Raw genomic sequence first — 60,948 nt, forward strand, 5'->3', positions numbered from 1 at the left:
TTACAAAGCACCTTTTTTAATATACATAAAAATCAATATAGAGGATTGCCTGAGGGTCTGGAACCAGTAGACGTGTGCCTGGTGACTAGGTGTCACTTCTCCTTGTTGTGCTTTGACAAACTGGATGCCCCTCAGATGCTAATCAAAATTGAACGACTAGCAGGCAGGTCAGCAAAAAAACAAGCTGCCAATTGTAGCTTGCTTTTTGTATTCTTCCATCATGAAAAAGGCAACAATCAATACTTGATGAACAAGAGGTCATTCCCACACATTCTTATTCAAACATTAGTGAGAGTCATTATCTCTCATGTCAAGTTACAGGACCTATTCATGGCAGGAAGGAATGCAGTTTCTCTCCGTCATTAAAATAAATGGGGACCGATTTAATCTGAGTTTTAATGGGGATCATGGTGGCAGGTACTACAGGTAGTTCACAAAACTGAAAGAAAAAGTAATTCCTTATTGGCGGGGACACACACACACACACACACACACACACACACACTCTTTCCCTGCACCAAAAATAACCCTTCTGTACCTTTTTTACTTGAGTAATTACATTCAAACTAGTAATTCTTAAAGACCTTGAAAAATGCCACGAACGCACATAATATCCATAATGCATCTTGGAAAAGTGTATTTGACAACTCTCATCAGTACCCACATGAGAGACTCACTACCAACCTGTTCATTATCCACGTTTAGCAATTAATCACTTAATTGCACACAAATATTTTTTCTCTAATAACTTATCTGCTGGGCCTGTGAAACTATGGTAGTGACATTTAAATCCCTGACCTATGGTGCTGACTAAGCCAGTGAAAAACAAACTTTAACATCAGATTGTGTTGATTAAGCACTTTTATCTTTTCTCAGCTATTATCTCACTCCTCTGTTTTACATCACAATGTGTCCCAGGAGAAACGTGGTGTGATGAATACTGCAGGTCACCAGCTCCTGCTGACCTGCTTGGAAACCCTGCAGAGAGCGCTGAAAGGTGAGGCTGTCAACTCAAAGGACAGAAACACAAGGGAGAGCAGGGCAAAATTTTCTATTAGAATGTGTTATTTTCCATCATTAGACAGGGAAACACAACTGTACATAGACGGAAATTAACTGTTGAACATTCTAGTCAATTTTAAAGAAAAGTACCAGTGGTACTGACAAGCTGTTTTAGGACAAACTAATAATGTAAAAGTATTTTTTTTTTTTATAACCAACTGCCATTACTTAAATGCAGCCTACTTTACTTGACTTTTGCTTTGAATGTCTTGCATAGATTGCAAAGATCAACAATTTCATGAAATAGCCTTTATATGATTTTTAAAAAATCCCCGTTCTTCTCTGCCTTCTTTTTCAGTTTCATCTCTGCCCTCTATGACAGATCGTCTAGAATCCATCGCTCGGCAAAACATGTGAGTTCTTTCCCTTTTGTCAAGTAAAGGACACATGGAGGCTGATTGCAGATTGTTGTTGTTGTATGTACTGTAGCCCTTGTGATACTCAGTCAGCTTGGGTACTCACTAAAAACATTTTTAAATTGACTAAAGTGAAACAAGTCTCTTTGTCATTTTCTTTTTTTTTTTTTTTTTTTTTTTTTTTTTTTTCTTCTCTGAAACAGGCTTGGCTCTCACCTCAGCCCATCAGGGACAGAGTGTTACATCACATCAGACATGTTTTATGTAGAGGTGCAGCTGGACACCAGTGGCCAGCTAGTCGACGTCAAGGTGGCTCATCAGGGAGAAAACCCAACGGTCAGTTTGATGTAACTTCCATATGGCTGTGTCAGATAAGAGTCAAGTTGGTCGTTGTTTATCATAAATTCTACACTTGCGTATTACAATTTAGTTCCTTTATTGCTTTATTTAATTTGTTCTTGGTAAAGACGTTGTCCTCAAAAGCGTATTTGATTTGTATTTGTTGGTCACAGAGTTGTCCTGAGCTGATTCAGCATCTACGGTAAGTAGAAACCACATTTCTTATTTCTGTTTTGTGGAGTGATGCAGGCCTCTGTGAGAAATACTTTCATTTGTCTGAAAGCTGTCTAAACCACATCCTCTCCTGCTTCTCATCAGGGAAAAGAACTTTGAAGAGTTTTCCAAACATCTGAAGGGACTGGTCGAACTATACAAGCTCCCTGGGGACAAGTAAGTAGACTTGTAGGCTATAAGGATGTCTGCTTAAAGCCAACCTAAACCCTGAGTAAAGTCTGTTGTTTTACAAGAGACAAATACCACATCTTTATGATTATTATTGTTTGTGTGTCAGTTATATCTAATTATCTTACCTCATCTTTGTGTTTTAGTAAGCTGAAAACCAAGATGTATATAGCACTACAGTCTTTGGAGCTTGATCTCACCAAAATGATGCACATGTTTAGGTAAGTTCACAAAATCACTTTGTGTTGCCTTGTACAGCATCCTTAGTATCTTTTGGCTACTAGCATACTGTATATAATATACATTTTAGTATTTAAGCTGCGATCACTCAAGAGTCTTGCAGGGGAGACCATTCAGAATGTTAAAGGGCACAATTGCTGATTTTGGAGTGTGTAATATTATCAGAATATAACCTGGTCAATTATACAATTAACAGGTAGTATAAATTAGTAATTTGGAGTAAAAGCCCTAATTTTAGCATCTTTTGTAAAGCACTAACTTTTGATTGATGTGTGTTTTCTAGGTTAGCAACCAATGCTAATGCAGTGGAGACTATTCTTCATGGCAGTGTGGGCTTGCTGACAGCCAGGAGTGGTGGCCATCTTGTTTCTCTTCAGTGTTACGTGTCCCCTTATGACATATTTGAGGAGGGACCGGGCACACAGCTCAATTTACCAGACGGCAATGGTAAGTCCATAGAGGAACTGGATGAATTCATAAATTTACTTCAGACACAAGCCACTGGCCATATTTGATTTGTTAAGGATTGTAACTATCCTTGTGTGCACACTGGATAATCTTTGCAGTTCCACGCTCTCTGGGTGTCAGTGTTTCTGTGACAATCGAGGGAACCTCTCCCGTCTACAAGCTCCCAATCGCCCCACTCATCACTGGATCCCACCCAGTGGATAACAAGGGGTAAGAAAGTGTATCTCCCTTATTATATTTAGTGACCTTTTAAATCCTGCAATAAGCAACCCCTAAATCTGTGTAAGAAGTATTGGCATGCAAAATAAATGCATTAAATGTGCATAAATGCAGCACTCTTTGACACAATGAGGCAATCATCTGAGGGATAATTTAGAGTGGTGTGCAGAACTAGTAGAGAACAGAGAGACAGCTGATTAATGTATTTTTGGTTTATTTCAGGACACCTTCCTTTTCCACTGTAACCAACTCCAACTGTGTGGACCTGCCAGCTTGTTTTTTCCTCAAGATGAACCGCCCAATGCCTTTCTCACTGTCATTTATTCAGAGGCTGGGAAATGCTAGTTGTGCGTATCAATCACAAGTCATAAATATGCACTTAAAGCACAATGCTCATTTTGTTTGATAATTTGGACTTCAATCTCTTTCCATTTTTTCACAGCGATCCCAGTGTTTGAGAGCTCCCCCAGCCTCTCACCTCTCTGCCGGTTAATTGTCCAGAGCCAACGTCGGCTCCTGGAGGAGGGCAGCTCCACGCCGCCGCCGTCTCACAACATGCACTTCTATTCTGTGAGCAGACACAATCAATACTCATCATTAATATGATGTCTTCTTACCTTTTTATTCATACTACATCCTGTGCTTCATGGTTTCATGATTGTTCTGTTGTTACAGAAATATTATAACACCCCTCTGCTAGTTTTTCTCGGTCAGTTATTGGAATTTAAGCCTGCTCTATTTTTGGGCTTTTTGTGGGTCAATGTTAAACCATCAACATTATGACATTATTACAGAGCTATTCTTACAATTATTATGTCAATTTCTCTCTGTAAGGATTACTATCGCAGCAAGTCTCTGTATACTGCCCTTCGTTCTGCCTTTTTGTTTGACATGTTGTGATCTACAACATCTGTACTATCCTCTGCCAACTTGTCTTTATACATATTTGGAAAACAGAAGTTTAGTGAAATGTATCTTTTTGTTATTCTGCAAATAAATGAATGGTTTTAGATGGCTCTTCGCTGCTCATGAACGACAGCTACATTCATGGTCTGTAGTTTGTAAAGGAAAACATTGATTAAGTAAGAATAAAGATACATAGCCAATACAGAGATTGTAGAATGTTAATCTACAGAAATCTGTTTTGTGTAATAAAAGTGCTGTATTTATGCTTTCACAGGTGTTGCCAGATCAGCAACACTGTTACTTCCTGAACGGTGATGCCCCAGTACAAGACGGTCATTCTCTTCAAGGAGCACTGGTGTCCAAGATCCCCTTCCGCCACCCAGCACAAGTGCCACTCTTGTTGGATATCATCCGGCACCAGGCAGCCTATAACACCTTGATTGGCAGTTGTGTGAAACAAACTTCCATCAAAGAAGGTAAGTAGCTGGCCCCTAATTTACTGTGTTTGATCAATCAACAACATGTACTCTCTTTTTTTTTTTTTTTTTTTTTTTTTTATGTGTGCATCTGATGTAATAAATTTGACAAGTGTAGCATTTTTGCTGTTGTTCCCTCAGACAGTGCAGGTCTGCTGCAGTTTGAAGTATGTCCTCTTACCGACTCGAGTTTCAGCGTCTCTTTTCAGCATCCGGTCAATGAGTCATTAGTCTGTGGTGAGCATCACTTTTACAAAATCTCAGTAATCCAGCATGTTATTATTACTTACACTATCCTTGGATGATAGTGACGCCGGAATGTATGACTGTTGCAAAGTCAGTCTTTAGCTTTCTGAGTCCTCTGTTCTATCTCACCTCCTTCCTCTAGTGGTAATGGAGGTGATTGACTCCAGACAGGTATCCTGCAAGCTGTATAAAGGACTGTCAGATGCTCTGATCTGCACTGATGAATTCATCACCAAAGTGGTCCAGAGGTGAGTTTCTTAATTCCTCCTGAATGCATAAATGTGGGTAGTATGTTTTTTATGGTAATTATTTCCCTCCCCCCCGTAGATGCATGTCCATACCTGTAACCATGCGGGCCATTCGGAGGAAAGCTGAGACCATCCAGGCAGACACTCCAGCCCTCTCACTAATTGCACAGACAGTGGAGATCATGGTGAAGAATAACCTGCCACCCTCTGGTAGTCCCACCTACAACATGGCAGCAGGCGATGTAACTAACCCTATGGGACTGCCTGGGCTCACAGGGGGCAACACACCTACTGGAGGAGGACCCTCTGGGGGACCTAATTTTGGAGGTGCAATTACTTCTCTGTTTGGGGTTTCCAGAACAGAGAGGCAAGCCCAAGGAGGAGAATGCCTAACCCAAGGAGGAGTGGCTGGCCAACAACAGTTGCAGCAACAACAACAGCCTGGTCAAGGCCATTCAGATGACTACAACAAAGTCACTCAGAATCCCATACTGACAAGTCTATTACAGATAACTGGAAGTGTGGGCTCTAGTCCCAGCTCCCAGAATGCACCACCACCCCACCAAACTCCACCCCCAACATCCTCCCCTGCCAGCAACACCAAGAGTCATCCTATGTTGATGAACTTGTTGAAAGACAACCCCACACAAGATTTTGCCACTCTGTATGGTTCTAGTCCATTAGAGAGGCAGAATTCTTCATCTGGCTCCCCACGGACCGAGAGCATGGGTGGAACATGCCCTGGGAGTAGCACAAAAGGGAAGAAGAAGCGCCCACGGGGGACCGAAAAGGGTGGCATGATGCCTGGAACTGCTGCAGGTGGTGGAGGTGGCGGTTTAGGCATGAAATCGCAACAGGGATCTTCAGTGCCGCAGCACCACCATCAAGTCTCTCATGAGGATGACTTCCACCGTGAGCTCCTTTCTATGGATGTGGACGCATCTCAAAATTCTATCTTTGATGTTAACCTGACTGGTGATGGCCTAGACACGCCCCATAGCATCACTCCGGCACCTAGCCAATGTGGAACACCGCCCTCTGGCCCCAACATGCCTTATTCACAGGCTCATGTCCAGTCTCAGCAACAGCAACCACCAGGTGCTGTACCACCTCGTATGGTCCGCCTCTCTAGCTCTGATAGCATCGGACCTGATATCACAGAAATCTTGTCAGATTTGCCCGAGCAGACAGGCAAAGGCAGTGGTGGGAGCCATGGGCAGCATCCTATGGGCAGCGGTGGGGAGGATGGAGGCCCCCTAGGTACCCCCATCCGTGACTCCTCCAGCTCTGGGCAGGGCAGCGCAGTGTTTGACTCAGCTGACATTTTTAACACCAACAGCAATGAGAATCCTTTTACTGATGCTGCTGACCTGATTGCTGAGGCAGCTGCAACTGCCGCCACGCCCACCAGCGATTCTTCTTCCACCAACTTCTTTCCTGATGCTGCTGACTTCAACCCTGACCTCCTTACCTCAGGCCATGGCTTCTCCCAGAACTACTTTGATGACAGCTCTCCAAGTGCAGATGGAGACATGGACCTGGTCAAGGGTTTTGGGGGAAGTAGCCAGCAGAATACCCCATCAGGAACACCACAGAATCCCACACCACATGGGCAGAGTACCCCAGAGCCTTCACTGAAGGACCCTTTTGATATGGGGATAGTTTTTGGAGGTGGTGGTGGTAAACCACTTCTGGGGCAAGCTCCTGATTTGGGAGACACACATGGTGGTGGGTCACAAAGCCCCCTGATAATGGGCCTCGCAGCGGCATGTGCTGATTTTAAAAGTTCAGAACCCAAAGTTAAACCACAACAGGGACTCATGCGAACAAAGGATGAAAATGGGGGTAGCGGAGGGAGCAGTTCTGGGATGGGGAGCAGTTCAACAGAGAGCAAACCGGTCAAACGCAGCAGGACACCGTCCAGTGAGGGAAAGTCTAAAGAGAAGCCTCCCAAACGCAAAAAGCTTGACCCTGATGGAAAGTCTCCCTCTCACAGCTCAGTGGGACGTCCATACACACCTCCTAGTGGTGGCTCAGGCTCTGGGGGAAGCATAAGTGGAGGAGGCTCCAAGTCTCCCGGTAGCTCAGGACGCTCACAAACGCCTCCCGGTGGTGCCACACCTCCAATTCCCAAAATCACTATTCAGATTCCAAAAGGGACCATAACTGGGGGGAAAACTTCATCCCATAGTGGATACACCTCTAGCAGCTCAGCCACAAGCAGCACAGGTGGAGCAGGGGGAACGAGCAGCAGCAAAAGCCATCATTCTCACTCATCATCTTCTGGGAAGATCAAGTCCAAAGAAGGCTCCACAACACAAGGCAACAGCTCCAAGCCAGGTAATGCAGGAATAGGGAGTGGAGGTGGGGCATCCCAGTCGAAATGCTCCTCCCAAGGAATGGGTGTTGGCAAACCAGGATCGTCCCCAATCACCAAACATGGGCTGTCTGGTCCTGGAGGTAGTGGTAGTGGAATTGGAAGTGGTAGTAAGATGAAGCCTCAGGGGGGCAAGCCTCCTGGGTCTCTTATGAATCCCAACATAAAGCCCAACATCTCCCCATCTCACTCCCGCTCCAGTAACTCTGGTGACAAATTGTCTTCCCCTATGAAAATGCAGCAGTCCCAGGTTCCAGGAACACCTCCTTCATCCAAGGCTAAATCGCCAATGGGCTCCGGAGGTGGCAGCTCTGGAGGGTCCAAGTCTTCTTCTGGTGGAGGCATGAGTTCCCAGAAGCCAATGGGTGGGAGCTCCTCCGGTTCCACTTCTTCCAGCTCCTCCTCATCCTCTGGTTCCATGACCTTCTCAGGAGGTTCCCAGTCTCAGTACGGGGGTGGTGGAGGTGGAAGTGGAGGAGGAGGAGGGGCAGGAGGAGGTAGTGGAAGTGGAGGTGGTGGTGGAGGTGGAGGAAGCGGGGGTGGAGGTGGAAGTGGTGGAGGGGCTGGGCAGAACAATGCAAACAACCCCAATGCCAAAGGGAAGTCCCCCAGTCGAAACAAGAAACCCTCTCTTACGGCAGTCATAGACAAACTGAAGAGTGTAGGTGGAGGAGGAGTGGGGGAGGATGGTTGTGAGGTAGGGCCACCAGTAGGGGGAACAGGTTCAGGATCTGCTCCCGGTGGTGGTGGTACTGGAAATGTTCCCGGCAGTGGACCTTCAAACATGGGACCTTCCAAGCATGCCTCATCCTCCCAGAGTGGCGAGTATAAGCGGGAAAAGTCTGATAAAGAGGCAAAGGCAAAAGTGTCTGTTTCTGGTGGGAACAGTGGGGATAAAAAGCTGATGGACCCAAAACCAGGAGGGGGGAGTGCGACCGGTCTGGCCAAAATTATCATTAGCAAACCTGATGGTGGCTCACCAAGCATCAAGGCCAAAGTGACCCTCCAGAAAGCAGGGGATGGATCTGGTGACTCTATGCGTCCCCAAATTTCTAGCCTCAAAGCTTCCCCCCTCTTCAGTGGCTCCACTCCCAAGCATGACCGCTCCTCCCCGAGCCACAGCCGCTCGCCAGGATACACCCCACTCAACCACGACAGCGAGAGCGAGTCGGGCAGTAGCTCAGTGGCCGAAAAGTCCCACCAGAACAGCCCCAGCTCGGATGACGACCAGACCATCCGCCCGCTTCCCCCTCAGGACTACATGAGTTCCATCCCTCTCAGCTCAGGGGAGAAGCACAAGAAGCACAAGAAGGAGAAGAAAAAGCAGAAAGAGAGGGAACGAGAGAGGGACAGAGACCGAGAACGGGATAGGGACAAAGAGAAAAAGAAGTCTTCTATGTCCATGGGGCCATCCTCGCATCCAATAAAAGCAGACAGTTGGTCCCGATCACCCATCTTAGCTTCAGATTCATCTTTGTCCATGCTGGGTTCAGAGCGTCCATCGCGGCCCAGTCCAATGTATATGAGGAACGAAGATGACGACCTCATGGACTCAGCCCTCACGGGCAACCTTTGATTTTTAACTTCTATTTATTTAACTCAAGCCACAAAATGGAGGTGGATACACACAATATTGTGGCCCTCTGAGTGATCATTGTCCTGTTTAAGCTGTATTTTAATGTCACATTTTACTGTTCCAGTATCAGTGTATAATATCCGTTCGTTGGGATGCCTGTTGTATATGAAAGTGGTTATCCAAATACCAACAAATTTAAACAGTATATTTTTGGAGATATGGACATTATTTTTGTCTTTCCTGTGATGTCAGGTCTTTTCTTTTCACATTTAATAGATTTGCTGTTCATGTCATTTTTGTTACATACAAACATATATCCTGATTGCCACTAAATAACTATGACGTCTTTTAAAAAAAAGAAAGTATTGTAAAGCAAGAAGGGTACAGTATTCAGTTGCCTTGTTTTTCAGATACAACTAGGAATTTTTAGATTTTGATACTGATTTTAAACTGTTGATGTGTAAGTTAGTCTAGGTAAAGAAGGCTGCAACTGATGATGATGATGATGATGATGATGATGATTGAGAAAAAGAGACATGCTGGTAATTTTTCAACTGTAGAAGTTTTGGAAGCTTGAAATAAACATTTCACTTCTGGAAAAAGTCATGTTTCTGTATTTTAACTTTGTCTCCTGCAGTGCGTCTCTCATAGTAACACATCTATTTGTCCATATTACTTTCAATTTACAGTAATAATCTGTAAATATTACATTTATCAATTTAAAAATTATTGTTAAATGAATAGTTAGAGATAGATCAAGGATTTTTTCTCCTTGTGTAAGAGTCAACAGCTCAACTACAAAGCTACACTAGAGGGCAGCAGTGTATCAGGCTGCTTAATCAGTGTTCGCAAAATCACGTGGTACTTGCTAATGACTTACACGTTCCCAGAGGTGATGTGTAGAGGTTAAATGAAATGTCACGCTTTTATTCACAGTTTTAGAGAAGATTTGTGAAATCACAATGAAAGTACAGGGACAAAACAAAAGGAATGAAAATGCCAAAGATGCACAAAACAAATCACTAAAATAAAAGATGAATTATTAAACGATCTCAGTGCATCATCCAGAGGACTTCTCTGTTACAGATACAAGGTAAACAAGATATCTCAATGAAAAATACTTAAACTTTAAAGAACAGGTACAAATACTGCTACAAATATGGTTCAGCTGCAAGCCTGCAGTGTTTTTAAGTGTGAGTTTTAAAGTAACATGACAACTAACAGACCTCAGAGGCTAAAATAAATGTACTGTGCTTTGATTTGAAAAGCATTAGAATGATTGTCAGTCTAGAAAGTTTGTCGAGAACTAATGAGGGTATGGTGGTTGTATTATAAGCAGCATGCAAGTCACACAGCTTTACAGTACAGTTTCAATGGTGATTTGAGTATGTGAAAGTCAAAGTGATGTCTGCTTGTAACCCTTCCTCACCGGTCGCATATGTCTACCGGTTGTGACCAGTTTAAGAGTTTTTCCTTGCATAATATGGATCATTTTCAGCGGTAAACATAATATACAGTAATTCACACGAAAATAAGCAAATATTAGTGGAAAGTCTGACAAACACAATTTGATGTAGCACAGGTGTATTTTCTGCTTTCTTTCACTATTAACCCTCATGGGACCCTTCAGATGTCTTAACCCCCAGGTTTGGAGTGTAATGACAGTTTCTTTTCAATGCATAGAAGCTTAAAGGTGTAGATAGAATGCCCTTACGCAGCATAGTACAAAATCAATAGAATACATTGCTTCATAGGCAAAATAAAAAATAAATACATTCTAGCCTTTGTCCCCCTTCATGTCCCAAGTGACACCATACGAAACTAAACAAGACCCCAGTGAGCTGATCTTCTGACCCATTGCCTCGTTTTTCTCCAGCTCTGCTCACTGGGCTGTTTTTTTCCAGAAATGACACAAATGAATGGAGTCTCTTCATATTAAAAAAATATTATTATGGAGTCTTCGAAGAAACGTGACATTCAGCTCAAAGTGCATCATGAACCATTTGCACTTTAACAGGCAGCAGCTTGCTTCGGGCGACTGCTTAGTAGTTGGTTGGCTTCCCATTCCTGTCAGAGTCCCAAAGTGCCCAGCTGTAGGGCCCCTAAGGGAGGTCCTTTAACCCTTTGTACTTTTTATGCACTAACTCGCCCCAAGGATGAATGCTGAAAAGTGTCAGATTCAGCTAAATACTACACAACATCATTGCAGGAGGTTGCTTGAATGTCGTCACTGCCATTGTGGTTTAATCTGTCCTTGGAAAGAATACATCACATTTCTTCCTGCTATTGAGCTGCAGCACAGTCTGCTCCTCGACTGTCTCAGCTTTTTTTTACGTATTTGCTTTTTACTTATATATTTGTCTTTGTGATTAGTTTGCATTTAACTCTTGTGTTTTCTTGACATTGGCTTTACTCCCTCAATGTTGGTGGATCTGTGGGAAATAATGATAGTAATTACATCTACCAAATGTATTCCCTTGAAATATTCTTGTTCGTTTTCTTTTCTTATTTAAACCCAAATGTAGAGTATTTAAGTGGCAAAATATGTATTTAAAATACATATGACCTCAAAGCTTTCTTATTACACCAAATATGGAAAAAGTGTGTGTTCTATATACAGTATGTTATACGGGCTATGGCTGATGGCATTGCCATTTACTGACTTAATCCTACAAAGTGTGTTTGGGGTCAATAAGACCACAGAGGTCTAACTCCCTTCTAAACCTCTTTTGAAAAAGTCCTGTCAACACAAATTACAGATATAGAACATTTTACAGCTGGGGTCTCTGTAACCCCAAAAGAGAGCATGTGTCCTTTTATTTATGAGAATTTTTTCACAATGTAAAGTATGTTTTTGTACAGTGAGTCTATGTGTTGCACTCCTAAAATTCCCCTTGGGATGAATAAAGTATCTATCTATCTATCTACTACCACATCCTCAGTTTCTCCAGACTTCAAACATCAGAGGTTGCAATAAACAGCAAACTTTCTACAGTTTTCCTGCCAGTGGACAACCTGATTCTAAAATGCAGCAACTCACAGTAAGACCTAAATTCCAAACTGAATCAATAATTCACATAAGGGATTGAATTTGTCAGCTTCATTCAGTCACATTAGTAGAATGATGTTAAAAAGCCGTAGGGGGGAAAAAGTATGCAAGATGAATATAGTTGCTCCACATAGAAGTGTGATCTCAATCCAGTTACTGCAAACAACACTGGAAAGACACGGTTCAACTATAGGCATGGCATTTCGGTCAGCGTAACGCTTATCAGTTCAATTTTCTAAGCACAAACAGACATTTGGAAGAACAGAAAAATGGGTTCAAATCTCCAATTTTTCATTTTTTTCCACCTTGACAAATTAAAAAAATTGATCTTTAACCTGTTTTCCAATTTTCTGTTTTTTAGGATCAGAAATTGAGAAAATTACAAAATTGCGTCTGAGCTCCAATTATTCAATACTGCAATGGTATTCTCTTCCTCTACTTTGTGGAATATGCAGGTCATTAACTGCATATGGACCAACAAAAAAAACTAACTTTGGGGTCAGAGGTGCTTGCAACTGATGGTTTCGAGTGGGGGGCGGGGCGTAGCTAGGCGGAACGAGGGAGAGAATACCATTGCAGTATTGAATAATTGGAGCCCATACGCAATTTTGTAATTTTCTAAATTTCTGATCCTAATAAAAACAGAAAATTGGAAAAACAGTTTAAAGATCCAATTTTTTAATTGTCAAGGCGGAAAAAAATTTCAAATTGGATATTGGAACCCATTTTTCTGTTTTACCCTAATGTCCATTTGTGCTTAGAAAATGTAACTGATAAGCGTTACACTGACCCATTTTCTTTCGTTTTTTAAATGTTTTGATTTTTAAGGTAAGAGGACTTTCTCACAGAAGACATGTCACCATAGGAAAAATACAGGTGTAAATAATAAATAAGTAGGGGCTGAATTCCATTTAACTTCTTAGGGTCCTACTGTTGTGCATGCTGCCTCATTGTCACACTGTCCTGGTTTACTGGGACACTTGAATAGAACAGAATTGTTAATGTTATTTGCAACACCTGTGCTATTTCTGCTATGACAAGTCAAAATGTCTGCTATGAAAAAGGCCTATTGAGTACAAATATTCTTCTATGGTGCTTTTTTACTGCCACACTCAGATACAACCAAGCACTTGATTACAATCAATGTACTCAATCCTGTCTTGCCTTTCCAGCCAACCAATTTGTGAAATGCCAAGGAAATAAAAGAAAACCTGAGACTGCAAGCTCCTCTCCTCACGTCTCCATCCTGTAGCTCCTTGACTCTCTATTCCCTGTCAACCTTTTCAAACTGCTGAGCCGCGTTTTTCCACAGCCTAGCTAATTCCTCTTTTGCCGACCCTGCCACTCAAACTTCCTGTCTGGCTTTACGCTCAATCTTACTGCTTGAAATATATTCACATCATGCCGACTGCAGGTCTCTGCGATGTTACTGAGCAGTTTCAGATTTGCTTGGCTGACATATAAGCTATAATTTTTAATTATTCACTCTATTTTAAGTCCTTATATTTTCATGGATAGTCACTTTCTCATATGTGCTTATTTAAAGTCCTGAAAGTCAATATTTATTGTGCTGTTTAATTCTGCTTTAACATATTTTAGCCATGCTAGCAGCGTGGCTCTATGGATGGCTATGTCGGTCTGTCCACCACTTTAGTCTTTAGATTGAAATATCTCAACAACTATTTAATGGATTGCCATGGAAACTTGTACAGACATTCATGGTCCTTAAATTAAAATCCTAAAGAATTTAGCGATGGTTGACATTTTTGCTATTGGACAGATTGCCATGAACTTTGCTAAAGATATTTAATGCCCCGAGAGGATAAATATAAATGACTTTCGTGGTTTGTCAATTTGTCCAATACTTACCCATCAGCCTCAGCTGCAGTTTGTGTTGCGTGCTAATTTGTAAATGTTAGCAAGCTAACAGGCAAGACTAAATTAGTAAACATGGCAAACATTATACCTGTTGAACATCAGCATTTTAGCATTGTCACTGTGAGCATGTAAGCATGCTGATGTTAGCATTTAGCTCAATCACCATTGTGCCTAAGTGCATGTTCACAGGGCTGCTAGCATGGCTGTAGTCTTGTTCCTCTGTGTTTTTAAACTCACTGGTTGAGATTAAAACTAGCCACAATCTGCCAAAGGTTATCATTTCAATAGCTACTCTATTCATTTGTATTTGTCTAGTTACTCCTCTCTCTTGTACAATCTTCTCTGGCAGCAGAAACAATATGCTGGACAAATTCCATGTGCAGCTGATCCTCTTAAGTCCCATCTTGTACTCAAAGGTCCAATATTCTCATCCCATCAGTAACGTAAATCATCAATTCCTTGTCATCAGATCATTCCTCTCTGCTAGTGTGCTCCACTTTATTTAAAAATTCCTCTTTTTCTTTTCTCATGTCTCTTCTTTTTTCTTCTTCTTCTTATACTATTTCATCTATATCCCTGACTGCCTCTCTCTCCATTGGCAGCTCCAGTTTTGCCCCATAGGTTATTTTTAAACTCATGGGTTGAAGAGGTAAAAGTACACCTTGGAAATAATAAGATGCAGCCACACTCATATGTTTCTCTAGATAGTGTGTGTTACCATTTCATCACTTTTCCACTCACTGTGGTGTACAGATTTATTACATTTTCAGGCATGCAAGACACAAAAGATGCAGACAGTGAGTTGAGTTCAGTAAATTGCCATCTCCCCTTCGCACAGAAGGAAGGGCTGCAGTTTGTGACTGTTGATGAGCCGTATAGCATGAAAATAACCTCCCAGCTTATCCTGTAGATAAGCAAGCAATATGAGGCAGTCATTTGCCAGTTAGTTAAGCTTTATAGCTGCACACACTGAGCAGTGGGAGGCAAAGGAGGGAGAGGGGGTAAAGAAGGGGGTGAAAATAGGAGGAAGTAAGAATAAAGGCAAAGGAAGGAGGAAGGAGAAGAGATTGTAGATGTATTTTCGGCCTGAGAGTGCTACATCCTTAACTAAGTATAGTTTTATAGCATGAAACTCCAGCTACGCTCTCTGGAGTAAGGCAGCAGCTTACAGGACAAAGGCAGTGCAACATTTTATCTTTGCTGTCTGAACACATTGAGACTTCAGTTTAATAACATTTTTCTGGTTTTACTCAACAATGATAGAAAAACAATGTTGTCACTGTGTCAGTAGTTTGTATTTTTGTCTGCTTGTTCATGTGGATCAGCATCAAGCACTGAATAAGAATTGTTCAGATGAGAAATAGCAACCACAGTTGAATGAACTGAGACTGAAATTTAATTCAACACACCTTTTTATTTAGTTCCTGCAACTGAACCATGAAAAGTGTGGATTAATTTGAGGAAAATAATTGCTTTTGTAAGTTCATTGGCAGTTTGCATTTTCAATCGTATTCTGATATTAGAGTATTACAATCATTGTTGTTTAAACTGAAGAAAAAAAAACAAGAAGCAAAATCAAATTATTCCTTCACATGCTTTATGGGAACAGTTTACGGTTTTGTGGCTTTGCAGATCTTTTTAAAATGCTGTGCTGATGCAAGTTTCAATAACTATATCAATCATTAGAGTTATGCCGAGGCAAACTGAGGTAAGTGGTTGTAAAACTGTATTGCTTGTGAAGGTACACAACACACACAAGTTCATGGCTGTGGTGTGTCAACACAAAGCATTTCATTGTGGTTTCCCTTGAACAATTTGGAATTTAAACCACTGCAAGAGTAATTTAAAATGTAAAATGAAGCCCAAACATGTGATATGAATGGACCCTCAGATGCATGGCTGGTAATCCTATGGTATTGCTAATGTAAAAGTTTGTAAATGTTATTTGTTTTCTACTTTGTAGGACCATGGCAAGGTTTCAGCACCACGGAGAGTTCCACACCATTCACTAACTGTAGCTGCTTTGACAAACAACTGCTTGTGCATTGTAAGATTGTCGCTCACAATACATAAAAAAATTATCATTGTTATTATAATTTTTAGTCCTGTCAGTGGATTATATTCACAACTTGTCATTTCCACCCAAATTTAAGAATTGACATAAATAGCACAAGGCCATGGACATTCCATTATTCTTCACCCATTTCTAAGCAAGAAATTCTTTTTTCAGAGAAAATCAGAGAGCAGAACCTAATTTACAATTAATTTTAACATGTCAAATCACAAGATATTCCATCTGTTGTAGTAGAAATAGGATGTTTTCCTCCCCTACGTGCACCATCGGAACCAAAAGTAATTGTGGGCATTAGTTTAAACTAAACTGCCTATATCTTTCCTAGAGTGGGTCATTTGGCTGGTGTCCTCCACTTGTTGTCAGTAGCTGTTTTTATGCACGGTGATATGTCTGTAAGGCTATATGTAGCACTCATTAAAAAGAAATGGAAGTCTATTGTCCCTGTGGGGCTGGGGCGTGAGTCAGCAAATGACAGTGCCAACCCCTTTTGGCATTTCCAACACAAACCCCAATGTCAGTCTGGCTACCTGCCCATTCTCACTGCCTACCCCTCTCTCTTTTCATCCCTCCATCTCTCTCTCACAGAATAACTGCTGATGATAATCTATCTTCTTCCGATGTCTCTCTCTGGAAAGCTATCACTGTATTACTCCTGTAGACACTTACAGGGATGTAGCTACTGTGAGTGTGCTGCTCCATCATGAGTTTATAGAGACTTTATTAGGGCCCGAGTGCCGACGAACAGGGGCCGGCTAAGGCCCTCTTGAAACTGAAGGAATTATTATTAATAGTTTTTGTCGCAGGGCCTGGCTGCGGCGTGGTGGCCATTTTGTGTGTTTTGCCATTGAAACAGCAGTCTCAAGTCTCAAGTGTACATTTTCCAATCTGCGCAAAATTTCTCATGATTCATGAGAGTCCAAGCTTGAGGACATCTACATGCCAATATTGACTTATAGTCAAGTAGAATTGATTTCAAAATACTTTTGCTAAAAAAACTAAACGCTTTAGGGCCAAAATACATTTCTGATCTGCTAGTAAACTTTGAACCACCCAGACCTCTCAGATCGTCTGGTACAGGGCTGCTAACTGTCCCCAGAGTCAGAACTAAACAGGGGGGAGCAGCATTTAGTTTTTATGCTCCACATATCTGGAACAAACTTCCAGATAACTGCAGGTCCACTGCAACTCTCAGTTCTTTTAAATCAAGGCTGAAGACCTTTTTTCTTTTTGTTGTTCTTTAAATAATTGTTAATTTCTATTAATAATATGCAGGAAGAGGAATTTCCCAACCAAAATTCAAAAGTCATCGAAATTGTTGTACAGACGTAGACAACATGAACAAAGTGTTTTTGTTCATGTAGGGTTTTGTAATGATATTGTGTATTATTTTACTTTTATGGTTACTGTCCAACAACATTTTTTGTCATCATTATAGTATCATGCAGTATATTGAGCCTCCCCCTATTCTCTGACCACGCCCCCTTTTATAACTCATGAACCATTTGACGTAGACACTTGTGTGAGGTATCATTTAACTCAGCAAGGAGTTCCTTTTTCATTGGTTACGGTTTGCCCCCTCCCCTATACTTGGTACAACATTTGCAACACATCATTTCCAACGCTGCACGCTCCAAATGAAATTAGATATTAATAACCCCCAATCTTCCCTGCACTAGAATCATTGAGAGAGAGAGTGGTTGTTATTGTGAATGCAGTTAATGTTCACTATTAGTATGGCCTTGTTCAGTATGAGTAGATGCCATTTTGCTATTATGGCACTGGGCACACACACACACTTCTTAATTTTGCTCAATGCATTTACCAAAACTATGACAAGCTGCCAAACGCATCATCAGACACTGACAGTCTGTGAACAGACGCCACTTGGCACAGCAGATCTGCCTCTGGAGCTAAATATAGCTGTCACATTTGCTGAGCAAATATTTTGACTTTTGCTCTACAAGTGAATATGGCTTTCTGTCATGATGAATTGCAATAACTTTGATCTCCTGACTTTTCCTTGTCAGCACCACCATTGGGTCAACTTTCTTGACCAAATACTTGCTAAGCAAATGTCAGTTAGCTAACACGCTAACAACATTAAACCTGCCAAACATCAGCATGTTAGCTTTGTTATTGTGAGCATGTTGGCAGCATTACTTGCATTGCTAAACTGACATAAAGCAGCAATAAAAAGCCTCTCCAGATAGAAACAGTCTCTCGACTAATTTGTCCCATATATATTTTATGTAGGCCTCCATTATTAATACTTCACCACATAATAGATCTTGTATGCAGAGACCAAATTTGTTCTCTTTGTTAAGCACATTATATTCATCTTTGACTGCTCAATGAGCATTTAATAAACCATGTTATGTAGTGTGTGAGGCAATATATAATATGTTTTCTTACTAAAATAAGGTCAGAATCATTTTGATATATTCAGGTTAAGGTCAGACAATTTCATTTGTTGTTTTTATTAAGTTATAATCATTTTAATTTCTTGTAATGAGGTTAGAGTCTGGGTTGTTATTGATTCACCTGCGTTTCACTGTTTGCTTCTGCCTCATGACATAAACACACAAGACTAAATCTTTTGATTTATCTCACAGTCAGATAACAGCATCCGCTGTTCAAATGTAACACTCAATCCTTGTCTTCCATTCCTGTGTATTCACAGCATTTTGTGCAGTTCCTTGTGGTCTTAGGATGCCTATTGTGGTTCATACATTTTACATAACATACTGTTTGTAGTAATATCTGATGTTGATTTCTACTGTATATACGGCTGTTTAGCAAAACCAAAGAGATACATTTTAATGAAATTATTCCTCCTCCTTTCATGTTTGGTATATCCTTCTCTTTCTTCACTCTTGTTTCTCTTGAAAACTCTCTCACATCTTTTTTCCAGACAACCTTAAAGCCTTGCTCGCGCAGTTCTTTTGTGATAGCTCACACCTTTATATATTTCATAATTCACAGCTAACCTTGTGGAAAGGGTCTAACATCAGCTGTACAACTGGGACTCAGTTTTCACATTGTCTTCAGATTGTGACAAAGTGGAAAATGTCTGTCTTGCCATGAAAATAGAGAAACACACAGATATCTAAATAAAAAATAAAAAACACAGATCACAGACCACACACATACAAATCATCTACACAGAAAAAAAGTGGGCCATGTATTCCACAAGGAGCGGGCTCACCGTAAAAAACTCTTCAAAGTGATAAATAAAGAACCAAGGCAGCTTCACACATGAGCAAACGTTTGCTTGTTACATCATGAAAGAGATTTGTCTCTATCAGGAATTAGTAGGTTAACGTTTGACCCAGATACAGCTAGTATCTGTGCATTTTCATTACATCAAAGAGTTTAAATTAAGCTTTCTCATTTAAATAGAAAAGGATCTTTAAAATAACACACTTTTTTAACGCAGGGGGGCTTACAGCTTCAAACAAGGATGAGGGACTTCGTCATCCTGAGACAACAAGGAAAAGGACATTGTTTTTCCACCTTTTTCCCCAGCATATTCAGACTCTCACTAATCTTTAAATTCATGTTGCCCTTGAAACCTACTGAGCCACAATGTCCAACATTGGTATTTACATCTGTTACGTTGTGCAAAGGCGGAGGACGAAAGCACCCCAAGTACATTATGGAGTACATGGCACGACACATTTAATGACTGGCTTTGTTTTTTTCAATCATTAACCAGCTACAACTACAGGATAACATACAAGTTCAAATAGAGTTCAAATCATGAGGGCTCTGACACCTTTGTGGCTCAGTCGGGAGGCAAGAGATTTGCATGCTAAACCTGCTGCACACTACAAGATATCATGTGGCGACTGTTCGCAGTGGCATGCACAATTTTGCACGGACCAAAGCTCACACGCTCCAAGATCTTGAAAATCAGTGGTTATGGCCAACTCAGGATTATAATCAGAATCTGAACCATGCAGTGTGTTTCAGGGTTTTAGTGACATAAGGGAAATGTGGGTGCTAAGAGCGCCTGGCACACATGGCCAAGAGTGAAAGGAATCTATTGGAATGTAGTTGCTAAATCACATGATTGAGTCTAAAAGAGCTCTTCGTTGATCTAGCATTGCACTTCTACAACATTGTCAGACTCACAATAGTTTTAAAAATTAAAATGCAAACGCATTGCCAGACCTTTCTCCACAGCGTTGTGGAGGAGGGTCTGGCTAGTTCACACAGCATTCGGGGATGGGAGAAAAACTGCTGGTGCTCTGGTTTATTGGTATTTCTTTAAACCAATCACAATCGCCTTGGGCGGCGCTAAGTGCCAGACAGAGCAACGGCGCCTCTGCAAAATAGCCTCGGGAAGGAACTTGTGGATGGTGCAATGGAAAACTCGGACAGATAGTCCAGCTAGATGTCTGGATTTACCCTGCAGAGATCTGAAGAGCAGTTAACCATAGTCCTCATAAATCGACCGGAGTTTAAAATTGCAATGCAGCAGATCCAGAGATATTGTCTTTTATATTCCATGCATTCTTCTTCCTTGTCCAAACCTGCCATCTACATTACCCACAATGCAACTCATCAGCCAACAGTTTGGTCAGAGATGTGTTATGCTAATAGTGGCTAATTTAGCCTTGAGTAGCTAGCCTCACACAGATATGAGAAGTGGGCTATAGAGGTCTAGTAAACTCCACACTCTTATTTTCAGACTTGTAGTCTAGACCTATAAACAGACTTTGATGGGTTAAATCAGTGGATTTCCCCTTTAACCACCACACATAACTCCCTGCAAAAACTGCAACTATTGTATGACCTAAAGTTACAAAAACTTTATACTCCCTTATAATCATATTATATTTGGTTAATAATAATACATGGATTTGTTTTTAATTTTTACTGATTTGTTTTGTATCACATTTATATTAGATTATTCTGTTTAGTAAGGCCTGGCGACGTACCTAAAAGCATTGTGGGTGCATTAAGTGATGTGAGGATCATGATGATGACCTTAATTTATTTCATTTATTGAATCCTTTCTTTTCTGCCATTATACTGATTTGAAATGTTTTCATGTATAAAACAGGCAAAGCTACCACCATTACTGTAGTTTTATTTGAATGTCAATATATGGAAATAAGCACATTAAGAATGACCATCACTTTTTCACTATTATAACCTTTATTCCCACCTTTATTACTTTTACATTTACCACTAAATTGCATTTTGTTAACTTAATAAATTCGGTAATTCTGTTTAATAAAATCAGTTGGAACCATGCAGGGAAGCTCCATGAGCCCTGGATGTGCACACTTCATTTACTTTCCTGCACTTCCTTTTGAAGTTGGGGATAAGATGATAGAGAGATAACATGTGCATTAGCAAGGTCATTTCCCAGTATAATGTTCTAATTATGGGCAAGATCTCCTTTCAGTGGAGTGCCTTTGCATATAATGAAGAAGAATAAAGCTTTTGGATAGTGCTGCAGCATTAGAACAACCCACCTAAGTTACTCAAGAGATGTTACGGTTTGTTTTTTTCTACTAGTTTAATAATTATCGTAATGGTGCAATATACAGTATCCTTACACACATCATCAATTTATATGCATTTACAGTACAGATTTCACAAAACAGTACCTTCTGTATTATTACTGTGGGGAAGAATCTGGAATGAATTGTGGCCGAGTAACACCACCTGTCAGTCTCCAGATAAACCACAAACCAAGCAGAGCTGCACCAAAGCCTCCTCCCAAAGCGAAAACTAAAATCTCTGGCCACCCTGCGCTGAGAAACAGCTGACGTCAGCTTTCTTACCAGACTGCCTGCTGCGATATGGCTCCTTTTCCACTTGAAATGGACACAAAGTTGGCATAGATGGCGAGTGATCACGAGCAAACAAGAGAGAGAGTGTAAAGTGACGGATTTAAAAAAAAAAATAATAATATGGGGAGGCATAGAAAAGGGTTATGTTAATTTGAGTGGATGGGGAGATGAAATAGAGTCATATTATTGTAGAAAATATGCAGAGACGGGACTCTTATTCCCCTCGCTGGCTCCTTACAGCTCAACTTTACACACACACACATACAGTATAAACACACGCACTCTCACACAGATGCGTGTTCCTGTACTGTAGATGGTGTGCAGTGAATTGCAGTGCAGTGAATCATGTAACATACTATATATTTTAAGTGACAAATGCAGTACAACACCTGGACACCTGAGATATGTTGGGAAATGTTTTCAAAACAAAACATTTTTTGAGTACTGCCCTTCAAACAGAGTTACATGTGGTGTGTGTGTGTGTGTGCGTGTGCGTGTGCGTGTGCGTGTGCGTGTGTGTGTGTGTGTGTGTGTGTGTAAAAGAGACAGAGAGAGTAAGTATGGAGGGCAAAACTAGACTCGTAACTAAAGTGAAGAAAGTTCCCCGGAGCAGTTAATAAAAAATGATGCTGCAAAATGGATACCAGCTAGAGCTCCTGCATGACATAACAGAAAAGGATATGAGAGTTTTCTTCTTTTGTCTGTCTTCCATTTGTTTGTTGTGAAATATTGATGCTATGTTTTTTAGTGGCCAACAGTTATGAAACTTGCATTTACAATACACAAATGATTAGATCTAATAAAAAACACAGATAATCACTAGAAAAGTGTACGGTATCTGTCTGACTGATGGGATTTGCATTAGAGAAATGCAAGATGAACACAAATCAGATCTATTTTTTTTTATTATTTAACCTTTATTTATCCAGGTAAGTTGATTGAGAATAAGTTCTCATTTGCAACAACAACCTGTAGTCCTAGTATGCATGTCTTTATGGTGGGAAGAAACCAGAGCACCTGGAGGAAACCCACGCAAACACGGGGAGAACATACAAACTCCACACAGAAAGGCCCGGAACGACCCGGCCTCGAACACAGAACCTTCTTGCTGTGAGGCAGAAGTGCTAACCACTGAGCCACTGTGCTGCCCGATCTGTCATGCAAACCATTTTATATATATATAAACTTTAAAGTGCCATAAATATATATGGCATATATATATATATATATATATATATATATATATATATATATATATATATTGTATATATATATATATATATCTACACATATATAGAAGGTCTCACCCTTATCAGTTCAGTTTCACAGTAGAGTTTTAAAGCTGATTATTTCACCCACTTACACTGAGAAGCCCTTGAAAAGTCCTTATCAGGTTTTTCATGCATTTATGATAAAATAATATGGTCATTCATTTGCATAATTACCTGCTGCACCATAACACAATATTGTTTCAATGATGGAGAATGGCAGGGGCTTGTCAACCTGCTCAAGGCCAGCCATGATTGTTTCAGACAAAACTGGGACATGGTGTACAGACTTACTCTGCTTCTGAAAGGATAGCTCGCTCAACAGATAAAAGAAAGATCTTCTCACATTGTAGATAGATAGATAGATAGATAGATAGATAGATAGATAGATAGATAGATAGATAGATAGATATAAATAGATGGATCAGAAGCAAAATGGTAGTCAGTGCCATTTCTTTGTTCTAAGTTGTTTCTATATTTAGCTCAGAGTGGTGATGTACACTACGTACTGTACACAGGCTGTCAATGCAACAAATAAAACTGAGCTTGTTTGATATGAGACATTCTCAGTATCTAGATACTTTTAGTATGTTTAAAAATAAACATACTTTGGTGAGTATGAAACCACACAGTTTTACATGCAGAGAAGGCTGATAAATATAGGCATGTACACAGAGGGAGACAGGCAGAGAGGAGCTGTCTTTGGTGCTGAATCAGCCACCCGTGCTTGGCTACTGGTGCTCTCTGTAGACTGTTGTGTCTGCCTGGTCGCCTGGTCGCCTGTAAAACATTACAAGCCAACAATGTTGGCTTGTAATGTTTTACAGTGTGCTTTTATCTACTTTTAAATTAATTTCAGCACCAGCATGGGAGCTAAAAGGAGCAGTAGGAGCTACTTCCTATTTCTTTTGAGTATTTTTTTATAATTTACTGCTCTATTCATAGGCTAATAGATTTTAGTATTTTCGTTCTCTAGTTGTTAGAATTAAGCAGAACTGCTACCTCGGGTTTATGTAAGCAGGTACAGGACAGCATGCACCTGTGAGGGTTCATGTTTTTTTCATTAGAGCAAGAGAGGCATGAGGTGCCATGAGTTCTTTGCTCTATTGTTTGCGTGTTTGCCAATGCCAAGGATGAATACATCAAAAGAAAACAAAAAGGTTTATATGCATTATATTATATGCATTTGCCTGCCTATAAATTATCATGTGCATCAGTGGCCTTTTGATTTCAAGGTGCTTTAGTTTTGATTATGGACAGTGTGAATGTGAATCCAAATATTTTATACTGGAAAATAAAGATGTTAACAACGGCGTTTACAAAGCTGTATCACAAAAGAAATAATTAAATCTTCGATTTTGTACCACCCACTTCGTCGAGCGTCATCATCTCTGAGCCAATCAGGACACACTCCATCGGTCCTGGCGTATTTCGAGACGTCTGGACCAATCAGAACGAGCCGAGCACGTTGTCACGGCGAAATCAAAGTTGTTGTAAGAGCGCGTGTGTGTGTGCGCGAGGGGAGAAAAACTGGCCGGTGGAGGAGAAAGGCTCGAGACAGGGACAACGTACACTGGATATTTTCATTCACAGTATAAATCATTATCGGTCTTTTCTGCATCAGTTAGAGTCTTAAAACAAGAAATAAGAAGGATCCTTTCGACTGAATACCGTATTATACCGATGAAAGATGACTTGACAGTTAAAAACTAGCTCTACCTCTTCGGACTGTAGCGATGTTTAAACCTCTGTGTGCATAGTTTCACACCATTCCTCTGTCGCCGTGGACTTATCAATTTGTTTCGGTGTTGCTGCTGAAGGAACATTTTCTGATCCGAGATGACGGAAATCAGCGAAAAGGAGAATGAACCACAAAACCGGGACCTCCGCCGACCACAGGCCACCATGCCCAGCCAACATGAATCAAAGGTAACAACACACCTGTGTCTAAGGATATCTAATTATCAGCAAATATGGCGGTTTTCCTTTGAAAACAACAAAACATAAAATTGGTTATTGATTGATTATTGGTCTTAGAAGTTGTCGAGGTGCTCTGTTTAAAGAAGGATTTAAATCAAATGTAATTTGAATTTATAATTTGGACTTGTTTAACCCTCTGCTCTGTCTTTAAGTTCAAATTGTATTTATGGAAATTTCGACCAAGTTGTATTCTGACTTACGAGGCTAATTCTGTAGCCTAGTGGTTGCATATGCAGCGTCTTGCATAACAACTCTAAGCCGCTTTAATAGCCGCTTTAATTCTTGTAACTACTACCCTGACTTCAAAGTTAGCAGTGGGCAGAGATTACATGAAGGTGTGTGTGCTATCCGTGCCATGTGTAGTGAATACACAAACATATTAGTGACACCAGTTCATGAAAAGACAATGATGTAATTAAAAACCGGTTGTAACTATTATTCACTCAATCAGTCAATCAATCAATCAATCAATTCAGTTAAAGAGAATGAGCTGCAGGTAGAGGCAAGTTAAGAAACCTGCTTTGAGAGTGTGTTGTTGGGCTTCAGTTTATCTAAAGGAAGGCATCCATAATATTGTGTACCTGCAGTAAATGTTGGAGGTACAGTGTCCAAGCAGAGGAGTTATGACCCTGTACCTTTTGGGGGACTTGCATCCTTTCTCTTGGGAAACCTATGAGACCATCACAACACAGGATGGCAAACATGGTTGAGGCATGGACAGATTAACCTGCTTTGGGGCTTGTGGTCCCCTATTAACTTCACATGTCTCTACTTCTCTGCGATATACCATTGCTTCCTATGCTTTTTCTGCTAGAATTATTACCTTCTCCAAGATGTTCTGCAGGGGTAATTTGAGTAAAGTCATTACTTTAGGAGTATGCAACATATACCCACCTTGAGTTCAATCATTATCTCAGATCGCAAGACGTATATCTGCTGTCTCTTATGTATGGTCAGAGATGGGAAAGAAAGCCTTCATGTTTTCTGCCCCAGCCACTTGGAATTCAAATGGATGAATCTGAAATTGCTGTTTTTATTGTTCCTTTTGTTTTGTTTTTTTGCTACTTTTTATGCTGCTGTCTTAGCCAGTCGCCCGTTGCAAAAGCGGTTTCCAACACCAATGGAACTAAAAATATAGGTTAATATGTTAAATAAAATCATCAAAATAAACTCATCAAAAACTAAAGTATTGCGTATCAACAGCAAGAACAATACACCCATAACCATGGATCAAAATGAACTAGAGGATGTTAACAGCTTCACATACCTTGGTAGCATCATTTCAAGGGAAGGTGGCACGGAAGACGATGTCCAAGCCAGGATCGGAAAAGCAAGGACAACATTCAACATGCTAAACAATATCTGGAAGGCAAAAAACTTGTCACTCAAGACCAAACTGCAAATCTTCAACTCAAACGTAAAGACCACTCTATGGCTCAGAAACCTGGAGAATTACCACCACCATACTCAATAAGCTGCAGACCTTCACCAACCGTTGCCTCAGACGCCTCCTAGGAATATACTGGCCTAACACCATCTCTAACGCCAATCTGTGGGAACTCACCAAACAAGACCCAATAGAAATGCAAAACCGGAGGAGGAAATGGAAGTGGATAGGGCACACACTCAGGAGAAAGAAAGAAATCACTAAACAGGCGCTGACGTGGAACCCACAGGGCAGGAGGAAGAGAGGCAGACCGAGAACCACCTGGAGAAGAACCACAGAACAGGAGATGAAGAAAGAAGGGCTGACGTGGCGACATCTGGAGCGGAGGGCCCAAGACTGGAGAGGATGGAAGAGCTTCGTCGATGGCCTATGTTCCTATGGGAATCTAAAGGCCTAAAGTAAAGTAAAGTTAAATAAAATGTAATAAGCAGAAGGTTTAAAACTAGATTTTGACCTTCTTCAAGAAGGTGCTTCAAGATTACCCACCTTAAGGCATTCATCATGTCATCAGTGGTGCATAATCCCAAACACATTTTCAATAAAATTAGCACAAACCAGTAACATAGTTTTCCTGAAGCTCTCGGGTGAAGAATCTCTTGAAAAAGATGGAATGGTTATTGCTGATCGATCTTTCTTGACAAAAAGTGGAGCTGAACTTCAAACTGAGACAGTAAATTCTCACTTACTGCAGGATGGGCCTCTGGTTTCTATTTGACTACAGACAAATACAATGGATGGTGGGCATTGAGGTGCTGCATGAATTTACGAGCCAATCAGCTAGCAAATGTTTGCCGTGTCTTGCTGGGGGCTTGGTCATAATTCACACAAATGGTCATCCAGACAAAACAAAACTGGGAGGAAGCAATCCTCTGAGCTGCGTCAGCCATGCAGCTCTGTGTTTGCCAAGCCCCTGCTGGCAGCCGCGACCGCTCCACATCCCACAGAAGAAGAATGTAGAGGAAAGAAAGAAAGTGTTTGTTACAACTGTGGGGTCTCTTTTTAGAAGAGTCTGCTCAAGGGTATTAGAGCTTCACTTGTTTTTCCCTCTTCTGCTTCCATGTCTCTCTTTCTTAGTGCCTCTTACCGCCTCTCTCTGCAGTCTTTATCATCTCTTCATCAGCTCTCTCTCTCTCTCTCTCTCTCTCTCTCTCTCTCTCTCTCTCTCTCTCTCTCTCTCTCTCTCTCTCTCTCTCTCTCTCTCTTATCTCTCATTTCTCATTCCCTCTCTGTCTCTCCACTGTCCCTCGGCTCTCAGAGTATTTATTACAGTGATAAGTGGGCCTACCAGCTTTCTAGAATGCTTCTAATAGATGATGTGACAGATAATGAATAGTTATTCCACCTCCTACACCTACGGGCAAGGTGACCGTTTCAAAACTATTTTTCCTCTATAATCACTTGGAGCGCATGCCATTCAAGTGTCTTGCATATAGTGGTACGGTAAAGTAGATGACGAGTTTGTAAAGATAAAGCAATGGTTGAAGGAATAGTTATACATTTTGGGAAACACGCCTATGTGCTTTCTTGCCGAGAGTTAGATGAGAAGATCGATACCGCTCTCTCTCTCTCTCTCTGTTATCTGAATAGGAAGTTGCAGCCGGTTAGCTTAGTTTAGCGTAAAGACTGGAAACAAGGGGAAACGGCTAGCCTGGCTCTCTATCTAAATGTAGCAAAATCTGCCTACTGTTACCTCTGAAGCACAGTATCTAATTTGTTTAACTCGAGAAAATTTGGAGCCGTTAGCCAAACGACCGGGCCAATCAGCGTTGGTTTTGAGGTGGGTTAGGTGGTGATAGACAGATGGTTTATCCAATCAGCTAACCAGTATTATCAGACAGCGGTAGCCCTAATTCTGTTAGCCGCTTGCTAATGCTTTTTTTCTCTTGGATCCTTCTTTTGGAATATGGTCCGGGAACCTGCAATGGTGTCTTTTATTCCTAAATTCTCGTTACACAAACGGCAAATCTCCTTTACCGACATGTTGCTTGCATGCAGAGCTAACGAGCTATGCTTTGCATGCAGCAGCAGGGGCGGGCTTGTGGTTGTATTTTCATACGCTTCGTGGATCTGATTGGTTGATTTGGCCCGTCTATCACCAACATAGGTGATAAACAGATGGTTCATCCAATCAGCTAACCAGTATTCCCAAAAGTTCTCAAACGGAAAATTCCCAGATGGATATGCCGAGCAAATGCGAAGCAATCCATCTGGCGGAGTCAGGTTAGGGGTTATACGCAAGCCCCCAGGAACAGCGGCGTGTCTCAAAGCAACATGGGCTTAACAGCCAACAGTGGAACTGCACCCCTCTGGCCCAGAAAGACTTTTCCCATAGACTTGGCATGGTCGAAAGAAACTTCTATATTTCATCAACTTACCAGCCTGAACACGTAAAGGGGTCCTTGTTTAAAACGTCATGTTTTAAACATTTTTAACATTTACTAGTAGCCAAATCAAAAGTTATTAAACTAAGCATGATGAATGCGCATAGTGAACACGGACAGACCCGTGGGACTGCGCCTGCACACGTCGCCCTGAACTGCGGAGGCTCATATGACGGTTCTCCCAATGTCCTGTAGCTGTAATAATGGATAGAGCTAATCGCTGTAATTCACTAGGTGTGCTATTAATACATCCATGGTATTATCTTATGATACATCCGAGGGATGTATGGATGTATGTATGCTGTTAAGCCTGTAACATGGATGTAACGTCATTAGCGTTTCCCAAACTGCTGGGGCTATCGGCTAGTAGCTAACGTCAGCGGTAGCTAGCATGGTTGTATTAAGAGAACGGTAACACATATATGCTTACATAACGTTACTACAGACATAGCTAGATACTAGCTTGCGCTAGCTACTAAGGTTAGCTAGCTAGTATCTAGCTAGCAGCACGACATAATGATTACATCTCCTTGGTTCTTTAAATACATCCACAGTTTATTTAGATAAGCATGTAAACGATTAGGAACAACGTAAACATAATGTTTAACGTTTAGTCAATATTTAAGACAATGAAACAGCGAGTTCATGAGTTTGCCATGTCGCTATATTTAATGGATGTATTAAGAGAACGAAGAAGCTATATACTTGTAAGAGACACGAGAGAGAAGCTCAAGAACGCACAGTGTTGTTACGACAACACAAACTGTTGCTAGTGTGCATGTCCATCGTGACGTTATGGGTCAGTCAATGCGGAAGATCGATCTCCGTGACTGCGGAAGATCCGGGTATTTTTGAGCTCCATTACTGCTTTATGCGCTTTTGAGCAACTCTCATTGGAATGAACGGGGCTTCGTGCCGAACGCTGTATCCAGTTCTCTTAATACATCCATGTTTATATGCCAGACTATTTCTGGACTGGGAGTAGTTGCCAGGTAACCAGCTGAGCTAAGAGACTCCAGAAAAGTTACTGTACTCTTGGCCAAGAAATAGTCCGACTGACAACTTAATCCCCATTTAATGGAAAATTTTCATATTTACACTTGTGTTTGTAATGACATATAATGTGTTAATTATTGAGCTTTCTTATTTTGTTGGATTTGGTCTGAGCCAGGCTAGCTGTTTCCAGTCTTTATGCTAAAGTAAGCTAACTGGCTGCTGGCTGTAGCTTCATATTTACCATACTAACATAATAGTGGAATCGGTCTTCTCGTTATCCTTTTGCATGAAAGTGAATATTTTTGAACTATTCCTTTAAACTCTATGTTGTTTAATAGTGGAGGAAATGAGAGCTGTGCTCAGAATCAGCCGCTACATAAAGTTTGATATTCACAGACAGTGGGTGTAAATGCTGATAATGCAAGGTGGTGCTGTTCCTCGGTCCACAGAGCCTTCACACAGCCCATCGCGTTCTCAGCCAACACAAAGACGTTTTTATGAGGTAAAATAATGGCAACGGTTTCACTCGGACTTTGCCCTTCACACTCACTTTCTCAGAGCCCTGCTCTTTTTGCTGCTAACTTCCTTATCAGCCCCTTTTTCTCCTCTCTTCATTTAATTTTTCTCTCCATTTAGAGTATGCATTTCCCTTCTTTGTTCTATTATTGACTGTAGCCCATTTAAATGAAAACCAACACCTTGTCTATTTCTACTTGCACTTGGCCTCTCATCTTTCTCTATTTATGTCTCTCATTCCTTCTTTTCCTGTTTTCTTTTCCATATCTCTGAGTATCTGGCTGGTGATGGTTGCTTGAGTGCTTGAGAGCATAAAGGCCCTGACACACCAAGCTGACGGCCAAGAACTAATGGCGACGATCACTGCAACACACCGCACAGACTACAGCCAACGGCCAAGTACCACATACGTTCTGCGCCTGCGTGAGAGGAAATAACTGTCCATACCAGCAGGCGGTGGTAATATGATCGTCATTCAAAAAGGGAAACCGGATAAAAACGTTGCTATGATACCCACAACAAACAGTGTTTGCTTGAATCGGCAGTGGTAGAACAGAACAGAGCCTCTGCTTCACTACCCAAAGGATGACAGCAGACACCGGGAGATGGCTAACCAGACTGTCCATCTCCCGGGCTGTCATCTGTTCTCTCAAAGAAGTCTCCCTACAGTGGGAGAGGAGGGACCCAACGGCCCGCTGCTAGCTAATGTTAGCTTGCTAATTCCACACACCCAACATACCTTCGTCACATGGGCGGCGTCAGCTGATTTTGCCGGGGCTACAGCCCTGAATGTTTTACGAATAGCCCCGGATCTCTCTCTCTCTCTCTCTCTCTCTCTCTCTCTCTCTCTCTCTCTCTCTCTCTCTCTTTATTTAATTTTTTTTTTACAAAAATAAGTAGCCTATAATAGAATTGGGGGAAGCCCCAGAATGGCACATGCAAATTAACGGTGCTCTAAGTGATGTGACGCGTTTTTTAGGCTACAACATTTTTCGTCACATATAGCAAACCTTTCCTCACTATCCGCTAGCTGCCTGTCCCCTGTTCCCCCTTTCTGCAGGTTGGCGCAGTTTGTCTTTGTTACCGTTTGTAGAGCCTGGGCTATCTACAGACCGTGTTTTTTTTACAGTGTGTTCAGGGGACAGGCAGCTAGCGGATAATGAGGAGGTGTTTGCTGTATGTGACAAAAAATGTTGTAGCCTAAAAAACACGTCACATCCCTTAGAGCACCTTTTTAAGCAGAAAAGTATTTTCCAAAGCACTCGCAGTTCTTTTTTTTTTTTTTTTTTTTTTGTAGAACTCATGGTAGAATTGTAATTTTGTCCAGTTTATTTTTCTGAGGCAAATAGAACGGGCAGCTACATGCGGGTTCCGACCATGCTGTATTTTTTGCTATACTCTAGCAACTGTCGCTACGTGAGGAAAGATCTGTGAAAGGTTTCATTTTCGGAGGAATCTTAGCCAAATCAGTCTAATACATTGATGCCATTAACACAAAGTTTAGGAGCTCAATGATAATGATTTAGTTTGAAGTTCCTGTGACGTAATGTTTCCAGTCTACGGTTCAGACTCAAACACACGGAGCTGAAGCAGACCTGTGTGTCGCTTAGTGTCCACTCTCACTGTAAAAAGCTGCACAGCTTCAGGTTTATGGATGCGCTCTGCCGTCGACATTCTACGGCAGATGTGACGCGTTTGTGCTCCATGTATTTCTGCAGTAGTTTCGGTTTTCCACCTTCGATGTAGAGCACTTCCATAAACTTTGTCTCATTCAGAGACCAGAGACCCAAATGGGGCTCTGTGCCTGTCAGCCGGTCTGAGATCTACCTCATCAGCAGAGCAATCATGTAATGCACAGCAGGCTATGGTGCAGGTAGGTTATTTTTTGAAATAAAGTGACTTTATTCTTGTAATAGCCTATTATTATAACTTTATTTTCCTCAAAATATCACGACTCCTCCAAATCTCAGAGAACACAGATGGGGTGAGTTATATTTTGAATGCACAATGTGAGCAGACGTGCAGAAATCTTGCTCAAACATCTGAAATATTACAGTCCAGGGGTTTATAAATAAAATAAATAATGTATCATTAAGGTGAATAATTGGCATATACACATGTAAGGAGGTTACATCCCCAACAAAAGATGCAAAAAGAGGAGGGAGGAGTAAATGATGCCTAGGCTACATGTGTGCTGACTCAGATATAATTAGAAAAGTCGATCCAAAGGAGAGTAAATAGTTGAAAGCAATACAGAATGCCTGAGAGCCTTACTGCAATATGTTCCATTATGTTTTTATATTTGGATTGTAATCTATGTTTCCCTTTTACATAAAGATATTTCCAGAATATTGTTTCAGAAAAAGGTATAAGTAGGTGCATACAAATTCACAAGAATGCTGGAAATTAAGTGTTTAATGCTCAAAATTGGGTAATTTGCGTTGGCAGGCCAGTTATGATTAGGCCAAATGTTGGCCCCATCTAAATTACATCTACAAACTGGCCAGCTGAAATGAACCTACAGTGGGTATTAACAAGCTGGGCAAGCCAATCGCTGTTTTGCACTGTATTCAGTTTATTTAAATGGGTCCGGTCTAAGCCCTGAACCTCCTCATGTCCTAGAAAAATCCCTGCTCATCATACACTGTTTACAGAAAATTAGCCAACAAAATTGTCACTCCTCTGGCGTTAGCAATGTGCGTTTACTACAATGTGACGAGCTTGTGAAAGAAACATTAACTTGTTACATTTTACTAGTTTGAGTGAGAGTGAGAGAGAGAGAGAGACCGCAACTTGGACCGCAGGGCCTTAAGGGTGATTTAAGAATAGAATAGGCAGCCAGAGGTCCTGCCAAGAATGAAAGATAAAAGAGTGAATTACCTTTTCATAAATGAACAAACATGAAAACAATCAAATTCCAATTTGTAATTTCTACAGTTCATGAAACAAATCATTAAACACAAATGCATAGCTATAAATTGGAAAGTTTGACTGTTTAATTAGTTTTGAACGGGTGTTGACAGTGATGGCATTTAATTTCCTCTGTGTCAGAAGGTAACTAAACTTCTTTGAATTAGCTTTTCTGTTGTGTACTAGCATCAGTCTGTGCCATTCAGATGATTGTACTGTGTAGATGACATTTTTGGAAAAAAAGCATATCAATGTTAGCAGGATACATCACTCACTTCTGACAGACCATGATATGTTTGTGTTTCGCCAGAATGATTGACTTGTACCGCTGACCTTTGAAACAAACTATAGTCTGCACAAAAAACAGATGAAGGGTTACAGATAGACAGAGACACAATGAGAGAGATGGAAGAGATGGATATTCAGAAAGCACATAAAGAATAGGACATCAATGCTATTTTATCTATAAATGAATGCAAACAAACTTTCCATACTTTACAGTAGGGCTGCATGACAAAACGTTTTTTTTTAATTTATTTTTTTATCATCATTGCAAGATCAACTTGAGAAATATCGCGAAAGACTGCAACACATTGCGAAAGACTTAACTTTTTTTAATTGTGCCTTTTGTGTTAAGTTCAATGTACATTAAAATTATTTTATTTTTTATTTTAATCCAACAAGCAACTTGTTGGATTTGAGCAGTATACTAAAAGCAGCAGAACTTTTTGCAAGTAATATTGTTATCGTGATATTCAACATTGTTACTGCATCTCATATGTTGTCATCATGTATCCATTGTTGACCCGAGTACTGTTTGGATTGAATTACTGTACTTGATTGATTTCTAAAATGCTGCTGATCCAGCAGATTCCCATGTGCCGTGTCAGGGTTAGAGCAGTCAGTTGGGAATAATATGGACTTTGCTGGAGGTTGCTGCTTTAGAGACAGTGGACTTTGGAGGTCATTTTGTCTTCTAAAAGGCAAAGCTGTTTAATGGAGTGAAAATGTAAGCTTTTATAATGATAGTTCTGATCGTCAGCTCTGAATGGCTGACTCACCTTGAAACAAACTGTAAAAAAAAAAAGTACACATTTGGCTCCAAGACTTATTGAATACTTCAATGCATCAGGTATCATTTATAAAGAGCTTGTGTTGCTTAGCAACCATGATATAACTATATTATCAACATTCAATAGCATACTGCTAGTAAGTTACTGTTCTTGAAATAGGATTTGATTATTAAAGTAAAAAAAAATAAAATAAAAATTAGACCTCACTTTCTCTCTACTCAAGATTATCAACGGAATAATTAATCCCCAAATTTCTCCTTTTTAAATTTGTCCCTCATTTACCTTTTTTTAAATAATTTTTTTCTGAACATACCTAAAAGTCAATAAATAAGGTTTTGCTTTGAATACGGATATAATGATCTTGTCCTGCACCCTGGCCATCCCATTGTTTCTCTCCACTCTTTTATTTGATTTAGCCTAGTCTTCCTGTATGGTATTAGTTATAGGGCTGATAGGGTGACTCAAATTAAATCTAACATATTTCAGGAAACAATACTACTAAGTATTTATTCCAGAAGATACACACAATACACAATATAGGCTACACACAATTCATTAACACTCCAATGAGTGTTGTTTTTTACACCATTGTGTGCATATCAAAGAGGTGTTGTGGCAGTCACCTAATGCCAACTGCAAAAGCTCCTTATGCAGTTAAGCCTTTTAAACGGCAGGATTTGGAAATGCAAGCTTCTCTTGCTGCACACTCAGGCAGCCAGCTTGTGAGCTGGCGAAGTCTTTGCTAACAAGAAGTGCGTAGCCTGACAAGCCAGACCCACATCAAGATGTTTGGTCTGGGAACTCAACATTGATGGAGCACAATCCGAGGGGTGAGATAAACGGTTGTCTTTCAAATTCCCTCTGCACGTAATAGCATAGCGCTACAACCAGGCAGAGCAACGGAGAAGGTAGCAAAGCTAGTTGATTGATTAAACTTTGGCCGTATCCGGTCGGCAAAACTCCGAACACATTTTTTAAGAATGACTTCAGTGCCGTTCTTTGTTCTTTTCTCAAAGAAAAGCTACTGACTCTATACACGATGTGATTGGTCTGACCAGAGTTTGGTTTTTCCAGCTTGCAAGTCAACGGAGAGTGCCTAGACCCCCCTGGCTGCAAAATAATTTTGCTGCCGCTAGGGTGTGTCTAGATTTCTAGGCTAAGAGGCGCCTGGATCACTGACAAAACAGCCCTTCAAACAACAGGCAGATATTTGGGAGCCACACAGAGCTGTGACTGTGACAATAAGAGAAGGATAGGAGAATAATATACCTTGATTCACACCTTTTCTTTCAACTAAGATATTTACATAAAGTATAAGGGAGCCATATGTTCAATCAGGTAAACCTCCGGTCTGGTTTAAAACTGTTAACATTAATGTCATTACATCTAAATGTGATTTTCAATATTTGTTTTTCAAACAAAATAACAAAAAATACTAAAAGCTTCACCTTTCGTAAGTGCTTTTTGGATGATGTGAATTCTTTAATACATCGAGATGGATCAACAAATTTCGGTGCGGTCTAATTAAACTGTCAGTTTTGCACTGTCCTAGGATGTTTTCAATTTATTCCAAAAAAACATTCAACATTTGATAGTTTCTAATGAGGTCTCCTTTAATGTATAGCACGGTGCAAGAAAAATGCTGAACTTAATCAGGTTCTTGTGTGTTCAGTAATAGTTTTTAATATCATGAGCAGCTAGAGATTTGTCCTGAGAAAAAACACTGCAGGGGGAATGTTATGTGCAAGAGTTAGCAGACTTTGGGGAGTAAGTTGCTCAACTGTCGTCCAACTGCAGATAACTGTTAAACAAGCACTTTTGCACACAGAAACCGGTGTAAAGTGGTGCATTACAGCCCCATACTGCCATCTACAACAGTTCAGTAAGGTAGCAATAGGAATAAAAACCATTAAGAAACACGTCCGAATAACATGTATACATATTATATTAACATTGAATTAGAGTAATTCATTTTGGATCATACAATGCATTTGATCAATTCATGGTTCATCAGTTAATAGGTGGTTACAGTTTGCAACAGTGTAGTATACTAATAAGTTCCTGAATCTCGTTGTCTCTCTCGTTTGACATTTTTTCGTTGTCGTCTGTCTGTGTAAATCACACTTCTACACTCTTGGATGTTCTTCCGGTTTCGCTCCATCCGCATGATAAAAAAACATCCTCAACACGCCCACTCGCTTGCTGTGAATTCTCCACACAATTACCTGCTCTATTCACACATGGGCTCAATCTGTTGTTATACAGATTTACTAGCAACCTGGCAGGCAGGGTAAAGTCTGTTTTAATGTCGGGTCCAACTGATTCTGACATTTGCGTTTTCACAATACAGCTCCTCCAGGTAATGTCTAGATAAGTTCAGGGTTGTAGTGCATGTCAAAGGGACTCATGTTTAAAGATTGATCCAAAGATGGTGGAAATTGTGTTCAGGTTTAGAAAGTGTAATCCTCTTTCCTGAAGATTGCAGTCAATTGGCTAAGAGTGTATGTGTTTGAAGACATAACCACGATAAACTCAAAGATGTGGCAATGTACTAGTGCCAACAATTAACTGGCAGATTTTCTCTTCGTGTTTTTCCTGTCGACTCACTGCATTACCTCTGTGTTGGAAAAAAGAAAGCAAAACAATGTAGAAAAGCATTGGAGCTGGAACTGTATTGTAGTGGCAGCAGGATGACTTTTCGCCTTCACAGGCATCTTGTGTGAACACCACACACACGCGCGCACACACACTTCTTAATCATTAATTTATCCAGGCATTTCTCACAACAGCCTATTAATAGAAACCTTCACCAAACATATCTGTGCTCTGTGCTCATTTTCAAACGGCCGAAGCATAAGGCTGACAGGCATTTTCCACTGGGTGCGTCTCTGCTGCGTTCTGGCTGTGTTCCGGTTTTGTTCCGTCCTCCGCCACGCGCCATTCCACACCGGGAGCGTCTCAGGAGCTCAAGTCTTGCTGCCCGACACGCAGATTTTATTGTCTCTACAAGTACTTTACAGAACAATTACGCGTTTATTAAACTCATATCTACCTTCCACTTCAAGCACTCCTGTAATTAAACTCCATGCCTTCTCTTTTCTGGTGTTGTCCTGATAAAATGGTTCCAAGATGAATCTCTCGTTGTCTGTGATGTTGTAGAGGAGACGTATATGATACTGGGGGTGGTAAACTGACTGGATGATCTCGCTGTTTCACTTCTGCCTGGCTGTCCAGACGGCCCGCGTGAAAATAGACCTGACGCGTATCTTTAGCGGAGCGGAGAGCCACTTCATGCACACTTCTGCGACGCACCGTTGCGCGGCTGGTGGAATATTAACATTGACTTGAATGGCCGCGATTGCTTGCGGGGCATGCGGCGCCTACGGAACGCCAAGTGGAAAATGCCTGTGAGATGTCTGCTCTGTCTCCCCGGTTAGTCTGTCAGAGGGGTAATAGAGAGAGGCCCTGGTGCATTGGGCTTTCAAAGAAGACTGGGGTTAATGGTTTGGTATTGTCAGTCTATCTTCTCACACTATACTCTTTTTCTTAATTTCTTTGGTTTTACCTATTTTTCCTCATTTTCTTCGACTGCGCTTATACTTTTTCTTTTATTCATCTTCTTCCTCAAATGCCAGTCTGCTCTAGTACACCACGCTACTTGCACTATGATGAGCTAATTGCCGTCAGTAGTTCAGAGTGTGATGGGTCTCTAATTCTGTGATCCATAAATACACTTTTCAAAACCTTACAGAGAGACACAAAAGTGCCGTGCAGAAATATAGAGATTTGCATTCATTAGAGCTTTTTTTTGATTTCTGTTCTGGAGAAGATGGTAGGGGATATAAGGCAACACTCCAGAAGCTATACTAACACACATAACCCAAAGCCACACATGTAGTAAGAGGAACCATAAAGGATTGATGCAGTGTGATGCCCTGCAGCTCCCAAATTTAATAAGCTCGGTCAGCTACAATAATGATTTTGTTGTATTAGTATATGGACTGTGCACTGATAGTAAATTAGACATGGATAACTGGATTTGTTTAGTGCTTCTCTTAAAAAACTTGCCTAAATGTGTTTAAGACCACAGGTTAATCATATCCCTCTAACAGGTATTATACTGTAGGCCAGGGGTCTTTAACGTTTTTTTAAGCCAAGGACCCCTTTAAAGTGCTCATATTATACTCATTTTCAGGTTCCTAATTGTATTTAGAGGTTGTAACGGAATAGGTTTTTGTGGTTTAATTTTCAGAAAACTCCATATATTTGTTGCACTGCACATTGTTGCAGCTCTTCTTTTCACCCAGTGTGTTGAGCTCTCTGTTTTAACTACAGAGTGAGGCATCTCACTTCTGTACCATCTTTGTTGGGAGTCACACATGCACAGTGAGTACTGCTAGCTAGTCGGTTGCAGAGTATGAGGGCGTGCCACGCTAGTAGCTAGGGAGCATTATAACTTGTGTTACAAAGTGACGCACATTCGTCACGGAAGTAAAGGCTGGACTACAATAGAGCTGTTTGGAGCAGTTTGTGAACAGTGTTTTCTGTTGGAGATGGTAAGTCCCTTTGGGGTGGACTTTGGGCTTTTTCACTGTGTAAACCTATAACACAATAAAGAAAAGGGGAAAAGCCAAAAAGCATAATATGAGCACTTTAACGGAAAGAGAGACGTAGTAGGGACCCCCTACTACATAATTGTATAAAATTAAGTTGCATACTAAACTGGGTCTAAAATAACGTGTTGGCCGCCTAAAGCCTTTCAATTTAAAATAATTGTTTGCATGATTTCATAAATCATGTTGTGATGTTAACCATACATGTGGCACAGTGAACCCTAAGGATTAATTGTATCTGTGGATGCCTACCTTAGTGACTACCTATAGGCCACTAAGCCTATTATCAATGGAAAGAAAATCCCAACTAGGCAGATTTATATTTGCAAATATGTTTGATTCATGTTAGGACATTTACATTTTTGAATAAACTTTAAAGAAATAACCATTATTTGGTGCCCCCCCTGCAGTAACTGTGAGGACCCCCTAGAGGGCTGTAGGCTCTTTACCACACTGAAAATTGCACAAACTGGCTTAACCAGTCAGTGACCAGTCAATGAGCTCACCAAAAACACCTGTGGTATTGATACTGTATTGTTATGACGCAATACATGCAAACTACAGTGCACAGTAACCACAAAATCACACTGGACATGGAAGCGGCGTGAAGCGGAGCTATTTTCATTTCAGTGCCCACGTTATCCAATCTGTCAGTTCTTACCAGCTGCGATAAAGAGTGAAGCGGGCGCATCTCCTCTATTTCTTCCGTGAGTGAATGTGTCAAGCCAGCTAGGTAATCACATATAGGAAGGCCACAGCGCAGCCGGATACAAAATAACCCTTTATAGGATAAAGAATAAATGGAATTATTCAGGTAAAAATCGGCCGGAATTCTCCGTTTTAAGCTAAATCTTATTCTTCAATATTCCTTTAAACTTCAGAAGAGTCCTCTTTGTTTCTTTACTCTTTGTAAAAGCTCTGGGAGGTATGTAAAGCTATTCATCATCAGTCATGTGTTGGCTAGTTTGTGCCTAAATAAATTGCTCCTTCCTTGCTGGAACTGGAGCAAAGACTGGCCTTCACCAGAGAGAAGATTAACAAAGTCAGACAAGTTAAAAATCTAATAGAAAGGAACATCCATTACTGAATGGGCCACCAGTCGAGCCAAGAAAAGGCCATTAAGGAAAGGATGGGCTCAGCTCCCTGGAGAAAACCTTTATGAGAGGAACTTGCTAATGGGTCAACAGAGAGGACTATTTCATCACTCAAACTAATTGACATCTGTGAATCAGTAGCTTAAGGAAGAAAAAGAGGAAACTGCTCAATGCTATTGATCGGATTTTCTGCGAAGGAGTGAGATGGGTGATGTGATGGATTTCAAAGGTACAATGGGTGTGACAAGGATGCTACCTTCTCTAACATTTTCCCTCTTTTGTAGAAGAGTAATAGTGTCAGACATTTCACTACTATAAGCTAGGGGTGGCACGTTTCACAAAACCCACGGTTTGGTTCGTATCACGGTTTTAGGTTCACGGTTTTCGGTTCTTGTTATTTTTTCTTTTAATCTTTAACACTCCAGAAATATACTTCAGCATATGATATTTAGCTTAATTATCCACAATGTAGGATACAGTATTTAAAAAATAGTTATATCATGTGATCATGCACAAACTGAATTTGACTTGACTTTAAGCACATTATTGGGACCATCTCTGAGGAAAGCTAGGTGAGATTTTGATACAGCAAGAGGGAAAACATTGATGATTTCAATGAAGTTTTTCATTTATTTGCCTAAAAATAGGAGAATGTGTATTGCCATCTACAGGAACTTATGTGCCTTTTTAGCACACGAAGATTGAAATATTACAGAATATCAATTGAAATGACTTGCATTTATCAAACTGCCAACTTCAGTGTAGCTCTTACAAAAATGTTATCCTTTAAAAGAAAAACTCTTAAAGCTCCGTCTTTTGAATAAGTCAGAATAAAAACAAAAGTTGCGATTATTTATTTCTTTTTTGGTATAGTTCTTTAAAAATAAAAAGGAAACTTGTTTTGGGGAGAATAAAATTACTCTAGAATGAGTTTTCTTAGTAACCTTACCAGAAAGGCTCAGGATGCTGCAAATGTTGGTATAATATGAAAATGGCTGGTGGAGTTAAGACAAAAAATCTGTCTGTCTGTCGCGGGGGGAACTGAGCAGCCCCGCCCGCTGCAGAGAGCCGACAGGATTGAAGCAGCAGCTTTAGAGTGAAAAAACATACACATTGACGTACATTGACGTTAAAATATATACAGGTTGGCAGGACGGTCTAAAATGTTTTGCACGGTCTTTCGCTGTATGTTTTGTTGGTAACTTGTCCACACCTCTTCTTTTGTGCGAAAGGGGAACACACTGTCTGAGGTCACATACGGGCATCTGACGGGCACAAAGCTACATTGCGCATGCGTCGAACCGTGCAACACACACACTCTGAACTGAGACAAGCGAACCGAACGGTTCAGATTTTTTTTTCATGAACCGTGCCACCCCTACTATAAGCATAGTTTTGCATTGCCAGACAAATCTCCACAGCGATATGCAGTAAGGTCTGGCTACTCCACACATACATTATGGGAAGGAACTTGTTTTGGTGGAACATTTGCACCCTGCAAAAGAAAACGGCACATACAATATTAAATTAACTGTTCACATAATACAGTAAAGGGAGCCATTTAAATTAGCTGGATACATGGTTAAACGTCATTTACTCTTACCAGCGTATTGCCGTGAGTAACGTTACTTTGTCCATAGTCTCACTTTGCCAGACCCTGCTCCAAAGCGCGCTGGAGAAAGAAATAGCATTTGGGGATGTAAGGAAAACGTGCTCTGGTTTATTGGCATTTCTTTAAGCCAATCACAATAGTCTTGGGCGGTGCTAAGCACCGGAGAAAAGCAGCGGTGCAGCTGCAAAATAGGCTCGGAAGGAACTTGTTTTGGTGGAACGTATGTTAAAAAGTTGTTTTAGTCATGCAACGCAAAACTCAAAAGATTGGACAGATAGTCTGGCTAGCTGTCTGGATTTACCCTGCAGAGATCTGAGAAAAGGTTAACCATAGTCCTCCTAAATCAACCGGAGTTTAAAATGCCAACACAAAGGAAGCCCAAGGCAACAGATATCTGGCCTAAATGAGTGAAATCCGGCGGTGGAACGTCAAGGATAAAGACTACTTTGTCCATAGCAATCCCCCCCTCCCAATCGGTCCCAAATGTCCCAGTTAGTAAATGCCGTAAACGTATTCCTTGTAAATCTTTACAATCATTCCCTGGAAGAACCAAGCATGCCTGCATTGTTGCACTATCCAAACTTTCTTCAAAACTTGCCATTTTCAGCGTGTAGCTGGCTAGTTTGTTGTTGTTTCACAAAGCAAACAGAGTTTGAACGGCAAGACATGATAGAGAAAGGTGAGGGACATCCAGCGCGTGGAAATGTTCTTCCGTTGATCCCATTTACTACAAGCAAAACATGTTAGTGCCACTAAATAAACCCAACCCATAATCAAATAAAACTCTGTTTAGCTTTGAAGTTTGAGGTATGACTCTGGTTATCAACCCAGTCGCTATGACAGATACCTAATGAGCTACAGTATGTGTAAATTGAGGAGGTGCTCTCCATTCGACCAATTACATCCTTGTCCTCATTCTCCTTGATGTTTGAGTCCACAATGGTTATAATTTCCATATATTGGATCCCATTGCTTCTAAGACCCCCGTAATTGTTTGTCATTCTTATATCCTCGTTATTGTAGCCAACTGGATGGCAAACATGCTGGAAATGGATGCCAGCAGAGTCAAAGATAAACACAGTGTTTGCTGTGCATCACTGACTGCATCAAATGCGAAGGTGCAGGTCGCTCAATAAAACTAATCAAACGTGAATTTTAAGGGGGTATTGACTAATGTGGATTCGCAAGGGATGGCAAATTCGTGATCTCAGGAAAGAGGGGGAAAAAAAGACTGAAGATGGAAGATCAGAAGCCAGCCTGGCAGGGCAAGGACAGTCAAAGGGTAGCGCTTACAGACTGTTAACAGACTGATTCTCAAACACTGCACAAACGCTCAAACTGGACACTTTTTTTTTTTTTTTGTCATTTGAAAGGCCACTTCTATTGTTCCTACTTTTAAAATGTTACCCATTACTGTATATAATGTCACAATTCAAAGAAAGGGTTGTGTCCTTAAGATGTAGTCAATCATCACTTTAATACGTATACCCGTATTTTTCTATAACATTAAATGGTTCTAACAAGAAACAAAGTGTTAGAGAACTGTGTATGTGTGGTTTAATCGGATTTAAATGACAGTGGCCTGGAAAGATAAGCAAACTCATCTTTTGATTCAGATGTTGCATATTTATGATTGTTTCATCAAAGTACGTGACATAATCTTTCTCCACCTGAGCCAAGCTCACTTCAAAGCAGTGAGAGGACAGACAAAAACACACACACTGTATATCTTGCATGCGAAATATCAAAAACTGTTCTAACTTTGGTAGAAGTGTTTATGTAGAATCCAATCTTTCACAGTGAGTAGCTGATTGCTAAAATAGGATTTTAGGGCCTTTAACCCTTTTTATGTGCCTAGTGAGGTTTGCTCTAACTTCCCTAGGTGGGTGCTGTTTTTAGTTATTATATCCACATTCCTCTGGAACAGAAACCCATTTCTCTTGGAATTGGTTGTAATTTTACATATTCTTCAAGGTCACCTTTTTTGTTTTCTTGTTGTTTTTCTTTGTCTTTCAGTTACAGCGGTTGAAGCGCACCCTGTCCTTCAAGTCAGTCATGCGCAGCAAGAGTGTGGACAACTTTTTCCAGCGCGGTAACGGCGAATCCCGCACTCCCTCAGCCCTCATCACCACACCTTCACCCCCGCTATCTCCTCCCCCCATCCCCGAGTCCCCCCTGGCCTATGATCGCTCTCCGTCTCATTCCCCTTCTACAAGTCCCAACCCCTCATTGTCATCACGCTCACCTTCTATTAGTCCATCACAGTCATTTAGACAAACTACTAAAACCCAGCCAAAGTCTCTGGCCCAGCCGGTGGAGCCGGTCATGACCCACTGTTTCCAGGAGCATGTCTTCCGTAGGCCTACCAGCTGCCAGCGATGCAAACACATGATCCAAGGTAGGTCAGTTGTGCCGTTTACTACATTTTTTTTTTCCGAGAGGTGAACGTCTCCCAAAGTGCAGATAAAAGCTTGTCAGTGGATACTGCTGAATGCTATAAGCTTTAGGCAAACATATTTATTTTTAACCAGAGTTTAGTCAATCTGCAGCGATATCCATTAGAAATAGGCTTTAAAGCAATCTGCAGACAATTTGGGGTTTATTTGCTGAAGTTTTTCCACTGGAAATTCTGCCACTTTACCGAAAATAATGAAACAAATTGTGTTTGTGATTCTCAAAGGATTAACAATCGTTACTTAGGATAATAATGGCCCTATTTGTTTTTGCAGAAAATTGTCCCAATGAAACTTATTGACAGCATGCTTTGTTGTCCAATCTTGTTTACATGGCTCCACTGGGAGTTGTATCTCTTTGTCTTACAATTGGTATGCTTTCATTTAAACCAAGTTAGTTGCCAGGTCAGCTGTCTTACCAGAATACTCAGCTACTGTTAAAGTTGGGATGGCCAATAACTTCTCCAAACAGTGATAAAACAGAAATCACATTTATTATATGCAAGTAATCCTTGGCTGGTCACAGCTTAGAAATATTTTCAAGAACCAACGATGCTTTAGATGAGACCTTATTGAAAATGGAAATTATTCAACATATACATTTACATTTTTTTTTTCGATTGCTAACATGCATTGCTCAAAATTGTCCCATTGTCAAAACCTTTCACAAAGTCAGTGAAACAGAAGTCTATGTGGACCAAATTGTGAATCATTGTTCATTGCTTTCACACAAAATGCATTCAATGACCACATTCACCAAAATTCATGAACTCTTTTCTCCTTCAAACTCCACTCATGTAACTGTTGCACATTGTTAAAATGCTAACACGCTGTTTTTAAAACGGTTAAAAACACATTCAAAACAGAGTAATGGCAAATGTTGTTTATTTCATTAGTAAGCATATTGAAATATAGATATCTTAGCAAAATATTTACAATAAAATTACATATACTCATTTGAAACAGCTGATTTGAGCTGAAAGAGAAGACATAAGATGTGAAGTTGATGATAATTTGTGGCCTGTACCGTATAAATTATTATCCTTTTAGTCTACTAGCCACCATTTGTTGAAATAGGGCTTATCATGGTCTACCCTGGCTGTAGATAGGTGGGCCAATGCATTTTTTGTCTCAGTGCAAGTAATTAGGTTGTTTTTTTTTGTCTTTTGTTGGCTCACTTTTGCTCACAACAAGCAACGGCAACATAGGATTCCATTCACTATGCTAAGCTAACTAGCGCCGGCGCTGCCGGTGTTGCACCGGACTAAAACAATGCATGCACAAAAAATGCGTTGGCCCACCTATCTACAGCTAGGGGAGACCGTGATAAGCCCTATTTCAACAAACTGTGGCGTATCACTTTTAAACTTTTTTATTTTTCACAAGTGAATTACTATATACACAGACATAGAAAACATAAAGGATATTGAAGCAAACGTCTGTCTAGTTGCATAACCTTTATTACAGTCAGTGGGAAAAAAAAGTGTTATTCTTATTCTATATTGAAACACTGATTTATGTGAATAATTCAAACTTCAAAGTAGGGCTGCTTGATTATGGAAAAAATCATAATTACAATTATTTTAGTCAAAATTGAAATTGTGATTATTTAACACAATTACTCATTGACTTTTGGAAAGATGTTGCATTTATTGAACTTAAAAAAAATGTTTAAACAGTTAAACAAATCAACAGTGAAAACACCTTAAACTGTGAAATTCCCCTTAATACTTTCCTTTAAAATACACAAAATAAGATGAACTGTTGTATTGCACTTTCACAATCTTTTGAAAACAAGTAATAAATAAAATTAAAATTAGGAGACAAAATCGAAATCGCGATTAAAATTTGAATAATTGCACAGCCCTACTTTACAAATAAAAGTTTATCATGTAGGTAATGCTCTCTGTTGTTAGTGTTTTTAAAGTCAGTGTGTTAATGAGTGATATTTGCTTTCTGAGTGAAAGCTGTTCCCAGTGTTTTGGTCCAACAAGCTTATTTTGAGACACATATGAAGGTGGTTTGAGTGAGTTTTGGAGGTGAGGTTAACTGTTTGACAAAGATGCATGTTGGTAATACAGACTGTATGAAGAGTTTTGAAAAAATGGTTTCAGTATTGCCCGATGCTAGTTAGCAATAAAAAAAAAAAAAACTGTAACATACTGTACTTTACCTTCTTGCAGGCAGAACATGAAGCGTGTGAGTGTCAGATTTTTTTTATACTCTGTGGGTTGTGGGTTCTACATGTGAGGCACAAATTTGGTTCACCTAGTATTTTGCTAAAACAAACTCAAATTTAGTTACAAAGCATCTCTGGAGTCTTTTTTTAATTGTTTGCAACACAAATTGTTCAATAGATAAAACCACTCTCGAGATATAACGCTGTGTGGCAACAAGCAGTCTACATTCTTTTTTTCCGCCTCCATTTCCATCACCGCACCTAATATTTCGTTTTGCAGTGTTAACCAGTTGCTGATAACACAAATATTGACAGCGGTCTTCAGTCTGGGTTAAAGTAAATTGTCTGGTGTCATTGTATGCAGGGAACTCCAAGCAGGGGCTGCGTTGTAAAGCCTGTAAGATGGCGGCCCACCTCTGGTGCTCGTCTGAGCTCTCCCAGAAGCCTTGTAATGGCAAGGTAAGAACACTTCAGACTGACTTATCATCGAGTCTTACTACCACGCAATATGCACTTTTTTATGAAGCGAACAGTTGCACTTGACTGCCCATATAAAATATATTATATAGTAACTCAAAGTTTCTCTGTGTCTGGCACTCTTCTGGAAGCGATATGACACCCAGAGATATGTGGTCATCTAGTGTTAAAAGGGTGTGAAATTCTGAAATGCTCTTTTTAAATCTTTTAAAAGTAGCTTAGATTTGCTACATAGTGAGACAGCAGGGAAATATGTGTAATCAATATATTACTATTATGTTATTATTAGTCTAAATAGTATTAACATTACAGTTATCATATTGATTCACCTTTTTTGTGTACTTTCTTTCTCATAATTGTCAAGGTTTGAAAATCATGTTTTATTATTGTAGTTTCACTGCAATGTCTTGTTCTTATGACACCTGTCCCTGACTTGTGAAAGGGAACAATGCCTCCTTCGAAGTGACTACTCTCATTAGCATAAAATGCTTAATTAGTAGGGTGGCTTTGTATTAATTAATTATATTAACTTTAATGTACCCTTGCTGCTTTGCTCATTTGCTGCAGTTATCCCCCAGTAGCCTGGCTTACCATGGGCAAAACATTTGTTGACATAGCTAATTACATTTTTTATATCTTGTGTATTTGTAAAATGTACAGGAAATGCATGAGTTCTCTGTAGACCAGGGACTAACCCAGAATGCATTGTGTCATTAAACAGCATCTGGATGCTGTAATTGTCTGCCCCTGTCTTGTTAAAAGAGGATAAAGCCCGAGAGGATATAAATGGAATCTGGATTGACCAGAGCTTTGCAAAGTACAATAAGGCACTGGGAAATGTGTGAAAGGGTGGCAGTGGGATCAAATTATCTCCCAACTATAAATGCCATAAGAGGAACAAAAGCTGAGGAGGGTGGCAGTGATAAAGTTTCAGTGGCCAGGTCCCTAATTTTTTTCACTCAGCCTTTTTGTCCTTCCTCCTACATCTGCTGCTCTCCTCTCTTCCTTTCTCTTGTCTGGGTGCTACATTTCCTTCTTCCCCTCTCAACTCTGTTGAAAAATCAATATCTCCCTGTACCAGCTGGTCTGGCTAATTCAGTGTGAAATTCAGTGTGTTTGAGGCACACACAATCCCTCGAGGATATGACATGGCAGGCTCTCGCCAAGCCTTCGGCAGTGTCCTTTTCGATCACTGCACACTTATCAAAGCAAGGATTAGGTATTTTACTGAAACTGGATGGAGTTTGAGGCTCCTTCCTATACGTCTATGTAACTTAATGTCCGGAGTTCACTGACTCTCAACCGAAGTGCGTCATCCAAAGCTTTTGTTGGCGAAGAGGTTGTTTGTGAAATGCTTCACTTCTAATGTATTTGAAGTGCTGCAATTGCTCAGATGATTAGTCTTCATTGTACATATTTTAATTAAATGAAAATGCAGGAAAGACTGGAATGTTTTGTGCAACAATGTCTTGTTGTTGAAGAAATGTTAGTTCGACATCACAATAGAATAAATGTAAGTCCCGTGATTGGTGGGAAAAACGTACATTTCTGAGTAGACTCTTGGGATGACTTGAGGCCAGACATAGCAGCAATGTAGTTGCTGCAGGGAGAAGAGAGCAGAGTCCATTAAAGAGTAGGAGGAGCAGTTCATCTTAATGTGACTAATCATGACTACAGTATATCGGTGCAAGTACTGTATGGAGTCATTCACACTGGGGAAAGGTAACTGAGTACACCTATTCAAGTACTGCACATAAGTACATTTTTAAGGTATTTATAGTTTTTCTATTTTATGTTACTTTATATTTCTACTTCTCTACATTTCAGATGGAAATATTGCACTTTTTACGATACGTTTATGCGTGAGCTACAGTTAATAGATTTTTTTGTCTATTTATATTTACTGCACAAACTAGTTTTTATAACCTAACCTGTTTGAATAGAAGTGACCTGGTGTCATTAATTTTCCCGATTATTGTCATTTCTTTCATTCTAAAGCAGCTGTCCCTTCTGTCAAGATTCTAAACGTATTTCTTGAAAATTCACGTGACAGGTTGATTTCTATAGGAAACAGGTTGAAATAATCTAAGTAGACTGACATATTGTCATTATATTTAGAAAATACACACTCCATAACTAATTCAGATTTTTTGCATAATTTTTTGCAGTGCAAAAAGTCAATGATCATGATATAAAACAGTTAAATGAGTTTCACTTTAATCAGCTACACCATTAAATGGCTGCTTACAGGTGAATCCACAGGTAATAATAAGCCAATAAAATACCATAGAATATGAACACCATTCTGCATAACATGAACTTTTACTTTTGATACGTACTTTTACTCAAATAAAATTTGTAAGTATTTGCACAGTGTGGTGTTGTTACTTTTACTTAAGTAGAGAATCTGAGTTCTTTTTCCACCTCTGGTCATTCATCATAACAAATAATAAAAACACAATTAATTCGGCACAAACTAGAATTTATGTAAAGTAGTGTTATTTATAATGAAAAAAGGAATATCGATGACTGCTGTTCCTTTTGGCTCGCGCTCAACCCATTTGCTGAGTGCACCCATATATGACTGATTGCTTTAAAATATCTCCAGAATCAAGCGGCTAAAATGACTTTGGGATCCTGACAACATTTAGCTAGTCAATGTTAATTAAACTTAAAGATGTATTACCCTTTGATTAAAGAAATAGGCCTGCTGAGCACTGCACAAAAAAAATTGCTTCTGCAGGAAAGCTTGAAATTCACACTCATCCTTACCCAAATTTTTGTGAGTCTCCTTCAGAGTCCAATCTTGGTTTCTGTGAATCTCAAGTGACCAAAGAGTGATATTTCCCCTGGTCTACTCTGCTCTCTTAAACTTCAACAAGTCCAAGATACTCCACAGTCACCATTACTGATATGTTTATATGTAATCGTAGGTGTTTGACGATTGGTTGTGAAAGGGATGTTTCAAGGTTTTTATTGCTGAGGAAATAATTAATCTACCTCCAGTTCTGAGCACGGTTTGTTTCAAATTGCAGCACTGGCAGAGGAGATTAGGCCAATTGCCACTCATTAATTAGTGAAGCATTTTCCAAGTTTATTTACAGAGAGGTCTTTTATTCTGTTTGTGTCCTGTGTTTCCTGTAAAGCACTTTGTGACAAACAGATTAAAACGAGGATAATGAAGATAGTGTTTAGCATTTCTCTGTCTGTACACTAGAGTACTAGTGCGATCGGTTGACAGACAATCGGCCATCATTTGATAATAATTGCTGCCTTTCTCTAGTTAATATCATTGTAAATTGAATATTTGGGGGGTTTGGAAAACAAGCAATTTAATGTTTAATAGTCATCTTGGACTTGAAGGCATTTTTCAGACAATTCATAGACCAAACTGTTAATAAATAAATCAAGAAAATAATTGGCTGATTAATCAATGATTCAAAAATTTACGTAAGCACCTGTGAGATTTATAAATGGGTAAGAATGCTCAATATTTTAAATACTTTACATAACCTATGTTGATAATTTAGAATTTCTAAAGGGTGTCTGAAATATATTATAATTGAATCATTAGTTAAAATACTTATACAACTTTTATGAAATCACTCAATGTTTTCATATAGAGTTCATGCAGTTATTTCAGTGTAGAGGTGAAGTTGGTGTTCTGTAAGAAAAGAGATAAAGAAGAGATTCTGGGCAAATTCTTGTCTGTCAGTCCCAAACAGCCATAACATCACACTCCCTCCGAACCTTAAAGCTATGTTTCATTTTTGGATGCCTTCTGTACTTTTCAGAAGGTCTAAACTCAATCTCAGATCTGTCAAATCACCATGCGTCGTTTTGATTCATTTCCTTTGTGTATAAATATATTTCTTTACTTTGACTTTCAGACACAAACATATAAAATGTTCAACGCCTCACATGCTTCCTTCCCTTAAATCATTGACAGTCAATGGGTAAACAGTGTATGCATTTGTTTATTTTAATTCAAACTAATAAAAGTATTTCCTGGATAAAAAGTGACAAGTTTAACATGGAGCAAATGAATACATGGACTTGTAAATACTGTTTTTGTTTTGATACAATGAAGGTAGTTCAGCCTCTGAACAGGGCGCAGAAAAAGAACTTCTCGATTAAAGATATTATTCTGATGACACGTTATCATCAGCATGCATCACTCACTATAAAACTGATGAAAAGAGATACAGAGATTAGATGATGATCTTTATAAACGGTTTCTATTTGGAGAACACAAAGCAGATTCATTACAGCCTCTGTCAAAAACAGGACTTTGTAATTGTATCTCTTAGACTGATGAGTCATCATGTACTGTAGCTAAACATATCTAAATAGAGAAACACAACTGGATATCAAGTTGTACAGTACCAGAGCTACAATTTGACCGAGCCAGGCCTTTGTGATGCCGCAGTCTGGAATGAATTAGCTTGAAGGCAGAAAAGAAAAAAGTTTAGTCATACTCCATTAGGCATACAGTCATGTGGGGGGGACTTTTCTTCAGAAGCTCCCTGTCAAAGCTAATGGGGAGTGTATTATTGCCACCATCAGTAGGCAATATTACAGTCATAGATCATATTAGCTGATACCCTACATGTGTCAAGGTGTGTGTGTGTGTGTGTGTGTGTGTGTGTGTGTGTGTTTTCTCCTAACCTTATGAAGCAGTTTGACATGCTTCACTGCACCTAAACTTAAATCATACGTTAGTAAACATGCACAGATATTGTTGCTAAATAATTAAAAAGGTTTTGAAGATATGTACACAAATACTCCTTTTCCACCAAGGCGTGCTGGTTCGGCGCCAGAGCCTAGTTTCAAATCAGTTCTTTGTTTTTCAACCACAAAAGCACCAGCTCCGAACCGATAAAAGTGGTTCTTAAGTAGCACCAAATCATTGCTGGGCCAGAAGTAAGAACCGCTTACGTCAGCGGCTGGGGGCGGGGTTACTGTGACTAACAAGACGAACAGAAACTTGTGACCGCCATTTTTGAATTAGCAGATAAACACAATGGACGCGATTTTAAACAAAAACAGCAGTGGTCAGAGGAGGAAACGAGCTGCTTTCTTGCACTATTACGCGCAAACACGTTGGATCCGCTAAGTTTGGATACCGATGTAGGTCCGCAAAGCCATGAACATCAATAGCAAAGCAACGTCCGCCATTGTTGATGGTGTGTTTGTGTTTGGCACTGCCGCGCTAACGTTGCTGGGAAACATGAGACGTATACAGTGACGTAAGACCTGGCTCTGTGCTGGCTCTTTAGCTTGTGGAAAAGCAAACTGGTTCTTTGGAGGCTCGTCAGTCGAACCAACTACAAACCGGCACTAGCTCTGAACCAGCACCTGGTTCTTGTTGATGGAAAAGGGGTTCTTGTACTATCTCTCCCCTGCTTAAATCTGTTGCACAGATTTTACTGTATGTGTGTAAAGTGTTTACATAGTATATACATTGTTTTTGAATTTATTTTAAATTAATTTTTTTACGTTTTTAATTTTGTGATTTTTTTTTTTTTTTTTTTTTTAAACAGTTTATCAAAAAGAAGTAGGAGAATTTTCTCAACCCATATAAGAACAATTAAATCTTTCAAATTAAAAACCAACTTAAGGACAGTACTTGAGTAAATGTACTTGTAGTTACATTCCACCACTGTTTGTATCTTTTATATTGCAGATTTATGTATTCATTCAGACAAGATAAAATAAAAACAAAACAAAATAACATTACAAATAACTTCATCCAGGTGCCGTTTTTGTAATGCAAAATACCTGCATCAAAGTCATTTGTAGGAGATTTCTGTTGATACTTGCACATTTTCAGACACTCTCACTCATCTCACATATCTCTCCCAGATAAAACCACACAGGTATTGTCTTACAGCAAAGTATTGCATCTGTCTTTTTTTCGCCTCAAGTAACGTTTCTCCTTATGTGGTCCTCCCTCTCCTGTCTCCCCATCTCTCTGATGGCATGTCAGACAGGAGCTTTCAAGAGAAACTTCAGCTCTCCTCTGTTAACCACTGATACGCTGGGCGTGGTCAGAGAGGCTCCTGCTGCCCAAGGTGAGTGATGGAAACGCTGGCTGATTTCTCCTAACACCAAACAAATACAATCTCAGGATGACTAATCACCATGTCTGTGGCCTTCGATCCTTGATGCCTGACAGTCGTGTGTGTGTGTGTGTGTGTGTGTGTGTTTTGTAGTGTCAGCTATAAAACTGCACCTGTGTTGCTCTGTGTCTGTGTGTAGAGGCAGATAATGGCATTGTTGACCCTGTGTATGAGGCACTGCGCTATGGGACGTCGCTGGCTCAGATGAGTCGCTCCAGCTTCAGCAGTATCTCAGAGTCGCCCTGTCATGAGGTATAAAAACACACATAAAACCCCATGCATTCATATAAATTCATGTTGACATTAATCGTACCAAGAATTTTGCTGACTTTGCCGTCTGCAACTGTTTCTTTATTATAGGCAGAAGAACTGCAAGACAAACTAGAAAACCAACCAATAGCTGAAGAGGAGCACATCCCAGGAAGTAAGTCAAATAATTTTCCTTTGAATTTCTAACTGATAAGTTGGCAGCGTCTAAGATGAACACTGAAAAGCCTTAAAGGAATAGTTTGACATTTTGGGAAATACAATTGTTTGCTCTCTTTCCGAAAGGTAAATGAGAAGATTAAGTCCGCTCTCATGTCTACTTAAGATATAAAGTTACTTGCAGCAGGCAGTTAGCTTAGCTCAACACAAAAACTGGAAACTGGAGGATATAGCTAGCCTGGTGCTGTCCAAAAGCTGCGTAATTCACCTAAAGCTCACTATTATTAACACATTATATCCCATTTGTAAAATTCGTACAAAAACGATTAATCAAACAAGATAAAATGTGTTAATTGGTGAACTTTATTGTATTTTCCCCACTGGGATCAATAAAAAGTATAAATTATTATAAATTAAAATTAAATTAACTTTAGAGGGGGATTTTGTTACCTTTTGCACAGAGCCAAGCTAGCTGTTTTCCACTGTTTCTAGGCTATGTGCAAAGCTAAGCTAGCTAAAAGAGCCCTTAAATCCTTTTGAACAAAATAATTTACACCACCAAAAACAATGCAATGGTCCTGTATACGGATACAGATTTACAGTATCTGTAAATTTACACAAAACCTTTTGGGAAGGATCCATTTTATTTCTAAGATATATGATGTACGAATTACATGTTTGTGGCTAAATATCAGAATATTAAAGAACTACATTTGTGTGTGTGTGTGTGTGTGTGTGTGTGTGTGTGTGTTCCCCTCCACAGTACTGTAACCTCTCTGTCTTTAGTCCCAGGAGAAGGGATTATCTGTGTTTGTATTGCGGCCACTTTACAGTAAATAACTTTGACTTCTGCCTTCCTTCTGTTTGCTGCAAAGTGACAAGACCTCTCTGTATCCCTCTCTTTTTTTCTTTCTCCTGCACCCACACTCTATCCCTCCTTTCTCTGTTTTTACACCTGACCCTTCTTTCTATCACACATTTTGTCTTTCCTTCTCCTTTTCTTTTCCATCTCTGTCTTTCCAGTGCTTACCCCTCCTGAAAGCGAGAAGGCTGATTCAGAAGACAGGGTCAGCCTGAAGGTGTGTAGTCAGCACTCATCTCTTCTTTCAGCCTGTTTTTTCTTGGTGAAAATACACTCTGTCAACCCCCTTCAAACTCTTCATCCTTTTCACTCAGTTTCGACATTAGAAAACATACAGATAACAATCTTATTTCTCTCTCTCTCTCTCTCTCTCTCTCTCTCTCTCTCTCTCTCTCTCTCTCTCTCTCTCTCTCTCTCTCTCTCTCGTTTGATACTCCTTTTCATCAGACTCCTAAGAAAGTAGAGGTCCACTCCGTCCACACATATGTGGCGCTATACAAGTTTCTGCCTCAGGAGAAGAACGACTTGGAACTACAGTCAGTCCAATTTCTTTGCATACTGTACATGGGAGCTATCCGATGAATGAGGAGGAAGCATGTACCTGGCCAAAATTTACTGACATTCACACACCATCTGTCTCCTCAGCGGGTTCGAAGCCGACCCGTGGCCCTTTGCTGCATGTCATCCTCTCTCTCCCCCGTTTCCTGTCCCTCTTCAGCTGTTCTAAAGAAAGGGAAAAACATATCTTAAAGTAGGAAATAAGAAAAAAGGAGAGTTTTTGTATGTTGGTAGGTGCAGGAAACTGCTGATTGTGGTATAACACCCACCCCTAATCTGGAGGATGCGCTCATCACATGGACAGAGCAGTCCAGTTTCCTTCAAAAATAACTTTAATGTCATTCTGACATTTGCAGTACTTTACATAAAATGTGAAAAATTAGTTAGAAAACAAACCGGTATATAATGACATCAGTGTGGAGTGATCCCTGGCTAATGTAGCCTGATCTTCTAACTTATATGTGAGACTCACATTTAAAACATAACTTCATATGAAAACAAATAGCAAAATGCTGCTTAAAAGGTCCTTACTGTGGCATTGATCGTTACACTTACATTTTTCTGTTTAAGGAATATTTTTGGGGAAATACACTTATTCACTTTTTTGTTGAGAGGATTTACACCACTTTCATGTCTGTACACTTGCTAGGAAGCTAGAGGCAGCAGCCGCTTAGCTTAGCATCAAAGACTGGGAGCAGGGGGAATAGCTAGCCTGGTTCCAGCAGGAAACTCCTCAAAGATGTATGTTTTGTACAGATGAAACGAACAAGATATAGAGCCAGGCCAGTTTCCCCTTGCTTCAAATCTTTATGCTAAGCTATTGTTTGCTGGCTTAAGCTTTCTATTTAGCCTTCAGCAGACTGATCTCATGAAGTGGTGTATGCATGACACGCCAATTCGTATGCCATTTTTGGAGTGTTATCAAGACGCATACTCGCTTTTTAGCATGTTTATCAATGCCATTTGGCCTCCATTGACTTACATTACTTTGCAATTGCGTGTGAATTTACGCCGTAGCAAGTAGTATGAATGGGGAAAAATCCGCGTAGGGAGGCTGGTCGGGGTGGTGGAACACTGGACATTCACCCAGGAGACCGGGGATCGTCTTCCGCATGTCACGTTTCCTAAACCCAACCCCGTTCTTCTTTTCTTAAACCCAACCAGTTCTTCTTTTCCTAAACCCAACCCATTTGTATACGGCGCTCAAAATGTGTAAGAAAGTGGCGTGTATGTTTACGTCCGCTGTATACAGCGTAGACATTCACACGGATAGCTCAAAATGCATACAGATATCACGCCACTTGGCTTAAGAAAGTGGGTGTGTATGTTTACGCAAAGTTATGATGTCATGTTGCATTCAGATATTAACTCAGCAAGAAAGTGAATACGCGTATTTACCAAAATCTGGTGGTTAAAAATGGTGGTTAAAAAATGGTAATGGTTAAAAAAAAATGTATACAAGTCTTCTCATCGAGCACTTTGTTTGACTGTGTTTTTCCTCCAGACCTGGCGACCGAGTTCAAGTCACAGATGACTCCAATGAGGATTGGTGGAAGGTGGGCTGTGAAAAAAATCTTTCTATTTCAATGCACTTGAAGTGAATAAAATGTTATCACTACAAATCTCCAGATTGCCTTTGAATAGATACTACAGTAACACACACAGACTTCAGTTAGATGGCCGTACAATCAGTTGAAGTTCTTCCATTCAAAGCAGAGCTGTTCAGAGACAGTAAGACTACAGAGTTGCTGGATGTGCTTGAAGGACAGCAGCAGGTGTAGGTATTAGCAGAGCTAGTTATTGTGAAGAGGAAAAGAGAAAGAAGACAGATTGCAGTCAGTGTTTACTGAGCCAGCTGAAGATCTCAACCTTTCACGTCTTTTTACATAATCTAAATACCTGGAAAAAGTACCACTAGAGATATACACTTCAATAAAATGGCAGCCAAGTAACTACTGTATATTTATATTGCTTATATTACTGGTGTAAAGAGTTATCTATTTAATCTAAATAGTCATCTAAAGAGTTACCTAGAGGTTGCTGAAACCTGAAAAGAGAGATGAGGTCCAATCTGATTACATGACAAAACAAAACCTCTTCTTCTCAAACTGTAATGGGTGTGATTTTAAATTAGTACAATATTACATATAACAACATAGAACAGATGTAAAATGGTACACAATTATAAAAATAAACTTTCTTATAGTATTGAGTTATTTCCACCCATGCAAACCCATTCCATTACAGAAAACTGGCACTTAAACCCCTTCTGCCATTTTAGTGTCAACACACCTCTGCTAAATGTGGAGGAACCAACATCTGGACATGAGCAAAATAGCAAACTGGGCACCCAGGGGCTTTGCCTGCCTGTGTGCAAGAGTCTCTAAAGAGAATAGGAAGGGATTAGGGCTCCACAAATGCAGATGCTTTTTGGTCTAATACTGGCGTTGCTAATTAAGGAACAAAAGCATTCTTTTTATTTCTATTTTTCAGCTAATTATGATGGTTTATTTAAATCAAAATGTGTTACTGTGTTATGAATGTGATGCATATTTAGGCAACCAGCCAAGTAAACAGAAATGAAAACGCAAAGAATCTAATTGCGTATGTTCAGCCAAGGACTGTCAAGTGCTGTAGTGCAAGCTGCCTGTGTTGGGTTTGTGTTTTGTGTTAAGACGTAAGCAGGCAGACAATTGAAATACGGTCGTTCCTTTTTGTCAACAAGGTGGAAAATTGTGGCTTATTACGGGAGTAGTCAGCATCATACATTTTTGTACTACAAGCAATTAAGAGCCTTTTTTTTCCCCATTGTAGCCAAAACAGAACAGAAAATATCTATTTATAAGTGTGTACATGTTTGGGTGTGTTTACCAGGGGAAAAGCAGAGACAAGGTGGGATTATTCCCGGCCAACTTTGTGCAGCGGGTCCGCCCTGGTGAGCGTGTGTGGAAGGTCACTGATGGTTTCCACGGCAACCGAGACAAAGGCCAGATGACTGTAAAAGAAGCCCAGGTGAACATACAGTTTTCCTCTCTCTCACACACACTGGATACATTTTTAATTGTATGCAAATTCATGCAGAAAACTGCTGAGATTACAGAGGGCAGCATGTTGTGGCTTCCAATGCAGCTAATTTTTTGCCTCAGTCCACAAACTCTCTCACATTACTGAATGTCACTTGCTCCTCCTGCTCCATGCTCCTCTCCCCCCTCCCTCCCTCACCCACTCCCCCTCTGCAGATCTGTGTGGGGAAGAACGAGGAGATTGACGGTTTCCTTCGGCTGAGCAGCGGGAAGAAGAGAGGCTTGGTCCCTGTGACGTATCTGCTAGAAATATGATGACAGTGCACCTCTCCTTGACCCTCAGTTTGATAAAGAAGTTCACTATGACGGAGGAATACTCAGGAGTGTTTACCAGACACCTCACTGACTGACAACCACCCACCTCCACCCCTCCAAAAAAGTGGCAGTGAATTAGAAGCTTGAGTGGACGACGATCCGCTTTTTACTGCAGAAGCTTTTAAGACTTAAAGGAGGTGGGGGGGTCTCCAGAGTTCTTTAGAGCTACTTTTCTTGTAGCACAACTTTACTTTGTGTGGTTTTAAACACACTCACCAACAGAAATGTAGCATCATGTTGAAGAGGATAGTGTGCAGGAAGTCTGGCTACCTCGCTAGCCATTTTAATTGGTCATCCATCTGTGAAAAAGGGGAGAGGACTAACTTACTTTGATGCCAAGGTTTATCCAAGCCTTGTGAACTGTCTTCATTTCACTGTGTAGAAAAAACAAGACGTACAAGATGTGAAAGATTGTAGCTGTTTATTTTAGTGGCTTGTGCTTTTTCACCTTTTAGCAGATTTTGTTTAGTAGATTCAACTGAAGGTATAAACATGACGATCCAGTTTTGTATGTGCAGCTGACAATGTGCACACGTCTGCTGTTGTAATATGGATTCATGAGGTGCATGTGTGTCAATCCGACTCAGTCTAGAAAATGATTCAGGTATTACATTGTGTGTATGTACAATTTAAAAAAAAAAAAAAAAAAAAAAAAAAAAAAAAAAAAAAATTATTAAGTCTTCTTTGCTACAACTTGGTCAAATGAAAGTCATACCACACACACTGGGATTTTCTGTATTTCAGACTGCTCTCCAGTGATTAGATTACTGTACATTTGTGCTCTTCACAGCTCCGATGTGACAAATGCTTTGCGTGCACTTGGGGGAGCTTTTTTCCTCAGTACGCCCTTCAATGACACTACACCCACTAACACAAGTAACAGTTTACTTTGTACCTTGGAACTCTAAAATCAGCCATTAGAAGCCGCTTCCTGTCATTATATCGTCAGTATTGTTTATCTGTATGTATAGTCCTGTAATATTAGCTGTCATATCCAGTTGTGTACTACAACGTGACGATGGTGTGCTGTCTCGACTTTCTGATGCTTTTCTTGCATGTAGGAGTAAAGCAAAGAAATACTGTTATTCAGGATGACGGATAAAAAAAAAAAAACTTAGTGTTATTTGTCAAAAGAGGGGTGAAGGCTTTTCAAACATTCAGTCTCTCAGAAGGTCATGTTCCAAACGTCAGCTGTCAAAAATGTGCTGAATTTTTTATGAATGGCTAATGTTTCTCCCAGCACACGATTACTTTTATGTAACTCTGAGAGACTTTTATTGTTTCCATTATTTAAGGTGATTTAAGGCAAATTCACCACATGCCATTTGATTTATTGCTCTGTCATTATAAACCATAAGGCAGTGACAAATTGCCTTTGTTGTGGCAATAACTGTAAATCAAGATATTACATTATTTGTAAATAGCCTTATAAAGATACTGTGTATATATATATATATATATATATATATTGGCTCTGAATGGCGCTCTGACCAAGAGGTTTGCAGGTCTCCAGGAGCCAACTAAGGGCATTAATCTCAGTTTATTTATTGTCCCACTTACCAATGTATGCATCTCTTCGCTCAATTAACATCAAGCCCTGTCAGCACAAATCTTTTCAAAAACTATGCACAACAGTTCTAGTCACTCACTTTATTTTGTACTCCGCTTATTTCCAGTGTAGCCACACGTGTCTGTATACTGTATACCTGTGCTTTTGCAAAATATTTGAATTTGGACTCCAGCTTTTTTCCAGCAAGTGTCCATCTTGGATTAGTCTGCACCATTCTACTCTTAAACATTACATTCACTGGCTAGAACCAAGATTGGCTCAGGATCAGTATTAACCAGGTGAATTCCCTTTCTCACCTTAATGCACACTACCAGGCTAGTTCTTTGCATGGCTAGCTGCCCTTTGATCCTCACATTCTTTCAATAAAGTCAGATGAACTGTCAAATTGTGTGCTTTTTTTTATTTGAGATAATAATTCATAGGCTACTTTGTTCCTCAGTTCTTTTCTTTGTACTGTTACTCTAAAGCCAATAGTGGAAGTATTTAAATAAGTTACTGTACTTAATTAAAAGCAATACAACACTAAAAAAATGACCCCAGTCAAATCTGTCCATCCCTCTTGTGGTTAAACTATGTTCTGTCCTGGCCTGGCCTGGCCTGGCCTTGATTGACCCTAATCAGATGGTGACCCTGGCATGCACACTTCTTCATGAGTTGATGTGATAAATGACCGGAGGATTGGGCGTCATATTTCACTGTGTTTAATCAGTTTGTAGAAGACATGTATCCAAACTGTGACCTCACTGTGAAGGACATCTCTCACAGAGGAACTGGCAAATGATCAATGCCACAACCAGATTTTATTAATAAAACCAAATGTACTGTACACATTTTTAACAAGACTAAGAGTCTACAGACATGCTAGCGGCTCTGTGAGGCTGTACTTAGTCACAGTGGTGCTTTGAGCTCAGTGCTAACATGCTGATGTTTAGCAGGTATAGTGTTTAGAATGCTAGCATTTGCTATAATTAGCGCAAAACCCAATGCTGAGTCCAATGGGAATGTCATTAATTTTGCATGAATTTGGTCATAAACCAGTAGTATCGGACACATTTTTTACCTGATATTGGCACAATCTGCAAAGTCAAGTGGTTGCTAAAATTCATCCAAGGTGGAAATGGATGTCTGGGCAAAGTTCATGTTCATGTCCATACATCGAATAGTTGTTGAGATATTCAGTCTGGACCAAAGGGGTGGACAAACTGACAGAGAGAGCAACATTGCTATCCACATAGCTGCTAGCATGGCTAAACAACTATAAAGAATAAATGGTCCTTCTTTCATCCACCC

General features: G+C 40.1%; 2 protein-coding genes across 2 annotated transcripts in view; both read left to right on the plus strand.

Moving 5' to 3' along the window:
- med1 (mediator complex subunit 1) overlaps positions 1–9,511 on the plus strand; it is an 11,930-nt gene extending 2,419 nt beyond the window's left edge. The window contains exons 3-17 of the mRNA XM_028568223.1: positions 919–997; positions 1,361–1,415; positions 1,622–1,754; positions 1,931–1,959; positions 2,076–2,147; positions 2,306–2,380; positions 2,683–2,846; positions 2,966–3,077; positions 3,309–3,433; positions 3,529–3,656; positions 4,267–4,468; positions 4,610–4,705; positions 4,857–4,962; positions 5,042–7,803; positions 7,834–9,511. Coding sequence (XP_028424024.1) covers positions 919–997; positions 1,361–1,415; positions 1,622–1,754; positions 1,931–1,959; positions 2,076–2,147; positions 2,306–2,380; positions 2,683–2,846; positions 2,966–3,077; positions 3,309–3,433; positions 3,529–3,656; positions 4,267–4,468; positions 4,610–4,705; positions 4,857–4,962; positions 5,042–7,803; positions 7,834–8,915 — 5,220 coding nt within the window. The 3' untranslated portion in view covers positions 8,916–9,511. The remainder of the gene's footprint in view (positions 1–918; positions 998–1,360; positions 1,416–1,621; positions 1,755–1,930; positions 1,960–2,075; positions 2,148–2,305; positions 2,381–2,682; positions 2,847–2,965; positions 3,078–3,308; positions 3,434–3,528; positions 3,657–4,266; positions 4,469–4,609; positions 4,706–4,856; positions 4,963–5,041; positions 7,804–7,833) is intronic.
- Positions 9,512–24,458: 14,947 nt separating this feature from the next.
- LOC114548137 (SH3 and cysteine-rich domain-containing protein 2) lies at positions 24,459–59,516 on the plus strand. Its single transcript, XM_028567889.1, has 11 exons — positions 24,459–24,920; positions 43,630–44,011; positions 46,610–46,704; positions 52,712–52,796; positions 52,984–53,096; positions 53,205–53,268; positions 54,294–54,349; positions 54,580–54,668; positions 56,195–56,246; positions 57,565–57,702; positions 57,930–59,516. The coding sequence occupies exons 1-11, from the start codon at positions 24,831–24,833 to the stop codon at positions 58,026–58,028; spliced, it is 1,263 nt and encodes a 420-aa protein (XP_028423690.1). The 5' UTR covers positions 24,459–24,830; the 3' UTR covers positions 58,029–59,516.
- The last annotated feature ends 1,432 nt before the right edge of the window (positions 59,517–60,948 follow it).

This window comes from Perca flavescens, chromosome 21 (genome assembly GCF_004354835.1).
Source record: "Perca flavescens isolate YP-PL-M2 chromosome 21, PFLA_1.0, whole genome shotgun sequence".
Classification (NCBI taxonomy): Eukaryota; Metazoa; Chordata; class Actinopteri; order Perciformes; family Percidae; genus Perca; species Perca flavescens.

Excerpts from the sequence above, each read along its gene's own strand:
- LOC114548137 (XM_028567889.1), top strand. The coding sequence starts at position 24,831 with ATGACGGAAATCAGCGAAAAGGAGAATGAACCACAAAACCGGGACCTC. Across the intron at positions 24,921-43,629 it reads CCAGCCAACATGAATCAAAG|TTACAGCGGTTGAAGCGCAC; the intron begins GTAACAACACAC and ends TTTGTCTTTCAG. Across the intron at positions 44,012-46,609 it reads ATGCAAACACATGATCCAAG|GGAACTCCAAGCAGGGGCTG; the intron begins GTAGGTCAGTTG and ends CATTGTATGCAG.